At 37.6% G+C, this 72,089-nt stretch overlaps 2 protein-coding genes and 1 pseudogene across 2 annotated transcripts; 1 reads left to right on the forward strand and 2 right to left on the reverse strand.

The window, feature by feature from the left end:
• The first annotated feature begins 12,038 nt into the window (after positions 1-12,038).
• On the forward strand, positions 12,039-29,626 carry USP44 (ubiquitin specific peptidase 44). The gene is made up of 6 exons (XM_040234277.1): positions 12,039-13,457; positions 16,068-16,263; positions 19,005-19,113; positions 22,020-22,225; positions 23,024-26,208; positions 29,616-29,626. Exons 1-5 carry the CDS (start codon positions 12,039-12,041, stop codon positions 23,221-23,223), a joined length of 2,130 nt encoding a protein of 709 aa, XP_040090211.1. The 3' UTR covers positions 23,224-26,208; positions 29,616-29,626.
• Positions 26,481-55,836, reverse strand: METAP2 (methionyl aminopeptidase 2). Its single transcript, XM_040234295.1, has 11 exons — positions 55,521-55,836; positions 53,583-53,687; positions 44,869-44,934; positions 41,306-41,408; positions 34,713-34,874; positions 33,799-33,980; positions 32,951-33,045; positions 32,603-32,699; positions 28,448-28,551; positions 27,832-27,947; positions 26,481-27,160 (listed from the first exon to the last, which is right to left on the reverse strand). The coding sequence occupies exons 1-11, from the start codon at positions 55,669-55,671 to the stop codon at positions 26,908-26,910; spliced, it is 1,434 nt and encodes a 477-aa protein (XP_040090229.1). The 5' UTR covers positions 55,672-55,836; the 3' UTR covers positions 26,481-26,907.
• A 10,291-nt stretch (positions 55,837-66,127) lies between these two features.
• Positions 66,128-66,597, reverse strand: LOC120858344 (annotated as a pseudogene).
• Between the last annotated feature and the right edge of the window lie 5,492 nt (positions 66,598-72,089).

A 72,089-nucleotide genomic window follows, 5' to 3' on the forward strand; every position in this document is an offset into this window, starting at 1 on the left:
GGTTCCCGCACACCTCAGGCTGCCAACCCGCGGGTCCGCAGTCGCCGCGCCGAGGCCGGGAGGGGGTTGGGGGCGGGGTCGGCCGCGGCGTCACCACTGACGTAGCCGTCCCACCGGGCCGCGGCCGCCGCCGCCGCTGCACCGGGGAGCGGGGAGCGGGGACGCGGGAGACGAGCGCTAAGATGGCCGCTCCGGCTGGGGCTGGTGAGTGTGCGTGAGGGGCGCGCGCGGCTGCGGCGGTTGGCGGACTGAGGCTCCTGCGGGAGCGGAGGTCCGACGGGAGCCCCCCAGGCCGGGAGGCACCTGGCGGCGTTTTCCCGCCGCGCCGGTCGCAGTGGAGTTTCTGAGGGAGGGAGGGAGCCAGGGTTGCGGACAGACTCGGGGGAGCGAGCCGAGGGGCGCGTGGAGGAGGAGGTGGCGGCAGCAGCGGAGGCAGGTCCGGCGAATTTAGAATTGGCGCCTCTGGAAAGTTAAGGTGGGTCGAGCGATGCCCAGGCCGGTGCCGACCACCTCAGGAGTGCTCGGAGACGCTGCTAGGAGCCGCGTCCCCTGTGGCCAGGGATGCCGCGTAGCCACTCTGTGCTTTGCCGGGGGCGGAGGGCGAGTTGGGAGAAAGGGCGAAACTGGGAGACTTGGGGATGCAGACGGGGAGTTGTGCCCTGATCCGCGTTGCGGAGGGTGGAGAAGATGTAATCGCAAATGACCGCGTCTCTGATGCGAGCTGCGGCGCTCTGCGGAGCTGGCGCTGTCGACATAAAGCCACCTCCTGCTCCTGGCTCTGCCGCCAAGTGATGCTCGAAGCGCCTCTGGGATGCTTTGGAAGGGCGGTTGATTCTAATCTTCCCTCTATAAGAAATGTCTTGCCTTCCCCCCATTGATCGGGTCCCGGCACTGCCAGCACCTGCTGCCACTTAGAGACACTTAGATTTTTGAATACCAGCTTCCTAAACCATTCCCGCTAGCTGCTAATAGGCTAAACTTCCTTGGGGCGCGTAAAGAAACATGTCAGCATACATAAGCAGAGAAAGCTACTCAAGTTTAAGAGACGGGACTCGCCCTCTCCCTCCACCTCCGCAATAAAGAAAGTGAAACATTGTAATTGTTTAAACTGCAAATTTGAGCTGTTGTAAATGCTGGTAACTGGATAATTTTTTTGCTGTTTTAATTTTGGAAGTTAAAAAAATAAGCAAGTCTTGAAAGAGCCGCTTCATCCTCTAGCCCCGTTCCCCATTTTTAAGCCTTAATTGTCAAGTCCTGAGAGTTAGGGGCTTGTAAAATTAGCATAGAAATACGACTTTCAGGCAGTGCGCTTGAATTCCTTATTATCTCTTAAGTAGCTGCCTGTGGGGTAAAAGTAGGGGGGTGGTAACGTTGGGCCTAGAATTCCACTTTGAGTTGTCTTTAAAACCAGCTTTAGGTGTAAACAAGGAAAAAGAATTGGCTGTTCCCTGTGTTCAAATTTGGAAAGCCAAGCATAAGTTAAGCACCTGTTTATAGACTATTTCATAATCACCGTGAGATTCAATACTCAGTTGTCTTGAAAGAGATGAACACTTTGTTTTCTTGGAACCCTAATCTTTTTATCCTGAATTTAGTGTCTTAGGACGTTTGAAAAAGACTTAATACATTTTGGTTCATTTAGCCTCTCTCCCCCACACTGCAGTCTTTCTAGCTTTTTGTGTACTAGTTATTATTTTTGCAATGGATAGCAGATTTTTCAGTCCAGTATTTATCATTGTAGACTATTCATGTTGAAATGTAAAGACAGTCTGATATTGAACAAGTAGTTCAATACATATATTGCAGAAAGTTAAAATGTTTTGGGGCTGATTTGGTTGTACATGCCTTATTTTCATTCAAAATATTGATTGTCCCAAGTTTTTTAGCTTAAAAACTTTTTAATGATTAGTGAATCTGCATTTAGCATTGAGAGAGGAAAGGAACAGGCTGAGCTGACTCCATCTTGAAAAAGAAGGAAACTCCATCTTGCACTTTCAGTGATCTTTGGACCATGTGCCTGGTAGCCATGGGGATAACATACCTACCCGAACTGGCCTCCTGGACTGATAAACACCAGATTCCATACCAAGATTTCCCCTGGCCAAAAAGAATGTAATAATCCCCTATGTAGTCAATCACCTTTGTAATCTTTATGGCACCCACTGGTGTAGGCTACAATGTATAACCAGCTGACCCTTCGGATTATGAATCATGGCTGTAACCTGATTGTATCTCCCTTTAACACTTTCCAGGCTAGGTTTAAGGAATTTGGGGATGTGGCCTTGAGCAGTACACTTAAGGTATTTAAGATTTTCACAAAAGTTGGTCGGGGTCCTTGGCTAAGAGGAGAGTCTGCCTAGGGCCTGCCCACCTGTATAATAAACTGCACTCCACTGTCTGCCTTGTCCTTCTGAGTGAGTTTGTTTCCCGAAAGGCGTGGCTACAACAGTATAATAACACAATAATAAAACATTTGGAATATTTAAAATGGGAAATCCATTGATGATTTGGGTTAAATGTTTGAAGTATATTGTTCTTACCAAATTGTCTTTACCCCTCTTTTTCACAGATTTTTTTTTTTAGTTATAAAAAGGAATAAGGTATTATATATACCCTCTACCAAACTTTACACCCTTGAATCTTACTGAGTATTATTGATAGCATTTGTGGTTCACAAGAGGATTTCCTGCTTGTTGGATTACTTGAGGGCAGTCTCTGATTATATTTTATTTGTATCCGTAGCACCTGACTTCACTGCTTTAACATGAAGAAAAAAAAGCCTCTGTAAATGTTGCTGAATTGGGCTCTTGGTTGGTAGAAGTACAGCGAAAGGCAACATGTTGGGATTACCAAGAAAGCGGGGCGGGGGGTGGGGGGGGGGATGTGCTTTGAAGTTTTTCTCCTTTCTACAATGTTAGCCAGAAGACACATTGTCCTGTCCTAATGGAGTTTTCTGGTTGAGGGAGAAGAGAGGCTGGAGCACTGGCTTAGGAGTCTAATCAGGATAGGAAATGTATGTTCAGTCATTTTCTGGATTCAGTAATGGGGACAGTTTTGCAATTAGGCCCAACGCAGGCTCCTCTATCCATGGGATTCTCCAGGCAAGAGTACTGGAGTGGGTTGCCATTTCCTCTCCAGGGGATCTTCCCAACCCAGGGATTGAACCTGGGTCTCCTGCACTGCAGGCAGATTCTTTACCGACTCAGCTATGACCAGGTTAAAATATAAAAGGATTCTACCAATACTGACTTCTGGCAAAGATTACTGTAAGAAGTATAACTGATTTTTCATAGCACTTTCAGACATCATAAAATCTTTATTATAAAGAATTCATTTTACATGGCATTTTATGTGCCATAGAAAACTAATTTATAGTCCATATATGTGTTAGACTAGATCATAGATGTGCTAGAATAATAGTCTGGCATTTTACACAAAGTATTTGAACTCAATTTATGACCCATAGTAGAATGCTCAGTCTTTTTGATGAATGTTTCCCCTATTGTTACGAAGTTAGCTGCAGTAGGTTGGTATAGTGATAAATACTTTGGAACAAAATTGCCTGTGAAGGAAATACTTGTAAGTTGTGGTAGGTGAGGAAATCAAATAATCTGGCAGCAGAACTTGCTTTTCAGGAGTTTTTTCGTGTGTCATCCACTAGCTCCAGTCTCTGTGCCTCAGGAGAGGCGTGCTAGAGACTAGAAGGCCCAGGGAAAGAGTCTCCTTTATTGTTTAATAAGGAGTTTCAAGCGAGATCAGGGTAATTACAGACTCTAGATCTCTAGGGGAATAAAGAATAACCAGAGCCTTCCTAAGGAAAAAGGAAAGGAAATACGTCATGATTGACAAGGAGACACACAAAATAGGCATAATAGGCTTACCTAAGACAGAGCAGGGAGAGTTTGAGAGCCCATTGTATTTATTCGTTCAATAATTTGTTCATTCAGAAATATTGAATCCCTTTCTATGTACCAGGCACTGTGTTTGACCCTGTGCATTTTATAAACATCTCTTGAGAGGAGAGGGTACTATGGCAGTGAAATAAATGGAAAGTTGAAAACTGCCTATAAGGAGTGCACAGGCTTTACTCTAACACGGTGGATGTGCCTTGCTGTGATTAGTCGCTCAGTTGTGTCTGACTCTTCGCAACCTGTAGCCCGCCAGGCTCCTCTGTGCATGGGGATTCTCCAAGCAAGAATACTGGAATGGGTTGCCATGCCCTCCTCCAGGGGATCTTCCCAACCCAGGGATCAAACCCAGGTTTCCCACATTGCAGGCGGGAATTTAAACCACCAGGGAAGCAATACTGTGGATCATTATTTTCATTCTTATCCAAATGCATGTAAAGATTGTGGTGGTTAGTAACTCCTAAGACTGACTTCCCATTTCCTCGTATCTTTTATTATGGAAAATAAATCTTCCTACTTTTAAGAGCTTTTAGAGGATCTGTTTAGGGTATTTGGTACTTTTAAAAGAAAAATCAGTCTTGTTACAAAAATTATTGGCTAAATACTCAGCATAGGCTATTCTTTAATATCCATCTCTCTTGGGAAGTCTCAGGAGAATATTTTTTAATGAGATAAAGATGATTACTGTGACAATTTTATTTAAATATTCTACTTTACTCCCAGTGATACATTTTTTTTCTTTAGTAAGAATAGAATTAATATACAATGCACATACCCATTTCCTACAAAACAATAGTTCATATCCCAGTTATGAAAGTTTAAAAAATTAAGCTTATTCACATGTGGTATTTGTATATAAAAATATTTTAACAAAAGATTTGTGTGAAATAGTTAATCATAGATCAGAGTAGAAAGGTACATATTGTGCCACAATTTGAAAATTCTTGCAGGTCATTTTAAAGGAGTTTAAATTTATCATATGGGTATATCTTTGCTTTTCTCTTTTGCCTTTTGTTTCTCTTCCTTTCTCAGCTATTTGTAAGGCCTCTTGAGACAACCATTTTGCCTTTCTTGCATTTCTTTTTCTTGGGGATGTTCTTAATCACTGCCTCCTGTAAAATGTCACAAACCTCTGTCCGTAGTTCTGGGTGGTAGGTATAAGCAACTTTGTGCTGGTGAACCATAACAAGTTGAATATTTTACCTATAATCTGATGTGTGCATGAGTTAAAACCTTGACTGAAAATACCATTAATAAAATTTTGTTTTATTTCTCTTCTAGTCATTTTAGCTTTCTGTTTTATAATTGCTTTAATGGTATGCTGCTGCTGCTGCTGCTAAGTCGCTTCAGTCGTGTCCGACTCTGTGCGACCCCATAGACGGCAGCCCACCAGGCTCCCCCGTCCCTGGGATTCTCCAGGCTAACTCTAAAATAATTAGCTTTCAACAAGTCAAATTATTTTGTAAACTTTAGAGATTTGCTGAAGGAGATTTTAAAAATAAAGGTGCTTGTTCATTGATATGGTATGAAAAGTTTGAATAGCTTGGTTTTCTTTGAAAAAATTAAAATTTTTGTTGTCTTTAAGCAGTGAAGAATGACAGAGAAGCTTTCAGAATATTTATAAATCCATCTGTGGTTAAAATAAAGATAGCATATTTGGTTTAAAAAAAGCCTTTTCACAGCTGTTATTTGGAATTTTCAAGTGTGAAACTTTTTTAAAAATGTATGAGAAAATGATATAGATGGTTTTAATCTTTACATACAGATTTCATTTAGAATATCTTGACTATTTGTATGTTGCTATTATATATAGATACAGGTAACATTTTACCAGAATCTATATGGGGAATGCAAAAATGTCTTGTTAATTTTTTGTGAGATGAATATACTGCCAAAAATTACTTATGCTATCTGCTGGAGCCGGTTAATACACAGTCTCTCAGCAGTGGATTAGCAAATGAAAAGAAGTGCTCTGAACCCAGGAGAAGAAGATAAGTGTCAAGAAATACTCCCACCCCCCTTTCTTCTCTTCCAAGCTTTTAGATCTTTGTGTGATGAGGCTCCTCTGGGGACACCCTAGTAACTGTCTCTGAGCTGTGGCTCCCGGCAGCAGAGCAAACTGGAGATCCCTGGAGGCTGCAGCCTGGCTCTCCAGTTCCTGCTTTCTTCCCTGCCCTTGCCTTGGTTGTCCACCCCCTACCGGTTTCTTTCATAAATAGACTGGGTGAATGGGCCCCCTACTCTAAAATATTAATCTCGTGGTCTGTCATTCCACTATTCTGATTTCACTTCTTTGGATTTTTAAAAAGATTTTTTTCTGAAAGATCCTCTTTTAAAATGCAAATACCCCTGGGAGAGGTCAGACCTTAGTCCTCAGCTAACATCTCAATTGTCAGTTAGCACCTAAATTCACCTTAGTACACATTTGCCTGAGAAGAACCCTGGCTAAAAGTGGTAAAACTAGTGGGAAGCTAGCATTTATAATAATAGCAGTAGTAGTAATATTATTATTATTGGGAGGTAAGATGTACTAAGAGCCAAATTATTAGCAGCCAAGAATTGTTGTAAGTGCTTTACAAATATAAATTTCCCTATTTCCCTCATCAACCTGTTGCTGTTATTACCACTGTTATTTTACAGATAAGAAAACAGGTCTGTGGAACGTAAATGCTTGTGTTAAACTCAGGCATTTGGATTTCTTAGGGCTTTCTGTTTTGCTGTGAGACCTTCCCTGCTATATAGCCTCTCAGAGAGGTGGCATCTGATCAACATTTCACCGTTTTGACAATTTTGCATCAAATGCAATCATGCTGTTTGATTATTGGCAACTTCCTGTTGAAGGTCAGGGGCCTTGCCATCATCTAAATAGATTTTTTAGTAACAACTGTAATGAAATTGACAAATTTCCTGTAACTAAGAGAATGTATTTGCAAGATATAGAGAAGGAAGTAAAGAGACTAGTTAGTAACGAGACTATCTTTCCTACTTAAAACTTACACAAGTAACACATTCATTATTTTGAGGAATTTAAAATATGGATTAATAAAATAATTTACAGTAATTTATCTCAGGGTCCTGAGATAACCCAAAAGTGAATGAATGAATATATGTGTGTATATATACATATATTTTCTTCTCTAGGCTTTTTTTTCCTGAGCCTTATTTTCTGAATGTTCTGCAAGATGTCAACTCATACCACCTCTTTAAAATTTCAGAATGAGCGACTTCCCTGGTGGTCCAGTGGTTAAGACTCCATACTTCCATTTCAGGGGACGTGGATTCAGTCCCTGGTCAGGGAGTTAAGATCCTATATGCCGCATGTGTGGCAAAATAAAAAATAAATATACAGAGTAATAGTTTAAGAATGAAATAATTTTCTTTGAGTGTAAACAGCATTTCCCACTTCATCTCTGCAAGAAGTTGAACTGATAATTATTGTCTGTGACTTGCCAGAAATGTATTTAACAAAATTTTCTCTGTGTTCTTTTTGTGATCCCTTTCAAATAAAAAATAACCCTAGGTTCTTCTCTTGACCTCCATATTGAGTCAGTTCTTAACCAATGTTTGATCTGCACTGATCTACTTCTGCTTCCATCTCGGCTTCAACAGTGCTACATCTTTAGTTTCCTTGTAATATCTGGAATAGAAGTCTCCTTTAATTGTACTCATCCTTCCTCTAGCTCTGCCATTCAGATCCCTCTGTACCTGCATATCTGATGGTGTCATTGTTCTTTATAGAATTCTAGAGTGGCTTCTTATCGCCCCTTGTAGACCGTGGAAGCAGGCTTTGGGAATGATTCAGGCAGAGAATTCTCCAGGTCCCAAGTAGCAGTTAAAAGGGAAGTTTGGAAGGTATTCTTGTTCCAGGTGGCCACATCCTCTTTACTCTGCTGACTGCACATAATGAGGAACAGTCAGGAGAGCCCCCTAAAGGGTCACGGGCCCCAATTGTTTGGGTCTAAAGATAAAGTGTGCTGCTGCTCTGTGGAGAGTAAACTTTCAGTGGCAGCAAGTTTCAAAAATGGGAGACCACTAGGAGCCTAACTGCAGTAAGTGGTCCACTTGACTTTGGCTTTGTCCAGGACGGTAGCGGTGGTGGTGGTGTTCAGTCTCTAAGTTGTATCTAATTCTTTGAGACCCCATGGACTACAGCATGCCAGACTCTTCTGTCCTCCACTGTCTCCTGGAGTTTGCTCAGATTCCTGTCCATTGAGTCAGTGGTGCTATCTAACCATCTCGTCCTCTGCTGCCCCATTCTCCTTTGCCTCCCATCTTTCCCAGCATCAGGGTTTTCTCCAGGTAGAAAAGGTGAGTTGGCTGTTTGCACCAGATGGCCAAAGTATTGGAGTTTGAGCATCAGTTCTTCCAATGAATATTCAGGATTTATTTCCTTTCTGATTGACTGGTTGATCTCCTTGCAGTCCAGAGGACTCTGAAAAGTCTTCTCTAGCAGAGCAGTTCAAAAGTATCACTTCTTCAGCACTCAGCCTTCTTTATGGTCCAACACTCATATGCATACATGACTACTGGAAAAACCGTAGCTTTGACTGTATGGACTTTTGTTGGCAAAGTGATGTCTCTGCTTTTTAATATGCTGTCTAGGTTTGTCATAGCTTTCCTTCCAAGGAGCAAGCATCTTTTAATTTCATGGTTGCGGCCACTGTCCATAGTGATTTCAGAGCCCAAAAAAACTAAAATCTGCCACTGTTCCCACTTTGATTTCCCCTTTGATTTGCCTTGAAGTATTGGGACTGGATGCCATGATCCTAGTTTTTGAATGTTGAGTTTTAAGCCGGCTTTTTCACTCTCCTCTCCATCAAGAAGCTCTTTAGTTCCTTCTCACTTTCTGCTGTTAGAGTCTACATATCATTTGCATATTGGAAGTTGCTGATATTTCTCCCAGCCATCTTGACTCCGGCTTTTGATTCATCCAGACTGGCATTGTACATGTTGCACTCTGCATGTATGTTTAACCAGGGTGACAGTATGCAGCCTTGTCATACTCCTTTCTCAGTTTTGAACCGATCACTTGTTCCATGTCTGGTTCTAACTGTTACTTCTTGACCCACATACAAGTTTCTCTGAAGACTGGTAAGGTGGTCTGGTATTCCCATCTCTTTAAGAATTTTCCACAGTTTGTTATGATCCACAGTCAGAAGCTTTAGCATAGTCAATGAAACAGAAGTAGATGTTTTTCTGGAACTCTCTTGCTTTCTCCATGATCCCATGAATGTTGGCAATTTGATCTCTGGTTCCTCTGTCTCTTCAGAACCCAGCTTATACATCTGGAATTTCTCAGTTCACGTACTGCTAAAGCTTAACTTGAAGGATTTTGAGCATTACCTTGCCAGCATGTGAAATAAAAGCAATCATATGGTAATTTGAACATTGTTTGGCCTTGCCCTTCTTTGGGATTGAAATGAAAACTGACCTTTTTCAGTCCTGTGGCCACTGCTGAGTTTTCCAAATTTCCTGACATATTGAGTGCAGCACTTTAATAGCATCATCTTTTAGGATTTTAAATAACTCAGATAGAATTCCACCACTTCCACTAGCTTTGTTCATAGTAATACTCTCTAAGGCCCACTTGACCTCACATTCCAGGATGTCTGGCTCTAGGTGAGTGACCACACCATTGTGGTTTTCCAGGTCATTAAGACCTGTTTTATATAGTTCTTCTGTGTATTCTTGCCACTTCTTCTTAATCTCTTCTGCTTCTGTTAGGTCCTTGAAGATTTCTGTCATTTATCATGCCCATCCTTGCATGAAATGTTCCCTTGGTATCTCCACTTTTTGTAAAGAAATCTCTAGTCTTTCCCATTCTGTTGTTTTCCTCTATTTCTTCACATTTTTCATTTAAGAAGGCTTTCTTATCTCTCCTTGCTATTCTCTGGAACTCTGCATTCATTTGGGTATATCTTTCCCTTTATCCCTTGCCTTTCACTTTTCTTCCTTCCTCAGCCATTTGTATAGCCTCTCAAGCAACTACTTTGCCTTCTTGCATATTTTTCTTGGGAATGGTTTTGATCACCACCTCCTGTACAATGTTATAAACCTCCATCCATAATTCTTCAGATCTGTCTACCAGATCTAATCCCTTGAATCTATTTGTCACCTCCACTGTATAATTGTAAGTGGTTTGATTTAGGTCATACCTGAATGGCCTAGTGGTTTTCCCTTTCTTCAATTTAAGCCTGGATTGATTTTGCAGTAAGGCGCTGATGATCTAAGCTGTGGTCAGCTCCAGATCATTTTTGCTGACTGTATAAGGATTCAGGGTGAAATTAGAGTTAATAAGTACTCAGATTCTAGATATATTTTGACAGTAGAACCAAATATTTTTACTTAAGGATTGGTGTGTGGGGAGAGAGAGGGATTGGAGACAAGTATGATCTCAGGATTATTAACCTCAGGACCTAGAAGGATTTAGGATGATGGAGCGTATTAATCACTGATGTCTGTCTTTTGCCATTAGCAACTATTGTTTGCTTACTCAAATAAAATACTATATTCGAACAGATTTTGGACCTCAGGAAATCTTGAGGGAAGAGGAGTGCACATGTGAGGACTGGGGTTGGTAATTTTAAATCTATACTTGACATACCCTGTATCTAAAAGTGAAGAAATTGTGGTAGGCAGGAGTATCTGATTGCTAAGACATTTTACAAGCAAAGAGGTAGAAAGAAACCAAAAGTCAGCTTTACCTTTGCAGTTTTCTTAGGACCTGGAGGTGGCATCTGCAAGTACCGTTGAAATTCATGTTGCTGTCCTAAAAAATTCAAAGCATTGATCATGCTGCACATAATGTTCTGAGTCTTCTATATCTAGATCCCCAACTGCAGCCCAAAGTTTGTGTTCAATGTATGTTTAAATCAGTGAAGAAAACATTTCATGATGTCCTACTTTTTAACTAGATTTTGTTTTATTGTTTTTAGGTACAGGTAGCAGATGTGTTCCTTTAATTGATAAAGGAAAAGTTTGATCAAGATCAGATTTATTTTATTATATTGGGTTTTTGGGATTGTGGGTTTGTTTTTTGGAGTAAGCCTCTAATTTCATGTAATGTTTAGGCCTGCAAGAATGTAAAATCATTATATTGCCACTGATTTCTTATTTTTCCTTTTTTTCCTGTTATTTGCTTATACATCCTTGCACATTCCTCAGAGTCTAGTCAAACACAAAAGACAGAAGGGGAGAATACTCTTCTCTTTCCTTAAGTCTTTTTTCTCTTTACTTAAGTCAAGTCTATCAAATCAAAGTATGTTGCACAGCCATGAATTAAATAAAGGTCATTATGGGTATACTACTGGAAAGCTAAATTTTAAATAGTATTTAAAATTAGAATATTTAATATTATTTAAATAAATAGAGTGTAATATTGATTTATTCACTATAGATGTGTGTCAAATAAATATTTATTGTTTACTGAACATTTGTTATGTGCTAGATATTTGGTTGTCTCAGGCCTTTAACAATTCAGTGAAGGTGGTATGATTTTCCCTGTTTCACAGATGAAGTTTAGAGAAGTTAAAATGTTTGCTCAAGTCAGATATAAAGCAGTATGTGGCAGAGGTAACATTCAAACGTAAGTTTTTCTACTTCAGACCCCATGCTTATAACTATGATTATATTTTAGTAACTCCACTTAGGGCTCTTGAAATGTAGATATTAGTAAGATGTATTTAGGTCTTGCCAGTCCCAATTTTTAAGAAAAAGGAATGACAGTTGGTAAATGGAATGTGAAAAGTAGTCACTACCCATTCTTTACCAGTAGATGGTAGCATAAAATTGAAAACAATGTTTTTGAAAGGGAGCCGTCAGAGCAAGTAATGTGTGTGTTCTTTCAGAGCAAGGCGGATGAGAGATTAGTGAAGTCTAGTGTAAATTAAAAGTGAGAATTGCCTTTGGTATTATGACAGGCAGCCCAGATATTAGGACCAGTGAGAGCAAATTAACAAAATTATTCCTGGGAAAAGAAAATAATTCCTGGAAAAATACCTTGTAAAAAGAAAAATATTGGCTTTTTGTTTTTTTTTATTAAAAATTGACATTGTTCTTAGTTTTCAGATGCTTCAAGTGTTGTCCACAGAGAGTTGTTTGGATTATGTGTTCCTCAGCTAGACTCAATAAATGCTAACAATGGATAAGTGCCAACACATTGGGCAGTTGCAGCTTGCTCAAGACCATTCCATCCTCAGCCCGCAGAAGTGGCATTGTGTGGACTGCAGTACAACTGAGTCGATTTGGGCTTGCCTTAGCTGTTCTCATGTTGCCTGTGGAAGATATATTGAAGAACATGCACTCGGGCACTTTCAAGAAAGCAGTCATCCTGTTGCATTGGAGGTGAATGAGATGTATGTTTTTTGCTACCTTTGTGATGATTATGTTCTTAATGACAATGCAACTGGAGACCTAAAGTTACTACGAAGTACATTAAGTGCAATCAAAAATCAAAATTATCACTGTACCACTGGTAGTGGAAGGGTTTTACGGTCTGGGGGTACAAGTGATGATTCCTATTTCTTACATGATAGCACCCAATCTCTGCTTCAAAATGAAGATCAAATGTATACTGCTCTTTGGCACAGGAGAAGGATACTCATGGGTAAAATCTTTCGAACTTGGTTTGAGCAGTCACCCATTGGAAGGAAAAGGCAAGAACAATTTCAGGAGAAATTAGCAAAAAGAGAGGTGAAGAAAAGACGACAAGAACTATTAGAACATCAAGCTAACACAGAATTAGAAAGTATGCCTCCCAGAAAGAGTTTACGCTTACAAGGTCTAGCTCAGTCCACCACAGTAGAAATAGTTCCTGTACTGCCGCAAAACTCAGCATTGCCAGCAAAAGATAAAGTAGTATCTACCTCAGAAGATGTAAGATTGAAAAAAGCTAGTGACTCCTCTGTTAAACGAAGGCCAACAGTAACTCCTGGTGTAACAGGATTGAGAAATTTGGGAAATACTTGCTATATGAATTCTGTTCTCCAAGTATTGAGCCATTTACTTATTTTTCGACAATGTTTTTTAAAACTTGATCTGAACCGATGGCTGGCTGTGACAGCTAGTGATAAAACCAGATCATCTTATAAGCATCCTCCAGTTACAGATACAGTATATCAAATGAATGAATGTCAAGAAAAAGAGCCATACTCTGTGCGCTTCAGACATCCAAGTTTATCATCAGGACTAAGTGGCGGAGCACCAAAGAGTAGAAAGATGGAACTTATTCAGCCAAGGGAGCCAAGTTCACAGTACATTTCTCTTTGTCATGAATTGCATACTTTGTTCCAAGTCATGTGGTCTGGAAAGTGGGCCTTGGTCTCGCCGTTTGCTATGCTACACTCAGTATGGAGATTGATTCCTGCTTTTCGTGGTTATGGCCAACAAGATGCTCAGGAGTTTCTTTGTGAGCTTTTGGATAAAATACAACATGAACTAGAGACAACTGGTACCAGCTTACCAGCTCTTATCCCTACTTCTCAAAGGAAACTCATCAAGCAGGTTCTGAATGTTGTGAATAACATTTTTCACGGACAGCTTCTTAGTCAGGTATGGATTTAAAAAAAAAAATCTTATTGTCATCTTGGGGAATTCATAAAGTGAAGCCTAAAAAGTGCATATGCTCTGTATAGCTAATATGTTAGCGCTAGTACTGTTCTCAGGTCACATTAGATCACTTTTACAAGTGTGTATGAAGACGTCCGTTCACTCCAACAGTTGTTTCACCTTCATGAATCATTGGAAGAAGTTTTATGTCCATGGTATTAAAGCTTTATGATGGGGGTGGAGTGGGAATTAGGAAACAGAGCTTCTTAGGTTAATAATATTGCATTCATTCTCTGAGGGATTGAGATGAGGAGTTTAATTACACAAGGAACAGATTTGAAGATACCTTTGTACCAGGAATGGTTCGGGTGCACACTTGAGTAGTTTCAGGAACCAAGAAAGTAGCCCTGGAGGATTTCCTATAAAACCAAAGGGAGCAAGGACTGAAAACTTGAACAGGTAGATAGGGAAGTTTTAAGGTAAATAGATGTGATCTTATTTAGAAAGATCCTAACTGGTTTTCCTCTATTTTAATTACAGCTGGAAAAATTTCCCTTTGTGACAGTCACAGAACCAGAATCTTCCATCTAATTAATGATTCTCTAGAATGAGTAGACTCTTGGGTAGACTAATACTAGACGTCAGCTTTCTACTTTTCTAGAGCATAGAACTTTAAAAAAAATGTATGTGTTGTTATTTTTTAACTGAGGCAGTTGAGTCACTAGACACATATTCAGTTGAATAGTTTAAATATTTCTATGAAGTTTATTTCACTTCATGTTTCAGAATTGTCTAGATTCTACATTGTGTGACTTAGCAAATAAGAGTTGTGGTTTGGGGGGTTGCATGCAATATTAGCTTTCTATCATCTTTCTCTGTCATTTTTAACTTTTTATACAAGAGTTTAAAATACACAATTATAAATAAAAGTGATATATACTGTATGGAAAACCTGTATAGCACAGTAAATCTGTGTAGAAGAAAAGAAGAAAATCATACATTAGTCCCAGAACTCCACACAACCCACACATAAAACTATGAATATTTTGGTATATTTCCTTCTAGTTTTTTCTGAATATTTATATATATTTTTGCCCTAATTATATGGTCATGTTGAATTTACCTGCTTCTTTTTCCACTTTATTTAATACTTAAGGATTTTTCATAGTCATTAAAATATTTGGTCATTTTTTTCACATTTCAGTGTCCAGCATATGTATATACCATATTTTTTTAACCATTCCCCTATTGTTGACTTGTAAACTGTTTCCAATTTTTCCATTATTATAATATCATGGTCAGTTACTACAGTTTTTTGAATGATTTCCTTAAGACAGAGGAATTAGTTTGTCAAAGGGTAGTACTTTTGCTATGTGGTTGCAGATTCCTTTCCAGAAAGTTACCATTTCTTGTTCTGCATATTGTGAGAGTGTATGTACTTGTTTTTTTTGCCTTTATGGATGAATTTTGAATTTAATGAAAGTTGTTGTGCCAGCACTTTGCTCTCTTCCTTTCTAATGTGTAATAAATACTTGGAGAATCAGTCACTTCAGGAGATTCAGAGGTTGGTTGCTGGAATGGCTTTTTAACCTGCTGTATTCAAGAAACTGTTCTCAAAGGGTCAAACCTTGGTCCTAGTGAGTCCCCAGACTGTTAACACAAGGGGTATTCTTCTTTTCTTTGTGTCAGTGTATTTAATTTAAAATGTAAATTACAATTGGCTTCTTTATTTCGTTATTTTGTTGTGTGTTCCAGGAATCTAGCTTTTGTGAAAGAGTTTAGTAATATTTCATATCATGTGGATTATTAGATCTTTAAAGTCTGTCTTCGGTTATGGGCAGTGTTGGCATTAAATCCTGCTGAATGCTTTACCGAAGTTAGTCTTTCCTTTTTCAGTTACTATATTTCCTATGTAAGTTGTTAGAAAGGCCTCCTGTTCTTTGAGGTTCCTATATTTTGCTCAGGATTTTAATGTAGTACTGTTAAGTGGAAGTATTTGTATGTATTTTATATATACTATCTTTTGAAATTATTAGTTGGTAGGGCTTTAAAATCTGTATACACTAATGTACTAATATAAAAGTATGCTATATTTTAAAATTTGCATATAACAATATACTAATAGCATTTTTCTTGCATTATGGTTAAGAAGTTATGGGGATTTGGGAAGAGAAAACCCATCAGTGAAAGATGAGAAAGGAAAAAGGGCAAAGAAACTCAAGTCTAATAACCTAAGCACATTAAATGTATATAAATATATATAGACACACATACACACACACATATATATACACACAGTGTTTATCTAATTAAGTGAGCCCATAGTTTGTTTTTTTTTTTTTTTCTTTACTAAATTCAGACTTGACTGAACTTAGTTTAAAAAAAAAAGCCCTTACAACTTTTTGAATGCCTCATAGTTAAAGCCCATCAATGCATAGTGGGTTTATGGAAGAAAAATATTATTCCCTGAAAATAATATAAAGCAGATCATTCAGAATTCTGATAGTACATTTTCAGAAGAAAAGCTTATTTATAGGTAGTGACTTCTAGTGAACGGAGTAAATATTTTGACAGAAGGATTGTAATCTGAGAAACTAATATTTTTATTTGCAGGTTACATGTCTTGCATGTGACAACAAATCAAATACCATAGAACCTTTCTGGGACTTGTCACTGGAATTCCCAGAAAGATACCAATGCATTGGAAAAGATAGTGCTTCCCAGCCGTGTCTGGTTACTGAAATGTTGGCTAAGTTCACAGAAACCGAAGCTTTAGAAGGAAAAATCTACGTGTGTGACCAGTGTAATTGTAAGTAGAGACTGTATATTCTCTTTGTTTTTCTAAGGTTAGCAAAGAGAAACACAAATGAGAGGAAACTGGAAGAAATTCCTGAAGTAGCAGGTATAGAAATAAATTGTTTATCAAAAGAAACTTGGGCTACATATTTCTGCTTTTTAATTGATATTTGTGAACTACATGTTTGTTTTGCCTTATTGATAACATTAAAATATTTTTGATCCTATAGTAAGTTGTAGGAAGGATTCATAAAATAAAATTTAATATGTGAGTAGAATAAAGTCGGAGAAGGCGATGGCACCCCACTACAGTACTCTTGCCTGGAAAATCCCATGGATGGAGGAGCCTGGTAGGCTTTCCATGGGGTCGCGAAGAGTTGGACATGACTGAAGCAACTTAGCAGCAGCAGCAGAATAAAGTAGTGAAGGGGAATAGTAAAAGGTATTTAGTACTGAATGAAATGATTGCTGTATGAGTCTTTCTGGTGCACATCAAAACATTGATATATGGATAACATATGTATAGGTGTGTGTATACATACTTAGGAAATATACATTGTTGGACTGCTGCGATGGACGTAGGCTTCATAAAAACAAAGATTTATTAAAAAACCATGCATTGACTGTCTCTTCTATAATTAGTCATTGTTCTAGTCATTGTGGAAAGAGGAAAGACACTTTAAAGGTGCTCACATACCTAATGGAGAAAACAGATAGACAAGGTCTACTGCGATTAGCTTTCTAATGTAAGTGAGCATAGGAACCCAGCACTGGGGGATGAAACAGCCATTTCAGTTAAACAGAAGCGTCCTCCTCCAGAGAAATGGTAGATAAAACCACGTCGGATCTGCTACATCTTCATCTGGTTTCTTTATCTCTATCAATGTGTAGTACATGGCATTTTAAATGTTTATACTATATATTTGCAGATATTCTCCTTAATCTCCATGTCTGAAAAAAAAATGACTCTAGGGCATTAGATAATAAACTCCTAAGGTAATAGGAAAGAAACAGTGGCTGTTCCAGCATTGAAAGAATGGCATATAAGTTGATGGTGTTCCAAAACAACCTATACCAACATTGTTTTCTGAGTGCTGCCTATTATGAAATCTGTTGTAAAGAGGAGCCTAATATTTATAAGATTAGAAGAAAATAAACCTTTATTGATAGTGTATAGTGTTTATTTTCTTGAACATAAATGTGAATGGTCCTAGATGTTTTGTTTAAATCTGGGAGTAGAAAGATATGAAAATAAATGCAGAAAATTATAACATGTTTATATCTGCTGGGTCCACCAAATAAAGGCCTAAAAGAGCTGCTTGAATTTAATCTATAATGGCAGATGTTTAAAACTATAATTCAAGGAGTTAACATGCTTTGTCTAGCTACACTTGTACCATATATTCTGGGAGACAATCCAAAGTTAAGTCCCTAAGATCCTGCAGCAGTCTGATTCTTGGATCTCCAGAGCATAGACCTGGAAGAAAGACTTCTGGTGGAAAGAAGAGTTGGGTTAGAGGACAGCCTCATGGTGGACTGATTTCACTTCCTGTAAGAAGCAGCTTCTCCTGTGGCTGGAGTTGCGGTTGATGTACAAGCTGAAGGATAACTCCTGGACATCAGGAGGAAACTTTGGTAGCCAATGGCCTGGAGGGAAGCTGCAGCACCAGGTCCATAGGTGGACCTCTAGAGATAGTAGAGGGTAAAAAGAACCCTCAGTTCCCTTTGTTTGAGATCTGGTACTAAAATAGCAAGACACCAAGGGAGATCTCAGAGACAGAGCTAATGAAGGCTTGCTTTCTCAGGCAGTGCTGGGTTGGATCTCCAGGAAGCAGGGAGGGGTGCTCTGGGCAGGAAGGTTCCATGCCCATGGGATCCTGATTAGCCTCAAGAAGTAAACTGACCATGATTGATTAGACTTTGGTAAGAGTATATTAAAGTATGTGTTTAGGGAGCAATTCTTCCTTTTAGTTGGCATAACCAAATCCATTTAAAAATATTATAGCACTATATCTTTCTGTTGCCTTATTTCAGGACTACATTAAATCATGTACAGCGTATGTGGGGGATTGGTCCTAGACACACCCGGTTATACTAAAATCTGCCAGTCTGCCAAACCATCCCTGAAGATTTCACATCTACAGATTCAACCAGCCATGGATGTAATTTTCAATCCATGGTTCGTTGAATCTGTGTGTGCGAAACATACAGTCAACTGTGATTGAAAACAATAAAAATCTGCATGTTAGTGGACCCATGTAGTCCAAGCCTTTGTTGTTCAAGGGTCAACTGTACTTACTTGTTTACCTGTCTGCCTTGACTAGCTCATAAGTTTTGTGTGTGTGGTTTACATGATTGTGGGATTCCCCAGTGTTTCAGATGGTAAAGAGTCTGCCTGCAGTGTGGGAGACCTGAGTTCAATCCCTGGGTGGGGAAGATCCCCTGGAGAAGGAAATGGCAACCCACTCCAGTATTCTTGCCTGGAGAATCCCATGGACAGAGGCGCTGTCCATGGGGGCTACAGTCCATGGGGTCACAAAGAGTTGGATATGACCAAGCGCCTTCACTTTCACTTTCTTTTACATGATTGTGAGTGTCTTGAGAGCAAGGCCTTGCCCTTTATCTTTAGCCCTGTGTAATGCCTATAACTCAGTAGATGTCTAATTGATAATACAAGCTTGGATTATTTTGAGTTTACTCAAGCATTTCATTGTATCCTTAAATTTGCATCTCATTCTGTCTTTGATATCATAGCAAAACGTAGGAGGTTTTCCTCAAAACCAGTTCTACTCACAGAAGCACAAAAACAGCTTATGATTTGCCACCTACCTCAGGTTCTCAGACTCCATCTCAAACGATTCAGGTTAGTAGTAGAAAAAAGTTTAATACTTAACTGGGAGACTTATCTACTTTTGCTTTTTTTTTTTAAGGAGAAAAAATTCTGTCATTATCTCTAGCCCTAATCATAGACAACATGTTCAGTAACTATCCTTCTGATACTGTTATCTTCCCTTGTAGAATACGTTGCTGATAGCAGACTCCTTGCATTTTGGTTTGCACAGTATAATATTCTCCTCGTCTCTGCTTATAGTGTCTAATATTCAGCATGTTTTAGGTTCAAAATTTTTAAATTAAAATCTATTGCTTGAGAATATTTGACCCAATTGCTTCATGCTTGGAAAATGCCTGATGTCGTTCCATATTCTTTGGGGAATATAAGGTAGAATTTTTTCCTCAAGATTATAGTCAAGCATTCCCAGAAATAATGATGAAGTAGAAATACTAAGTACCACAAACTACAGAGCCCTGGAAGAAGGCATTAGCTGATATCTAAACATTCCCAAAGCCTCCCTAATGGCACAGGGGACGTCATGTAATTTAAATCTCAGTTCACATGTCATCCCAGGACTTTCCTGACCATCCTATTTAAAAGTAGCACCACCGTCTCTTAAGTGTCACATTACCTACCCTATTTTTTTTCTTGGCAAAAACCAATATCTGCAATAGTTGATTTATTAATACCTGTTTCTGTCCCCCTAAACAGAAATTCAGTAATGACAGTGGTCATTTCATTCCTGTATTCCAAAATCCAGAACTGAGCTCAGTACATAGATGCCCCCAAATACTAATGAATGAATGAATTGGGTGTATGCAGGAGGAGGAACACTTTAGCCTGAGAGCAACATGAACAAAGGTATGAAGGAACAGGAAAGGGTACACAACAAAAGGTTTAGTGAAGAGTCCGGGTGAGACCTGCCAGGGTGTGTGAAAGCAAGTGGAATGAAAACAAGAAAATTGTTATGTGTTAATATTGTCCAGGGAACTTCCCAGGTTGTGCTAGTGGTAAAGAACCTGCCTGCCAGTGCAGGAGACATAAGAGACACAGGTTCAAACCCTGGGTTGGGAAGATCCCCTTGGAGGAGGGCATGGCAACCCACTTCAGTATTCTAGCCTGGAGAATCCCATGGACAGAGGAGCCTGGTGGGCTACCTACAGTTCATAGGGTCGCAAGGAGTTGCACATAACTGAAGTGACTTAGCACGCACAGTATTGTCCAGGGCCAGGTAGCAAGGCCAGGGAGCATGGAGAGGTCAGACCATATATGAGATTCTATAGATAGAATTAAAAGGGTTTAAATTTCTGGTACTCAATTGGCTACTATAAATCATTGAAGAACTTTCTGTTCTTCATAATCGCCTCTTTAATCTGCCATTTGATGCTCACCTTAATTTAAATCTATTTGCCTCCCATCTTCTGCAGAAAATACTTGTGAGCTTCCATGCCATATTTCTGATTCAGGGACCATTTTTATGCTGCCTTTTCTACCACATTTATCTTTTTCATTTCTCTTCATCTATTAAAGATGTACTATTATATTTGCCAGTATATAAAATATATAGGGCATATAAAAGGGAGAGTGGTATTGGGGAGGGGCACACAAGAGCTTTAGAAGAAACAAAGGAAACAGAACATTTCTAGTACTTTACAAGCTCCCCATGTGTGCCTCCTAGTCCTGTCCCTCTGAGAGATAAATCATGACTTTTTGGTACAGTGTTATCTTGTTCTTTTATCATTTTACTGTATCTTTATCAGCAGACAAAAAGGGATATCCTGCTCATCAATGGAAATAAATTATTTTCTAATTAGACAACTGACAAGTATTTAGCATAATTCAGTAAATTAAGATTTGAATTTGATGGTATAATAAAAGAGAGAGAAAGTGAGAATGACAGGAACTTAGGTTAAGCAAGTTCCATTATTTTACAGGCTTGGTACTAAGATTAAAGGTGCACTGGATACAGGACTCTTTATACACTTAATAGGGAAAGATTGGGACATGACTTCTAGTGTGGCAGGTGACATAATTTGCAAGTCTCACCTTTAGTTCCATACAATTTTACATCATACTAATTAAGCATTTCACATTTTTTTTTCTTCATAAAACCTATTTGCCTTTCTCCCTCCTTTACCTTCCACTGTCTTAACTGCATGTTTTAATACATTGATACTATATTTTCAGCTGTTTTTTGTTATTGTACAAGTTGGACTATAATCTCTTGAAAGAACTACCATTTATTACATTATTTTTCCCCTGTAGCACCAATTCATACTATTTGATGATAAAGCATTGCTTTACATGCATAGATCCAGTACTGGGAAGCATGACCAACAGATGAGAAATTAACAGTAATAGGGACGATATCTGACTTTTGTCACTAATGGGTATTATATTGATTTACACACAGGAAGGGTCAGTTTTGTTTTTTTTTTTTTTTAAGTATGAAGAGCTTTTGAAGTGTTCTGAGGAATTAGAGATGCCTGTTTTTTGTTTTTTTTTTTTTTTTCCCCACACCTGGCCAAGAAAGATCCAGATTATGTCTCCCAGGAACAAATTCTAGGTCCTGGGATATCCTCCTCAAAGTATTGACAAGACAGTAAAGAACTAAAAACCTTTTGGTGCCTTGAATTTCTCACTTCAAAGGGGGAAAACGCCATAAGGCTGTATTTTTTCTGAAAGTTAATTTTCTTCCTATACTATCCTCTAACTACAGAAGCCAAATAATTTATTTTAGAACCTCACTGTACTTGTTTGTTAAATAAGCCTAAATTCCTCTATTGTAGTCAACTTCAGTATTGAAAGGATTTACTATTTACACTTTTTATATAGGATTGTACTCTATGCTGTCTGAGATTTTCTATGAGTTTGGACTGGGTACGTGGTTATGGTCCCTTGACTTTGCTGATAATTTTACCCTGATTTGTTTGCAGGTGGTCAGGACGTAATAACCGAGAGAAGATTGGTGTTCATGTTGGCTTTGACGAAATCTTAAACATGGAGCCCTATTGCTGCAGGGAATCCCTGAAGTCCCTCAGACCAGAATGTTTTCTGTATGACTTATCTGCTGTGGTAATGCACCACGGGAAAGGATTCGGCTCAGGACACTACACTGCCTACTGTTACAATTCTGAAGGAGGTATAGATGAAAAAAGTATTTTACCTTGGGGTAGGCTTTTGGAAGCCTGGGTGGAGTCTTCACAGATTTCTAAACTAGACACTAAGTAATCTTAAGAAAAGCCACTTGATTTGTTTTCTTTCAACAAGAAAAAAAAAATGGGGGGTTTGTGCAGAAAATAGTGTATTCTATGATGCAGGACTGGGGTAGTTTTGTAAGGGCTGAAGGGATAAGATAATAAGAATGGTCTCATTAGTTACACGTCAGAAAGTGCGAAAGGCACACTTCCAAGAGTAGGTCCTCTGTTTTCTGGTTGAACTCAGTTAATTTTATTAAAGAACAGAACACCTAAAGAACTGGGGAATCACAGATATTTGGAACAACTTTGATTTCAAGTTCTAACTTGAAACTTTCGCTTACTGCTTCCATGAACCTTAGAAAAAGAGGTATGGACAAAAAGTCCATATAACCCAGGAAGGCAATTAACATTACCACGAGTTGTACACACTTTGCTTTATAATTACCAGCGAAAGCATTAACTGGTAAGATTATACCAGGAATTAAAGGTAGTGTCAAGTTAACAAATCAGATCCTATAACTTCAAATTACTTCTAGGACAAAGGTAAATGATTCAACTAACATACTGCCCAAGCTGTATTTCTAATTTAAAGAACTAAATTGGCTAGACAATTATTTTTCCTTCAAAAAAAACCCCCCTCAACTCTCACTGAAACTCTTTAAATCCATGTTTTCATTTATACTAGAAATTTCTAAAGTTCCTTTGTAAACATAAAGATATATTTTTGTGCTTCACTCTAGGGTTCTGGGTACACTGCAATGATTCCAAGCTAAGCTTGTGCACTATGGATGAAGTATGCAAGGCCCAAGCTTATATCTTGTTTTATACCCAGCGAGTTACTGAGAATGGACATTCTAAACTCCTGCCTCCAGAACTCCTGTCTGGTAGCCAGCATCCCAGTGAAGAAGCTGATACCTCTTCTAATGAAATCCTTAGCTGATCCAAAGACAGGGGGTTTTCGTCTTGTGATTTGTATATATACTTTTTAAAAGGGCTGACTTAACAATTTTGGGCTTCCCTGTTTTTACTTACTAATCAATGCACAGTGTTTACACATTTTGTATCTGACTGCAACAGATCTTTTTACAGAGATGAAGTTAGCTTAAGTATATGTGTTATCAGTGTCAGCAGGTAATTTTTGTTAAATACTTGGGAGTTTTAAATTTTTAGTGTTTACCTCAGACTGGTGTTACCTCTTTCTTGTTTTGATGTCTTAATTGGCTCAGATCATGAATTTGTGCAATCTTCTACTGAAGTTCAGGTGGCATCATTTTATACATTTATTTTTTATAGTTATTTTCTATACAAATTCTCATCAAACACATTAAACTTGCTTCACTAAGTCTTACCAGAAAAGGGGCATTTTTTTCAGATTTGTATCAAATGCCCACAAAGGAAGTTCAACTACTACAAAGTGAAATATTACTTACTCATTATCATTCAATACCCCTGAGGCTTTGTGTTTGACAGGACTCAGAATAGACTTTGCTTTGGTAAACAGAACTTCCTTTTTTTCAAGTTTGTTGTAAAAATTATTCTTTACTTGGCATAGTCAAACTATTATACAAATGAAGAGAACAGCTTTATAAATAGCATGTTTAAATGGCTTCAGTACTATGGACATGAAAATAATGATGGCTGAGACTTATATTAATAATAATGATTTGTCTGGCAGCAAACGTTTGTCCAGATTCTAATAAAGCAGTCATTTAAAAAAAAAATGAATGTAGCAAACAGTATATTATGGTGTAATACCAGTACAGTTCAACTTGGATACGAGTTCGTTTTACTATTTAACATTAGATCTAGTTTTGTACTATTGTATCTTGAGATTTTTGGTTTAAAGGGATAGAAATCAGTCTTGAAGAGAAAAAAACTGCATAGGACATAGAAATGTTCAAAATCGGCATCTGAGCAAAATGTTCAGCATCTCACTTAGAATAAGTAACTAAAGCTGGATTAAATTGCCCTTGCTAGTATTATGTGACTACTAAAACCCTTTTAGATATTCAAACATTGGGCCCTTTTTGAAATTAAAATTACACTTGCATTTTATTTAAAATGTAGTATGAAATACTCATTGCTCTTCCCTAACAACCTTATTAGGTATCTTTAAAGTCCTGCTGCTGCTAACTTTATTCGGAAAGAAGACCATCCACTAACATCTATAGACATGTTCAGATCTTAGCTTGCTGTGAACCACTGGAAAATCATTTATCTTTTTTCTCAGGTAGGTTTCTTGCAGGTTGAAATCCTCAGGGGCAGCTGATCATGAAGTGCAATGAGAATTTATCACTTCACAGACAAATCATTCATGCCGAACTACAGCTTGAGTTTAAATGGCTAAGGTTTAAAAGTATTCATCTATTAAATACCTATGCAAGTTGTTACCTCAACTGTTAATGTGATTATACCTCATTAAAGATTTATTGTGGTCAAGATACTTGAGTCTAGCCTTTTTTAACATCAAGGATTAAACTATACCTTTTAGTGTACCCAATTTTAGTGCGACAGTTTAAAAACAACTCTGGAAGCTATGTTGTTTATAGTGGTATAGTTGCTAGCCCTTTACTTTTTAAACCCTTAAAACTGAAACCGATGGGGGAGGCTTATGTGTGAAGTCAAGGAAAGGGGACTATGGGAACTCTGTGCTTCATGCTGTTGTGCTATGAACCTAAAACTGCTCTAAAAAAAAATTAAGGCTATTTAACAAAACTAAAACCAAGTCAAGGTTTTTTACAGTATATCTCAATGTGGATTTCTACATTCTGTTAAATTTATCTAACAAAAAAACAACGTATTTTGGTTGTAAAATAATTTACTAAAGGCACTATTGTTAAACATCAAACTAATAATTTGTTACCAATAAGGTACATCATTGTAAACATGACAAAATGATTTTCAAGAGATACATCGCTACCAGGTAAACAATACAATCTTTTTTTTTTTTTTAAGTAACAGCTTTCCTATTTACAAGATCATATCCCTTCCAGCCATTTCAGGGGCATGCAGTAAAGCCATTGCTCCCAACTGGGGAAGGGAGCTTGGAGCTTACAATTAGTTAGAGGGTCACTACTGCTAGAGATCTTACAAAGCTCCAAATGCTTGACTCAGTTCTAAAGTTCTTGGGTTTAGAAATAAAAATACTTTATACCTCCCACCAAAGCCCCAAAAGAGCTAGCTGGAGGGTCCAAGCCCTGCACCACGTCCAGGCGTGAACTGGTGAGCTCTGCCACTTGCACATCATCACAGGAAATGGAGAAATTATCCAAAGGTAGCTACTGAACATTAGCACCATAATAAACATGGCTCATATAGCTAAAACCTAGGCTGTGTATCCCACAAGGTAACATTCATTTGTAGCTCAAATATGAAAGAGCAGCTTTTCAATGTATAGTAAATGATTTAGTACAGAAGTCAGGTTTCTCCTATGAGAAAAACATCAAACACAACACAAACTCAACAGCATCCCCGAGGCAATCTGTGCTAAAGCATATACAAGTTAAGGCTTTACCCTGGTACACAATTTTGAAATTAGTGGGGAACATTCCCAACATCATTTACACAGAATTCAAGCAATCTGTTTAAGAACTGTGGGGTTCAGTTCAAATATTTGGCATCTTACATTCAACTTAAGTAACTTAGCTGCTATGAGGGTCACTGTAACTTCACTTCCTGAAAGTGAAATACCACCCAGGATGTTATGAATTCAAGCCAGTCCAGGGGCAGGGTGCTAGAGAATTTGGTTCATAATGAAAAAGCGTAGTAACTGAAATAACTAGAATGAGATCTAAGCATGGAAAGTACGGTTTTCCTTTGTGTGGTTTTAAGTGCCCCTTTGGCTTACTGAGTAAGCTAAATACATTTTTCAGTAACTACTACCACTGGACAAAGGATCTAAATGTTGAGATGTTAGTAAATCAGGGTAATTATATCTTTCTAATATCAAGGGGTTAAATGAAAGACAAGCATTAATACGGTCCTAAAAAAAGTAAAGGCAAAATATTCCTAGAGCTGTATATTAACTTAGAAAATTCTCCTCCCACTTTATGTATGTATAGTTCTTGTTTTAGCCACTCGGTCAGAAGGAAAGTTTCAGTGTGGGGGTCTACAATCCAGACAAAAGGTTCTACATTTTCCTATGTTATGCTATGCTAAACTATTTCCTATACAGAATTACAACCACAGACATTGAAATATAGCTCTCAGATCTGAAAATGTCTTTATTTTTTAGAAAATGGATTCCAGGAAGGTTAAAAAGCAATACCAGAGGGTATATAGGCGCAGAACTGGGTGTAGTCATTCAAAGCATTCAATTAAGAATATGGCAATATAAATATCTGAAAAGCATCTCTTAGGTGTTTGAAACAAAATGTATAAGTCATTCCTAACTATTTGGAGCTTTACAGACAGAAAATGGTTAACATTTCAAAGTCCTGGAAGCTTTTTCCTTGGTTAATGACATTAAATGGTTTGCCTTTGATCAAATTCCTTCCTTTTTAAACATGGATAAAAGTATTACATAAGTCCACTGCTAAGACAACATGTTGCAAATTAAATCTGGTATAATGTATTCCAACAAAGCTTAGAAAATAAAAGGTGTTGCGGTGGCTTTGGACTAAGTTTAATAGTCGTCTCCTCGGCTGACAACTTCTTTACATGTTGGACGCAAAAGTATGGTATGTTCAAACTGTGCTGTGTATGATCCTTTAATGTCACATAATGGTGGATACGGGTCTACAATGCCCAAGTCACACAGATTCTTCAGAGCCATCAAGTATTTACTTTCTCCCAAACGATCCAGCCATCTGCGGCAGAAGGCAAGAGTGCCAAAGTTTTCATTGATGACATTTAACAAGTGTTTTGTTCTTGGAAGCCTAAGAGAAAAGTGAAAGATTAATAGTTGGCTAAAAAGTTATCAACTCATTTCCCCCATTAAGGAAAACTCAAAACTATGACTTTACTTAGTAATTAAAGTTCAAAAAACTCTCTTTGCTGCCTCTTTCAACTTCCAAAAACCAGACTGTATAATACTCAATTACAGATGGCAGATGGAGAGGAGACCAGATGAAGGTTATGTATTTATGTCTATGCATGCAGTGTTAAATTTCAAGTACAAACTTATCAGTAATAGTAAGGTGGGAATTCCCCTTTTGGGGGAAATTTCAGCATCAAACTGAAAAAGATCTGATCATAAAGAAGATGTTTCAATCATATCCAAAAAGTTTTTTAAAAGTAAATAAAAATACAAAGTTTACCAATGGGAAAATAGTAACAAAAACCTAGGAATGCCAGCAAAATAATAATCTGTAATTATTACAATTATTGGAAACAAGATATGAAGAGAATACTTAGATCATTTCATCTCAGTTAACATTTCTAATAGGGCTTCTCTTTTTGCTGAATTACAGAAATTTACAGACCTTATTGTTAGGCTATAGAACTGTGCATTTATGAATGTACCACTGTGGATGTCCATCACACATTTTAAAATGCTGTTAACTGGGAAGAGAAACTCATCAATCTTAGAAAAAGAATAGCCTCTCACCTTATTGGCACATGTCCAACATCAAAATTTTTCATGTAATGTGAACATTCCATATCATCATGAACCACACCTTTTCCTGTGCTACCGAAGGTTTCAATGGCATATACTTCTCCTTCCTAGAAATATATGAGTAAAGGGAAATGAAGAAAAATTGAGAATGAATTAAAATTCCCATCTTAACTTCAGGCTGAGGTATTCCCCATTTAGTGTAAGAAATCACACACCTGGCAGTCCTTATCTGCCTTTTCCCGATTTACCTCCTTAGCACTTTTGATCTCTGTATCGTCTATTAGAACGCAGACTTTACATGAGCAGGAAATTTTGCTCACTACTATTATACATCTCAGTGCCTACTAAAGAGACTGGCACCAACACGGTGCTCAATAAGTAAGTATCAACTAAACCTCTGACATGCCTCACTTGCACAGCCAATTGGGCCCCAGTGTGACTAGACACAATCTGCACACTCACACAGCATAGTTCCTGTTGGGGTTAGTATGGGTGGCAAGTTAATTTTGCTCAACACACTATATACTCAACTACTACTAGCTTCATAGTTTGGAAGAAAAAAAAGTCAAAATGCTTCACAGAAGAATAGTGCTAATGGCATACATACCTCCATTCTTGTTGCCTCTCCTCCTTTCACAATGGGCACTGTTTTCCCAGCATGTATTCTATATGGCCCAATTGAATGTCCATTTAGATTACGGATTGGTTTCACTGGCATAATAGAAAAAAAACTTATTCAGGGTTTCAAGGCACAAACAGATCTCTTGGCCTTTGGTATAGAGTTCAAGCATTTACTTAAAAATCAGGTTTGGTGCTAAATAACCCCACATTAGTGGTCTGGTGGTTTAGTCACTAAGTTGTGTCCAACTCTTGTGACCCCATGGACTGTAGCCTACCAGGCTCCTCTGTCCATGGGATTTCCCAAGCAAGAATACTGGCAGTGGGTTACCATATCCTTCTCCAGGGGATCTTCCCAACCCAGGGATCAAACCTGGGTCTCCTGCGCTGCAGGTAGATTCTTTACCAGCTGAGCTACCAGAAAAGCCCAACTCCACATTAAGATAGTTAAATACAAACTGGAAAACTAGAGGGATATAAAGTTATTTATTGTAATGTTACAGATTAAAAACCAGGAGTAGGGAAAATAATGGAAAAAGAATATGTGATGAGGACATAATGGGAGTCTATCTATGGACCATCTACAGTCCATCTAGGCATAAAATATCATGTATATAAGCATTACAAACAAGAAAAATATGTATTATGGTTATGAACCAAAAGGTAATTTGAAAATAAGGATTGTGTCAAAATGACAGCATTAAGAAACCCTAAATTTTATTATTACATCAACATTTAAAGTGGTAAAAAACAAAATCGAAACAACCCCAAAGTCCTAGAATCAATGACGGAATAAACAAACTGTGAGTATATTTACATAGTGGAACACTTACTCAACAATAAAAATTAAAAGCTAGGGATATACTGACCTGAGATGCAACCAAATGAGCAAAAGGCACAATTATATAGATATGATGAAATCCTATACATATACACGCACACAAACAATTCAAAATTAAGCATAATATACTAAATGTTTAGGGATGCATAATTAGGTAAAGATAAAAGGAAATGCAAATCTTTAGATAATGGCTTATTTGAAGAAGCCTTCTGTAACCGAGAAGGGGTATATAAAGCTGGGGGGCTTCTGTAATGCTGGCAATATTCTATTTCTCAAGGGGTGAGGTTACATAACTTCTACAATTGTTTAGTTCAAGTTTTTAAGTTGTGTGTATTTTCAATTTTTGTTATATTCCACAATAGAAGCTTAAAAAAAAATCTAGTTCTACAGTATTAGAATTCTCTATAGAATCCAATGTGAGTTACCTTTCTTCTAGGGCAGAATTAGGTAGCAAGGGTTTGTTATTTTTCCCCCAAATCTTTAGCAATGACAAGCATATTACAAATTTAGGGGTGGTGCAGAAAAATAAGACTCTCAGTTAGCTTTTTAAAAAAGTCTTCCTTCTTATATAAATGACAAGCTAAATTTGCTTTAAAATTCAGCAAGCATTACTACTCCTCCAAGACCCAACAAACTGACCCCCTAGACCAACCAAAAATACACTTAAAAACATTTCTTAGCTAGCCCAACCTAACACATATAACCAAGTTACATAGAAGAAGCAGGGCTCACGGTATCCAGGCTGTGGACAGTGGCAGGCTGATTCTGGAACCAACAGCTATCACGGTTATTTTCTAATTCTATAGCTTCTACTCCCTTGATGGCCTAGCCTGGTTCTGTTACGTGGTTTAGGGAAATTGCTTCTTAAAATTCAGCCTGTAGTCCATTTCTTCATCTTCTAAATGTCATGATCTGTCTATACTCTTTCTGCTTAAATTAGTAAAAATGAATTCTGCTACCATCAACTAAGAACCAGAGAAGGCAATGGTACCCCACTCCAGTACTCTTGCCTGGAAAATCCCATGGACGGAGGAGCCTGGTAGGCTACAGTCCGTGGGGTTGCTAAGAGTCGGAAAAGACTGAGCGACTTCACTTTCATGCACTGGAGAAGGAAATGGCAACCCAATCCAGTGTTCTTGCCTGGAGAATCCCAGGGACAGGGAGTCTGGTGAGGTGCCATCTATGGGGTCGCACAGAGTCGGACATGACTGAAGCGACTTAGCAGCAGCAGCAGCAACTAAGAACCCTGATCAATACAATAACTGACAAAAAAGAAAAAAGCAGATGCTGAAAGAATAGAACCTAAAATGCTGCATCGGCTTAATGGAAGAGGTAAGAATGTAGATATTAAGGATTTCAACATTTCACGCAAGAAACTGTTACGTGGTAACTAAACCTTAAGTCAAACTGTCACCTACTGTGCCTTGAAAAGCAGACCACATTCCAACCAAGGTTGTAGAATAAGGAGAATATGGAAGGGGAAGATAATCTGAGAGAAACTTAAGTATTATTTGTTGCGGGACCAATCCCAAAACTGGGGGTGGGAAACAACAAATATTTTTTGAATACTAATAAATTCCAGGCATGTCATAAAATTTACATTTCTCAAAAACAAAACAAAAAACATGGTATCATGAATTCCATTACAGTCAAAGTTATAGATGTTATCTAAAGATGGTACTGATGAGCCTAACTGCAGAGCAGCAATGGAGACACAGACATAGAGAACACTTATGGACACAGCTGCAAAGGGGAGGAAGGAGAGGGCGAGATGGATGAAGAGAGTAACATGGAAACATATATTACCGTATGTAAAACAGCCAGCCAATGGGAACTTGCTGTATGAGTCAGGGAACTCAAACCAGGGCTAGATAACAACCTAGAAGGATACGGTGAGGAGGGTAGGAGGGATGTTCAAGTAGGAGAGGAAATGGGTCAACCTATGGCTGATTCATGTTGATGTTTGGTAGAAACCAACACAATACTGTAAAGCAATTAATCCCTCAACTAAAATAAACACATTAAAAAAAATTTAAAACCAAAAAATAAAAAGAAGTTATCTAAGCTCAAAGACAGACTTGCCTAACTCCAAAGCAAGTTTTCTTCATTAGCTGTTAACATCTCCCATCCATGTGTGAGAAGCCTTAAGAATTTTTTATGTGGGACCTCCCTGGTGGTACAGTGGATAAGAATCCTCCTGCCAATGCAAGGGACACGGGTTCTATCCCTGGGCCAGGAAGATTCCACATGCCACGGAGCAGTTAAGCCTGGAGAGTCGCAATACTGAAGCCTGCGCGCCTAGAGCCTGTGCTGCATAACAAGAGAAGCCACCACAATGAGAAGCCCGTATATGGCAATAAAGCCTGCAGGCAGCAATGAAAACTCACTGCAACCAAAAAAAAAAAAAAAAAACCCAAGTAAAAATTAATAAAAAGTAAAAAAAAATTTTTTTAAAGAATTTGTTATTTGTACAGATGTTCACAGGTTTAAGGATCTGCAAGAGAGCAACAAGGATAGGCACCATCAAGTCTTACAGGAAAGAAACACTGTGCGGTTGGGAGAGACACCAAGTCCAAAAGTATCAGCAGGGGGATGCAAGGACCACTGAATGATGTGAGTTTCCTGAGGGGCAAAGAGCATGAGTGTCTCCATGCTTCCTCAGATTACAAGGAAGAGTCGCGATTTGGTTAAAGAAAATGTAGGAAATATTCCATAGGGAAGTTTTTAAGACAAGAGACATAGAGAGCAATGAGCATAGATTAGGAAGGAGAATGGTGGCTGGAAAGTGGTCAGACAGACCCTGGGAAGTATTGATAGGCTGGACTGACAACACGAGAACATACAGGTGACTCTGGGATTGTGTAGATTGGCAATGGCTGTGAAAGACTAGGCAGTAAAGGGAATAAACATTAAAGGAAGGGATTAACACAAGGAATTAACAGGTCTCTAAACTGTGAATTCAACATAAAAATAGAGGGGAGGAGTCATCAATGGAAAGGGCCTCTTACTTCTGCCTGAGCCTTGTAACTAGTCACAGAAAATCTAGCCGACATCTGGTCACCCTGGGATAAATCCTCCCATGTCTTAACAGCAACCAGAGTAGACTAACAGTTCCCAGCAACTAGCTACCACAGAATTCCTACCATGAACAGGTCATTTCCCTTGTTTCCCCTCTTTATATTCTCAATTTCGAGAGAGAAAGATACAGCAGCTAACCCAAAGAAAGCACTCAACACCATCTTGCAAAATTATTTCTGCCAAGTTAAGACATTTCAAAATAAGATGCATTTTTAGATAACATACCTTGATATGTCTTCCCATCTATTTCAACTTCATAGGATTCCATAACTTCTTGGATAGCCTCACCAACATCACAGAGACGAACATCAATTCCGGCACACTAAGAATAGAGAATCACGTATACTCTGTTATTCAAGGTACAGAATTTTACAGGAACTTAAAATTTTAATATCTTAAAATAAGGGACAATCAGAAATAACTTCACCTATAAAAGCCTTCCATACACTGTACTACAATAACTCACTTAAAACCCTAAGGGTGGTAGATCAGTCTTATATAACCCAAAGTCCTTAAACAGGCTATAAAGTGCTCAAAATATATTAAATGAGATGGTGCTTACAGTTCACATACCTTTATTCCAGTGTTAGTGGCATCTTTTACAGCTTTTAATAATGTATCATATTTGGGATTAAAAGTGACAGTAAAAGCACAATCGATAATCCTACCTGAAAGATAAAATTTGTGTTTAATTATCAGTTAGTCAAATTACCTACTTTATAGCATCTAAATTAACCTTGCTAATTAACAGAAAAACAAAATGATGGGCTCTAATGAAGGCAGAACTTCAAGTCCCTAGACAGCATTCATAATCAATGTTTCAAAATGACAAAATCCATTCCAGGGTTATTTCTAGAAAGCACCAATTCAGTACTCACCAAGCAGTTATACAAAAATAAAAACAAATCAAACTGAGAAAGCCTGGAGAACTAAGTAGCACAAGTGGGCAGAGAAAATGTACAGGTCCACAGGACACTAACCATCAACTAGCTTCTCCAGTTAGTGAGACCTCAAGTGTTTAAATCTGAGCTTTGCTTTCTCACCTGTTAAGTGAAAGTAAAAGGTACTTACCTAACAGGGTGTAGGAAAGAACTGAGAAAAGCTAACAATTATATACAAAGGTTGGTAAACTCAAAGGTTCTGAGTAAATGTTTACTGTCATTATATGAATAAAAAAGCCTGAAACAATGACCTGAATGAAAATGTAAGATTCTATTTTTCAATCCCTGCTATAAGAGGTAACAAACCTCAATTACCCAAGTTTTCACTGAATTCCATTAAGTAGGATGCTTTAACATAAATCTCAAAATCTGCCTCAATGTATTAATAGCTCTACTGAAAAGTGAGACATCAAAAAGGGAAAATGTTCAAAGATTTCAACATCTATAGCCCTACCCAAGGAATTATTTCTAAGAACTCACCACTTATATGTGTTCCAAAGTCTATCTTACAGATGTCATCATACTGTAATACTGTTGTGTCACCAGCATTGGGAGTATAATGGGCAGCACAGTTATTCAGAGAACACCCAGTAGGAAATGCCAGGCCTGCATTTAATCCATTCTCTTTTATTAACTTTCGTGAACAGTCTTCCAACTTCTCACTAAAAAAAGAGAAAGGAACTTCTTTACTTTTACATTCTTACCCTTGATGTACCTTACAGCTCATCAATTTCAGAAAGTTGACTGAAACTCTTAAATTACTTTCTGGGAGTGATCCGAGCACCTTCTGGATGTGACCAAGTAACAGTTCTCCAACTAAATAACTACTATGAAAACAGTTCATCTCTAAAAATATAAAGAGAATTTAATCCACTAGAAATCCACTAGAAAAACATGATCCACTTTCAACTTATCAGGAAATAAGATTCTTGACTTAGACTAAAGGCTGATTACATTTTTCTCAAAGTTGCAAGTTTTAAAAATTCTTAGAATCAGAGAATTAAGTTGCCCTACAGCTAATTATTTCTCAAGGGGAAAACTGGAGAAATAATCACTTTCTTCACTGCATTATAAATGTTTTGTGTCCCAGAATTTTAATTTAATATTACTTGTTGGCTAGCAAAATAACAGGTTTCCAAACAGAAAATAAGAGCCAGGGATGCATGCATCTGTATGTATGAGAACACGAGCACAGAACAGGGTGGATGAGACGCAAACACCCTCTTATGGTTTCCTCATTACATCAACACTATGAGGATTACAGAAGGTATTTCTAGAGCCTTCACTTAAAGATCTTTGGCAAGGCAGTAATCAAAGACAAACATTATAAACCTGAAGAGTCAGAGCTAAAAAAACTTTTTTATCACATTCTTACAGAAACATATTCCTTTTACCAGATTTCTATCATTGTCATCCCAGGCTTGATCCAGCTCATAACATATTTTCTAACTTGTCGATGTGCTTCTGCAGCTTCTCGAAAATCATTCCAAATCTCTTCACTAGCTTGATCTAATGCTTTCTTTTCTTCACTTGTAGTTCTCCAAGCAGCTGTTCGCCTTTATAGTGTGCACAGTATAGCATTAGTTATTTAAGAAACAGCAAAATAAGCACAACAGCTGAGAGAGAAAATACACTAAGATATTCCAGGCAAAAAATTACATACTCAGATTTTTATTAAAAGTCAGCAAAGTTTCTGAAATACAAGTACCCACACAGTTACAACCAAGCCAAATCAAGTTAAACCTTTTGTAAGACTCTTAGAAAAAGAGTCATTCTTTCACTCCAGGTAATATAAAATTTAAAGGTAAACCAAATATTAGCATTTAACTTCACCAACAGGGCAAGTACTAAACCCAAAGACTTGACTTGGCAATCTGCGTATACCTTCCTCAAAAAATAAATTATGTGCTTTTGTAGGATTTTTCTAATTTTATACACACACACACACACACACACACGCATATATATATATATAAAACATCTTCCTTGAAGGAGATGGCTCATATTCTAAAACTGCTAGGGTAACTGATTTTTATATTCAGTATTTGGGAATGAAGAGATCTACTGACTCCCTTTTTAAGCAGTACATTTCAAATACAGTAACTTTTCAAATGGAAGTCTTTTGTTTTTATAGTTTTCACAGATTCTTAAGCAATACTGAATACAGAATTCACAAGTCAGTGATCACTGAAGTAAAAATTATACTTAGTGTAAAAGTGATGCCTTCAAGAAATAATTTTTATTTGCCTCAAAGTTAGTGGTCAGCAAACTACAGCCTGCAGGAAAATCCAGCCTGGCACCTATTTTGTAAATAAAACCGTTCTGTGACATAGCTATGCCCATTTATTTACATATCATCCATAGCTACTTTCACGCTCAACAGCAATGAATTAATACTCAAGACCTAAAATATTTACAATCTAGAGTCTCTATAAGAGTTTACCCAACTGCTTTAAGCTGCAGCCTGCTAAAATAGTGACTCAAAATGCTTTGAGTTTTTCTGTGTGTCAACATCAAGTTCACTATGATTACTTCCTACTGCAGCAGCAGCTACCTGTGCCAACATCTACTACCTCTGATTTGCTACACAGGCCCGAAGGAGCTGTCCTATGTGAAAGTTGGAGTGTTTAAGAATCACAGAGGCTTCTTTAGCTGTTTACGGTTTGGAAATATATTTTGGATCTATCTACTGATATTTTCAGAAAACAGTACCACCAGTTTAAGGTCAGTTTTAAACCCATTACATACTCATCAGTCTAGCCTTTTCTCTCCCACAAGTCCAAATCTCTTCCCAGAAAACCAGGAACCCAAATGTTCTAAGAATAAATCATTCTTAGGCACAAGAGTACTGGCTTTATTTTCAGATAATTCTGGCACATATAGCTACAGCCATACCTGGCAGCAAAGGCTGAAGCATCTTTTGCTTCAAAAGCCAAAGATTTTGTGGAAAGCAAAAGTATCAACTAATGTTTACTCTAGAGTGGTAAGACAAAAGGCTATGTCCACAGGGAACTGATGGATATCATGTATTCAGGCAATGAAAAGAGAATTGGTCATTATGAATTCCCAATTTCTTCTCAATCCAACTGTTAAGATTCTTCAAAGTGATTTCTTATAAGTTAACACATAAGTTTAATCAAATTTCAAATGCTATTTGACATTTTACAATCAGAACATGATACAGTAAGATCCCCAATATTGAAGTCAACAGATCTCATGACTATCTTACACTTCTGAAGGGTGCATAGCTGACTCCTGAAGGAGTGGATTCTTCACAAGATTATGTAATGTTCTGCATTGCCAGTAAAGAACTGTTGATCAAAAACTGAATTTAAATAAATTATTTTGCTAAGTCTTGAATTCAAGATGAAAGTCATTAGAGATATTGAAAAACCTACTGTCAGGGTCTATAATTTTAATTCAAGGTCCAAGTGAAAGAGAAAATATGAAGGAGTCTCCCTTTTCCTAAGTTTGATTTTTTTAATATTCAGTTTACTTAACAAAAACTTATAAATAAAAATTAAAAATCATTTTAAGTCATAAATATTTTAGAAAGGAATTAATTAAACTGACAAGTGACATGCGCTTTTTTACAAAATTATGTCAAAACAAAACTATCAAAACAGTTTGCTTGCAAGAGAATCTTTACAGGAAATGTCTATAGAATATGTAAATCCTTCACACCTCTTTGATTTCTGAATCTTAAATATTTCCTCATTTTTATTACTGGATGTGTTAAAAGCAGAAAAAATAGAAGACCAAAAGACACAAAGGTATCTGAAAGGCTCCTCTATCCATGGGATCCTCCAGGCAAGAATACTGGAGTGGGTTGCCATTCCCTTCTCCAGGGATCTTCCTGACCCAGGGACTGAACTCAGGTCTCCAGCATTGCAGACAGATTCTTAACCATCTGAGCCACTATTTGCATTTTAAGGTACTACATGCCACATTTACCAAAACCATTTAAAAACGTGTATCTTAAAAAAACACATGTCATTAGCCCAGAAAAAATTAAGCACACATGCTGACATCAACTCCTTTCTGTGAAAAGTGGTATTTAAAGAGAAAAAGAGGGAATTCCCTGGTAGTCCAGCATTTAGAACTCTCCACTCTCCACTGCCAAGGGCCTGGGTTCATTCCCTGGTCAGGGAACTAAGATTCCACAAGCCATACAGGTTGGCAGGAAAAAATAAAAGTGTGTTTACACTGTCTATGAGAAGACAGTACAGTTGGTTCCCAACTATAGCTGGTAAAGGAAAATTCTTCTTCTAGAATAATGTTAACAAATAAGTGTATTGTAAAGTAATTAACCTCCAATTAAAATAAATAAATTAAAAAAAAACAAGTGTAGAAAAAATGTCAGAATTAGATATTCAGCATTCTGAAGTCCTCATAAAATAACTGACAAAGCAAGGATCATCAACAGATATTAAAATAATTAAGATTGTTTAAAACAAAAAAAGAATATTCTAACAGTACCCTACTGATTACTTGGAAACTGCAAGAAGAATTTTAAATAAGAAACAGCTGGCTATAACCACATTAACCAAGTGATCAAATAAGGTAAAACTCATAGCAGACAGTAAACTGATTTTAATTCGCAGGCAGATTTATGGAAATTTTTATTTTCTCTTTTGCTTATCTATATTTCCTAATTGTATGATAATGAATATGTACTGCTTGGAAAATTAACAAATGTCCCAAAAAACTGCCTGCTCAATTTAGAAATATAAATCAAGAATTTCAAATAATTCTTTGTTCCATTTCTAGTGATCTGGAATGAGAAAAATCAGATTCAATTAACATACCAAAATGTTCATCACAGAAATTTTTCTAGTGGTAAAAAACTGAAAATAGTATTAATATTTGAAAATAGGGAAATAATAAAATTAGGCTAGATACAGAACAGAACAGCATTATAGCCATTAAAAATTGGTTTCAAAAAATTTTAATAACACAGAAAATGCACATAAAATGTTAAAAAAAATTTAAGAGCAACAACCATCCTAGTAAAAACTGATTCCCAAAATCATAAATTTCTACATGTAAGGAAGATGTTCCTAAGGAATGAGATGTTTACATTCTCAAAGTAACTTCCCCAAAATTACCAATTACAAGAAGGAAAATAATAATGATACACCAAAAGAATCTGAATAATATCTTACCTAAGTGAAAGAAACTGACATCAGGAGCCTGTATATGTAACAACCATGAAAAGGACACAATATCTACTTATCTAGTAACCCACCCAAAAATGTACAACTCTCAAATACTTCAGAAAAATAGTACACGTATTATTTCTCCAAGAGATATTATAATATATAATATCTTCCTGTATTGTTTCAAAAACAGAAGCTACTTTACTTATACAATGTTTAATTTGCATCAGAAAATGACACGAAAAAGGAAAGGGTAGTTTCTAAGATACACAAAATTTCAATTTTCTCCTTGTATTAAATAAACATTACTTCCAGTTTCCTATTAACAGTGTATTAACAAGTATAGGAAATCAATGGCTTTCTTGCCCTTCAGCAATTAGAAAACAGAAATGGAAATAAAAATATCTCGTTCACATCAGTAATAGAATAAAATGTTTACAAACAAATATAACAAAAAAAGATGATGTATGTTAAAAAAAAATCAGAATGGGTTGGAAAATATATAATGACATTGGATACTATGATACAACTGTCAATTTTCTGAAACAAATACATAATTATGATGGGATTCCAGTAAGAAGGGCATTTTTCTGTGCATATGTGTGTTAAAACTAAAAATATGACCAAAAGTACCTAAAAAAACTATAAGAATTGTTTGGTTGGGCTGTATGGCAGAGCAGCACACTGACTCATCAGATTATCAAAATAAATAGTACAGAAAAAGACAAAGAGATGAGTGGAACAGAATAAATAATACAGAAATTGGTTTCATTATGCAAGAGAAGAGAGTTCCATTGCATCAGAGTAGTATATGGCAAAAGTGGTCATTCAATTAAATAGAACAAAACTACTAAACAAACAACTGTAACACAACTGACTACCCATTTAAAACAAAATAAAATTAGCACTCCTGACCTTAGACCAAGAATTCCAGACCAATTCAAGATGTAATAAAACAAAAAAATAGTTTTGAGAAAATAAGAGACTTCTAAGAACACCGAAGTACAAAATATGAATACATACTGTTATTTAAAATCTTTAAATTTCCGTAAGAGCAAAAGAATAAAACCAATAATCAAAAGAGGCTCAAAATCACTAGCAATGTGGGAATCATAAAATATTAATATATTAATTTGGCAATTCCACTCCTGAAGAACTATCACGTAATAAAACTGCTGGCATATATGGAGATATATATGTGTCTATCCAAACACATATATGTATATATACATATATATGCACAAGTATATGTACATGCCTTATTGCAAATGGTTTATAATGGCAAAAAAAAAAAAAAACTGGAGGCAAAGTGAATGCTCATCAATAAAAATGGTGGAATAAAGCACTGTATGATCACACCACAGAATATTATGCAGCCATTCAAAAGAATAACAGAGCTTAATAATCGATCAATATTTTGATTGACTTGGAGGGACTTCCAAGATGCAGCCCTGATGAGAAAAGCACGGAGGAGAAAAAAGTGTACCTACAATTCTACTTTTGTACACCAAATAATGACCAAAACACTCTCCTTACACAAGTAGAGACAGATGTACACATACATGAACATAAAAAAATATGGAAGGCTACCTGCTAGGTGGTTACATGGGTCTGGAAGAAACGGAAGGAAGAGGAAACAAGCAAGCAAAATAAATAAATAAATAAAAAAGATCACATTAAAAAATAAGTGTGATCACACTGTATGTACCATGAAAATTTAGGTAATTAATACAAAACTCCATGTTTATGATATTCTAAAATGCTTAAGATAGGGATAGTGACTGATGTATTCAAATTCAAAGAAAAAATGCCCATGCTATAAAACATAACATCATGTTCCTTTCTAAGTTTAAAGAAAAACAATGATGTCTTTATATAGGTCAAGGAAACAATGGGACAGTAGAAGCTTTCTTAACCAACTATTGCAACCACTGGATTAAGCAATGCTCCTGATTATCCCTGTAAATTATATGGACCAATGCCCACTGTATTCTGAATATTAGTGATTGGGATCCTGTTCTAACAGTAGCTAACACTTACTTAATGCTTACTATGTGTCTATCATTCTACTAAATACTAAATATTATTCCTCTCAACAACGCTATGAAGTGCCCATGTTAGGATTAGGATATGAAAGCACAAACATGATAAATTACTTGCCCAAGTCACAAAGCTAGTAAGTGTTAGAACTGGGATTCAAATGTGGATAGTTTGGTCCCAGCATCCAGACTCTTAACTAGTCTGCTAACCAGAAAAAACGTACTCTTTCAGAACACTTCCAAAAATCAAGTGATCTGTGCCCAAACCAGTATAAATCATCTGTACTTGTTACTGCAATGACGTAATTTAATTATACATTACTAAAAAGAATTGTTTCTATGAAAACTAAATTGACTACTCAGAGAAGTTTTCAAAAAACACTTCTGTCACATGGAAATGATTTTAGAAAAAAGATGTAAAGATACAGCCATCAGCCCTCAGATTACTTAGTTCTTGCTGTTCACTGAAACTCAAAATGAAATGGACTCAGTGCATTATGGATATAGCTCACAGGAAAAAAAAAGTGGAGTCCAATGCAATCTATGCTTAAGGATCAACAATGATGAAAAACAAATGCTTGTTTTAAGTTAACTCTTATCAGTAATGAATAACCAACTACTGGTCCCAATCACTTTGGATAAGAGGGCTTCTACTGTATTTTCTCTGAAACAAATTCGTAAGTTTTTTTATTTAGGTAGTAGAGCAAAGTTCCGAGAAAAATCAAATCCGCTTTATTGCTAAGCTACAATTTTTGAACGTCAAACTGGAAGTTATTTTGTGATCCTTACCCATCTTGTGTGGGTGGGTATTCGCATTCTTGTCCTTTGGGAAATACACCATTAGGATACAGGTCACATATTGGAACTGAGGGAGGGTCTGTTTGAACTTTTGCTGTGAGATACAAATAAAGCATTAACTTCTGTAGTTAAAAACAAAATTAAGCAGTTATCATTACAGTTTTTCTCAGTTCCTAATTGTTATTACATGTCCTGACTAAGGAACCTCCTTGTTATCACTTTTAGGTCAAAAACAAGATATTTCACCACAGTGGCCACCTTCTCTTATTTGGGAATAAAAATATTCAACTCCTCATAATCCCATTAGGTATTTAAATAGAATATGCTTTGGCACAAAGAACACTTCTAATGTTTTTGTCTTCATTTACTATACTGGAAATGGAATAGCATATAGAAGCAGCTTTCACAAATAAAAATCAAAGCAGTGACAAGAAAATAAGAAAGAAATCCTACAGCAATAAAATAAAAAGCCATTATGTATTAATAAAACAGGTAAAAAAATTATTAGAAGGGTATATTATGTATAAAAGTTAAATATACATTCTCAGTGCTAAAAGACTTTAGGAACCACATACAAATTTCCAAACACTTGGAAAGTTTCAGTACTTAGCATATTTTTTAAGGACACATTATTTCCCAAACTATATTTTAAGACACCACTGTTCCAAAATGCTTTTTAAAAATGTTTAGAGATGTGTCTTCTAAAAGTCTGCATAAGACCTAGTTATATACTTCTTACTCTATAAAGAACAATGCTGTATCCAAGGAATGTCAGAAAGTTACATAATTTATACAATACATTGCTTTCAATGTATACCTGCAGCATTTACCAACTACCAAGTTGAAGTGTGTGGTTATCTTTTGATTATAACCTGTCTTATGTTACAGGTTTCTTATCTGAAATTTTAACACATATTTTATGACAACTGAGCCAAATCATTTAACTACAGAACCACTTTTTGGTTCCTTCTTTTAATGGAATACTCAATATTTCACGAACACTATTTTCCTCTTTTTGCGTAATGTTTAGAATTGTTCTATGGGCAAGTAAACTTGGGAAACACTATTTTAGGTTCCTCCTAAGAGGGAACATTTAGAATTTTGAAATAAAAATGGCCTTAGATGTCACCTACTAAAGCTTCACATTCAAATCCAGGAATCCTCTAACATCCCTGACAGATGGCACTACATGCCTGACAATGAAGGCAGCCATCTCCGCAGCTAAAATCCATTCATTCTGGGAGAACTATAGCTGCTATAAAGTAATGTCCCCATTACTTTCATCTGTTAGCTCTACTTTAGTCTTTGCAGTTAAAAAAATTTTACTCTTCTTTTCTACTGCTTCCTTCCTCTCTGTGACGAGAAGCCACTTTAAGGGATATGGTTCTTAACACTTTCACTCATACTCACCAGCCTTCTAAGTGTTTAATTTGGTACTAGATTTGACTTCTACTAATAGTTCAAATAAGGTATAATCAGTATAAGACTACCCTGTTGATTCTAAAAATCCTGCTGCTACTGAAAGTTCTGGATTCCTAGCATTTTCCTTCACATTGTACAAGCATCCAAAATCCTTAGGATCCTACCTATCACCTTATACTAATTTTATATATGTCTATTTAAATTTCAGATTGTTAATTCAGTTTTCTTTTGAAACCTTGTTTTTTGTCAAAGGATTATCTCATAATCCTGAAATTTATTTCATCTACAAATCTAATAAAGATGCCTTTTATATTGTCCACAAATTACTAAGACAAGATAAAGGACTCAAAAAGATCATCAGAGAAAACTCGTAATCAAAATAAGTTGAAGCCTAGCCTTTACCACTTATTAGCTGTGACTTGGACAAATGGCTAAATGTGCTAAGCCTCAGTTTCCTCATCTACAAAACGAAGAACTAGATGAAATCTTGGATAACCTCTGAAAATTATAATCTACTATGTCCAAGTTATTATCTAAAACTATGACAATTTTAAGTATCTGTATTGCACTTAATTATTAACTATCACTTACGATTCTCTCACTTTATAGATGAGGAAAATGAAGGCAGTAAACTGCTCCTGATTACATTATTTGGATTATTTCAGAAGTGATTTATGACACAAATAAGACACATTCAAAGCAAATTAGAAAGCAAAAAATCAAAACACAGAAAGAACCTAAAATAGAACCTGAAATAAGGCCAATACAAAACTAGATTTGGCTCTAAATCCTCTAGTAGTCAATAAAAAACAAAAAGGGGTGGAGGGGTTTAGATTATTTGCATAGTTCATATTTCTGCAACAAAACACATTAACTACTCACGAAAAGCACAATTATTCTTGATACTAAGATCAGACAAAGAGAGGTCTTTCAAGAGTGCTCATAAAAGAAATATAATGAACAGCAAGTTCAACAACCTCCTTAGAGGAGGTACAATAAACACTGATGGTATCATACTAAAATGCCCTCAGTGGAAGAGTCTACCAAGGGCAAATACAAAGCAGCCTCTTAACACTCCTCCCTGCTTATCTATCTTCATTAGGAAGCAATTTTAGAGTATCTGGAGAAATAGATCTCTCTCAAGCCATTTTCAGGTAACATTATGTCTTAAAAGCACTCTATGAACAATTTTTGAATGGAAGGAATATGACATTATAATTCCTAGAGATTCCTAGAAAGCAAATAACCTATGCTCATTAAATACAGATTATGTTAGAGGCAGAAATGATGTCCTGAGTAGAAGGATCTAACCAGAACAGATGCCTGACTAGAAAGAAAGCAATGCCATCTACCCCTGAGATTTATCAGGGAAATATCTAGCAGAGCTAACAGCTTTTCAAAAAAAATAATTTGAGTATTTTCAACAGAGATAAAAATGAAAGTCAAACCCTCAATATTCTCATTTATAAAATTTTATCCTAAAGATTTAGCCAGACAGTCAATGGTCCCTGATGCCAAAGGGCATCCAAGATTAGAACTCATTCTGATTCCCAACCCAATGTTTGTTCCCCAATACCACACAGTCACCCTTATTCTCCCTAAGAGTTTCAGGTCCCTTAAGATGTTTGGCTGTATTATTTACAGAAACAAAATACAAGTAGGATCATATTTTAAGTGAATGTGAAATAGCACAATACAAATATTACTAATAAAAATTCACCATATTCACAAATTTTAAACAATGGGATTCCTCATTAACTATGTCAAGAATCTCTTTAATATCAAAACTGGTAGGTGAACTGCAAACTGTTTATTCTATTACCACATGGTGGCATTATTTAAGTCATCACTGACAAAATTATCTGAATTATTCAAATTTTAAATTATAAAGTTCTTTAAGAATTCATCTATAACTTGCAGTAAAATGCAACAACTTATTATTAATATCCTTTGACTAAATAACAACTGAAGAAAATAATACCAGTAAGTTTCACTAAATTCTAACTCTATTAGGCCATCATTTATTTCCCTAACATATACCAGGATCTTAAGCAACTTCAAACCTACTCTTCAAGCCTGCTGATTAATAACCACTTGTAATTTGGCAAGTAGGATCAACTAAAGACACTAACGTCCTCTCTTCTTCTTCTTCTTTTTCTTCTTCTTTCCAGTTGCTCCATCTCCATCACCATCTCCATCTAAGAGAAGACATGTCAAATTCATTTAAACCTCATAAGCAGAGGGACAAAACAAGCACACAAGTACATAGAGTGCATCTTAAATAGCATACAACAAAGTTGACCCAATACTCTTAGAATTTTGTATGTTGTTAGCTTCAAGTATCAGAATTTGACTTGTGCAATCAAAGGCACTAATAAACTTTACTTTGATTTACTCTAAATAAAAGAATTGTTGAATAAGACATTTTAAGAATAAACAATGTATTAAATAACATTTTTTTAAAGCTAAGAAAAACTAGTGTTACTTAAATACCAGTATAATAATGACTATATAACTTCATCTTAAAGGATACTAGTTACAGTTGATATATGCTTTGCAGTTAAACACTTGTATTTCATGACCTCATGTGATTCTCAAAACAATCTTCAACAAGAAATGTTTAACAGACATGCCTAAGATAATCCTAATAGGTAAACAGTAGAACTGGACCAAGAATATCACTTGATTCCTAATCCAGTGAGAGGTAGCTGGGGTCTCATATTTTAAAATACCTTTTCCCACCTAGCTGTTATCAAAGAAAGAGTTCTCTTTATGCGTCAAATTGTATAAAAAAAAAAAAAATCTTACTTTTCCTAGGTTCTCAGATTCTCAAAAGAACCTGATGACCAAAACTGAGAACTATTTCCAAAAACATTTGGCAAAAGACTATCCAAATCAGCCACAATCTGCTTGTCAGTTTTTATGACAACTTTCTATGCAACCCAATGCCCATAAACTTAGAGAAAAAAATAAATAATATAATTATGACCAAGATTAAATAGGGGGTTAAAGTATTTTAAATAAAGGTGTCAAAAAGAGACCTAAGTGTCTGAATTTCTAAAAATGCTGCTCAATACATTTTAACAATCATTTCTGAATTATGCTATTCTATTCACAAATAACATAACTATGAAAAAGGGGTGAATGGGACACTGTTCCTGATAATTAGAAGTTGATAGTTTAATAGTATGACTAGCATATAGTATGTTTTTTAAATGTTTCACCTAGTGGTAGCAACTCATGGTTCTTTGGCATTAATAATTTTAGTAAAATCCACATTCATCAAAAAATGTCAAATGAGTGCTTACATTTTCTGTTTGAAGTGCTCCCTTTTTACTGCTGGACTGATACAAGCCATAAAAGAAATCTCACCACACTCACTATATATTCTAATTATCACTCAATCACTGATTTATACTGACCTCTACTTGTCTGTGAGCTCCTTAAGGAATAGACACCATTAGGCACAGTGCCAAGCGCGTGATAAATATTCAATCTATTCAATAAACGAGTGTTCTTTTAGTTTATCCTGTTTATTTTCACCCAATTGAGATATAGGAAACAGCAGCTTAGCAAAGAGGGAGGTAACATAATCTAAGGCTTTAATGGGCTGAGTGATAGGAAACTACAATTATTTGACGATTTTTGACCAACAAAATTACGTTTCTTATATTCAATCTCACAGTAGCAACAGAAACACAGTAGAGAAAACAAATACTACTGATTTACTCATTAGTGGTTTCTCAAGTCAAGCTTTAACAAAAACAATACTAAAAATTTTGGAAAACACAACTTTCAACATCCTCATGTGTCATATAATCTAATTCGCATATCGTGCTTTACAGTTTTAACAGCAGCCTTCTTCCTTCATCCAGTAAATGTTTGCTGAGTTCTTCAGTGACAGGCAACAGGGACAGAACAGTAAACAAGACAGTCTCTGTTCTGGACAAATATTCAACGTAGCACACTGCAATTTACCTTGGACTGAGCCTGAAACAAATGCTCCACGATGTATAACCAGTTTCAAACACATTCAAAATCCTGCCAGTGCTGTGACCTTGGGCAAGTTAATTAGCCTCCACCACCATGGTATCTTCATCTTTAAAATGGGTAAGATGACGCTCTTCCTCAGATACTTGATCATCCTTCTAAGGTTAATTATTTTATCCAATGTCCAAGGTTGCTATTCAGCACAGAAAAATGGCCACTTGTGCTAAAATGATGGTAGAGCCAGGATCTAAATTTTAATACCATATGCTCATACTTTCGCCTATCATACCATGCTACAATTTATATTTTTACATGTCTGTCTTTCAGAGCATCTCAGGATACTCTAAATAGACAGATACCGTTCTTTTCTATGTTAGCACTATGCCCAAATCAATTAATACTTGATATGACAACTGGACATCTATATGCTAAAAAAAAAAAAAAACCTCAATCCTTACCTTGCACTATATATAAAAATTAATTCTAAATGGACATAGACCAAAGCATATAAAACATTTATTATATATATAAAGCAGTTCTTCCTTTAAACATTTATGACACATACAAAACTTACTGAGAAGAATACAAGAGAAAAATCTTCACGACTTTAAAGACATCAACTATTTAACTTTTGGACAGGACACAAAAAATATGACCCAGAAAGGGAAAAAGTTGATAAACTGGACTTCATCAAAATTAAAATCTTTTCGGCTACAAACAATACAAGCATGGGGGAAAAGAGCTGTAAAATATGTAACTGATGAAGAACTTGGATAAAGAACTACTTACACCTCAGTAAGACAACAAATAACCCAACTGAAAAACAGACAAATGGTATTGAACATACGCTTCAAAGATAAATGAAAGACAAATAAAAATATGAAAAGATGACATGCCACTATACACCTACTGGGCTAAAATTAAAATAAACAGTACCAGTGCTTATGAGGATACAAAGGGACCGGAACTTTCAAACACTTCTGACAGGAATGCAAAACAGCTTGATAAGTTTCTTAGGAGGTTAAACATGCACTTACCACATTACCAGCAACTGTACTCTTAGGTATTTACTCAGAAGAAATGAAAACATAAGCCTACACGTATGTAAATGATCACAGTAACTTTATCCATAAGAAACAAAATCTGGAAACAATCCAAACAGTCATTAACTAGTAAATGGACAAACAAATTTGGAATATTCCTGAGCAATAAAAAAGTAATGAACTACTGATACATATGCAACTGGACAACTCTCAAAAATATTATGCTAAGTGAAACATGCCAAACACCAAAATAGCTACATACTATAAAAATTCCATTCATACAGTATTGTAGAAAAAACTATAGGAACAGAAAATATATCAAAAGTTACCAACAGAAAATATATCAAAAGTTACCAGGAGTCAGCAAATAGAGCAAGAGAACTGAGTACAAAAGGGCAAAGGGAACATTTTTTGTGGGGATGAAAATGTTAACTGGATATGGCTATATGTTGGGTATGGTGCTCAGTTGTGTCAGACTCTTTGAGACCCCACAGACTGTAGGCTGCCAGGCTCCTCTCTCCATGGAGTTTCCCAGGCAAGAATACTGAAGTGGATCTTCCTGACCCAGGGATCAAACCCTAGTCTCCTGCATCGCAGGCAGATTCTTTATGGTCTGAGCCACCAGGGTCAGCACATCGCCAAACACCCACAGGATTAACTTTCCACATCAATACCCCCGTTTACAAATAAACAAATCTAAAATTAAACTCAGCGTAACCTTCTTGGCCTACAGCACCCCCTTCTAATCTCTCCCAACTTTCCGTCTTTACCTCACCATTTCAATCAGTGGTACCAACATCTTGTCACCCAAATTCAAAACGTAGACCCCTAGAGTCTGCTAGTTTCTCCTCTCTCCTCTCCAGATTTTGTTGCTGTTTAGTCATTAAGTTGTGTCGACTCTTTCATGACCCCATGGAAAGCCCTCTATCCAGACTGAAAGCCTCTAAATCCTTTGAATTTTGCTTCCAGGATCACTGTTCCATTGGACCCTTCCTTTCCATTCTCATTACCACATGCTTGAGGCTATTGTCAACTGGCCTCCAAAATGATCTCCATGCCTCTATTTCCTCATTTCTAACAACCCTGCATGTACATGAAGTCTATATTATCTTTTCATAACATTTTTCTTTTAAGAATGCTCAAACTCACAGAAAGAGACATCAGATTTGAGGTTACCAGAGACGGGGTGGGCAGATGAAGGTGGTCAAAAAGGCACACCTTCCAGTTAGAAGATAAAGTACCATGAGGGCTTCCCTGGTGGCTCAGACAGTAAAGAGCTTGCCTGCAATGCGGGAGACCCAGGTTTGATCCCTGGAGAAGGGAATGGCAACCCACTCCACTATTCCTGCCTGGAGAATTCCATGGAGAGCCTGGCAGCCTACAGCCTGTGGGGTTGCAAAGAGGCAGACACAACTGAGCGAATCTCTGTCTTCGAGAGATGTAAGGTACATGATTAACATAATTAATATTGCTTTATGTCATATATGAAAATTCTTAAAATAGTAAATCTTAAAAGAGTTCTCACAAGAAAAAAATTTTTTTTCTTTTATTTTGTATCTATATGAGATGACGGATATTCACTAAGCTTACGTGGTAATCATTTTATGATGTACATAAGTCAAATCATTGTGCTGTATACCTTAATCATACACAGAACTATATGCCAATTATAAACTGAGAGGAAAAAAGAATGAAGAAATGAAAAATGGGGAAAAGGAACTGCCCAAAGACTCCCTCAATGAATCACCTCATAATGAGGCCAGTATGCACTGTTTACTACACTTTGAATACTTTCTCAGCATTGTCCTGCCCCAAAATGGTCCCATTTGCTTGGCTTTTATTTAAGTTCCATTCCTTCAAATGAGCTTTCCTTCAGCATTCAGCTCGCAATTCCACCTCCAAATTTCAGTAACTTTTACGGCAGGTACCAGTATACCTTACCACCTCTATGTTATCCTCCACAATGATCAATTTTCCTTAAGAACAAAGATACTGAACTATTAGCTTTCCATCCACTCAAAGACTTCTCACAACAATTAAACAGTGTTGGTGGATCCTCATTATCAAAATGAATTAGGAATATGGTGAACCAAACTGGAGAAAACTACTAATATTCCTAAAATCTTCTTTAATACACTGAAGATTTCCATTCTGAAAAGCAGTTTCCTCCTTCAATGTCTAGAGATTCATATAACTCTGTAGAAGTGCAATGAAACAAGGCATTATCTTCAAATCAGCTGATACTCTACACATAGTGAGTCAACAGCAACCTGGAATTTACAATTACTGTTCTTGTTAAGAGTTCAAAATATGCTCATAATCTGAAGTATAAACCAAGGCAGAATGGACAAGAGGTCTGCTTAAAGAAAACGAAAATCTAACTATTTTCCTTTTCATTGAGTCTGAAACCAAGCAGGACCCTGTGGGACAGATCCTGCCTCTTGGTGGTAAAAGAGCTTTAAACTCTTGGGTTTTCCCTGAGTTCCAAAGAACAAATTTAATTAGAGACATGAGAAAAATCCAGAAACAAAGGAAAACAGTCCAACAACACAAAATCATAATAGTTTAGCCATACAGAGTAAAGGACCTGTAGTTTCTCCTCAAGGGCTATAGATAATACTGAGCCACATTCTTGAGTCGGTTTGCAGATAAGTTAGCTGTATGCTGACCACCAGACTATAGGCTGACTCCAGATAAGCTGAAGCCAGAAAACTGATAACTGAGACTCCCAAAAAGTCACCCTGATAGTGCACAACCAATCGACCAGAAGATGTCCACAAGCTGATCAGACACATGGCAACCCTCACCCCTAATGCTGCCTTTTAAAATCCTTCCCTAAAAGCCTTGTTTTAGAAGTTCCAAAGAATAGCAAGGAGAAAAAGAAAACCTTCTTAAGAGAACAATGAAAAGGAAAACAGTAGAATGGCAAAGACTAGCGATCTCTTCAGGAAAATTAGATACCAAAGGAACATTTCATGCAGAGACAGACACAATAAAGGACAGAAATGGTATTGACCTAACAGAAGCAGAAGATATTAAGAAGAGGTGGCAAGAATACACAGAAGAACTGTTCAAAAAAGATCTTCACGACTCAGATAACCACCATGGTGTCACCACTCACCTAGAGCCATACATCCTGGAATGTAAAGCCAAGTGGGCGTTAGGAAGCATCACTACGAACAAAGCTAGTGGAGGTGATGGAATTCCAGCCGAGCTATTTCAAATCCTAAATGATGCTGTGAAAGTGCTGCATTCAATATGCCAGCAAATTTGGAAAACTCAGCAGTGGCCACAGGACTGGAAAAGAAGTTTTCATTTCAATCCCAAAGAAAGGCAACGCCAAAAAATGTTCAAACTACAATACAATTACACTCATTTCACATGCTAGTGAAGTAATATTCAAAATCCTTCAAGCTAGGCTTCAGCAGTATGTGAACCGAGAACTTCTAGATGTACAAGCTGGATTAGAAAATGCAGAGGAACCAGAGATCAAATTGCCAACATCCGCTGGATCATAGAAAAAGCAAGGGAATTCCAGAAAAACACCTACTTCTGCTTCACTGACTACACTAAAGCCTTTGACTGTGTAGATCACAACAAACTGTGGAAAATTCTTTAAGAGATGGGAATACCTGACCATCTTACCTGCCTGAGAAACCTGTATGCAGGTCAAGAAGCAACAGTTAGAACCGGACATAGAAAACAGTTAGAAACTGGTTTCAAATTGGGAAAGGAGAATGTCAAGGCTGTATACTGTCACCCTGCTTATTTAACTTATATGCAGACTACATCATGTGAAATGCCAGGCTGGATGAAGCACAGACTGGAATCAAGACTGCCGGGAGAAATATCAATAACCTCAGCTACACAGATGACACCACCCTAATGGCAGAAAATGAAGAGGAACTAAAAAGCTTCTTGATGAAGGTGAAAGAAGAGTGAAAAAGCTGGCTTAAAACTCAGCATTCAAAAAACCAACATCATAGCATCCAGTCCCATCACTTCATGACAAATAGATGGGGAAAAAAATGGCAACAGTGACAGACTTTATTTACTTGGGCTCCAAAATCACTGCAGATGGTGACTGCAGCCATGAAATTAAAAGATGCTTGCTCTTTAGAAAAGCAAAAACACCATTTTGATGACAAAGGTCCGTACAGTAAAAGTTATGGTTTTTCCAGTAGTCATGCACAGCCATAAAGAAGGCTGTATGCCAAAGAATTGATGCTTTTGAATTGTGCTGAAGAAGACTCTTGAGGGTCCCATGAACAGAAAGGAAATCAAACCAGTCAATCCTAAAGGAAATCATTCCTGATTATTATACTGTAAGGACTGATGCTGACACTGAAGCATCAATACTTTGGCCACCTGATGGGAAGAGCTGACTCACTGGAAAAGACTCTGATGCTAGGAAAGACTGAGGCAGGAGGGGAAGGGGGTGACAGAGGATGAGATGGTTGGATGGCATCATTGACTCAATGAACATGAGTTTGAGCAAATGGCAGGACATAGTGAAGGAAAGGGAAGCCTGGAGTGCCGCAAGCCATGTGGTTGCAAGGAGTCAGACAAGACTGAGTGACTGAACAACAAAAAGCCTTCAGGGCTTTTGAGCATGAGATGCCCATTCTCCCTGCTTGGCATCTTGCAATTAAGCACTGTACTTTCCTTTGCTACAACCCAGTGTCCATGTTTGGTATCAATTCTTGGCTTTTTTTTTTTTTTTACTAAATTTGACCATAATCTCCTTGAAGGCTTACAGAACTTATCTTCCTAAAGGAAGCATAAGCGCTTTGCATTATCCTAATGCGAAAAGAGTACAGCAGGTATTTGTTGCTAAAGATTGGAAGGCATAAGCTCTAGCTGGCAGTGCTTGAGGAACAATAGCTCACAGCAGTATATAATTAAGAACAGGAAGCCCCATCTCCTCTTCTGCCTAAAGAGGCTATAGAATAATAGTTCTCCCAACTAATCACTCCCTCCACTGTCTTACTAATAGCATCAATTCCTACAATTCCAAGAAATGTTGTCTTTATAGAAACCTTTGGCAAAAGCTCCAAAATACAAGATTAGGGGCCAGTGGATTCATGATAGGTTTTAGAAGCACTCCAATGTGCTCCTTTGAAAATAAGTAAAAGTACCTTTGATAGAGTACAAGGAACAGACTTGGAATCAGGAAGATCCCCTGGAGGAGGGCATGGCAACTCACTCCAGTATTCTTGCCTGGAGAATCCTATGGACAGAGGAGACTGGCAAATTACGGTCCATATGGTCACAAAGAGTCAGACATGATTCAAGTGACTTAACATGCACAGGTGCTAGATTTGAAACTGACTTTATTTACACATACTAGCTGTGTCAGATTGGGCAAATCACATAACTATCATTTCCTGTTTGCTAGGTTTTTGTAAGGGTAAAATAAAAATGGACGGAAGTAACCTAAGATAGTGCCTAGTACATATCAGTTGTTCAATAAAAGTTCAAGATCAACATTCATTCAATTTTATCTTATTAATACTCATCTACTACTCGGCTTTCTACCAAGTACATTTTAAAAAGCTGAGATCTGTGTTACTTATGCATTCAACATATCCAACTTTTTAAAGAGTTGCTAATAAATACCTTTTTGTTTTTACCTGTGACATTGAGGCTTAAACATCAATTAATAAAATATCCAATATTTACTTAATATCAATTAAGTAAAATATCCAATATAATCCAAGAATATTGGATTATATCAACAAATAAGCAGCTTTGGTCAAAGAATGTCATATTTTCTTGCCCTCCTAACCATAAAATTAAAATTAACCATTTACCTTCATCGTCATCATCTCTTTCTTTCTCTTCCAATGCTTGTCTTTCCAATTGTCTTGCCACCTCGTCAACTGAGGTTCCTGCTTCTTTATCAGGTTCCTGTTGCCCTGTTGATCAAATATAACAACTAAATCAAATCTGACAAAGGTATCTTCCCACTAGAATATGTTCTAAGGATCCTAAAAAACACATAACTCTTCCTGACAAGGTTCAGGAAACGAAAACAGAAACACTGTAAGGAGAATAGAACTTATTTAATGACAGAAAAGTCTTACATATCTAAGTGGTACTGCCCATTTAACAAGATACTCATTTAGGCATTCTCTGCTAGGAGCTAAATGTTGAGTTGGTCCCTACCCTTAAGTAGCTTAACTTTCTAAAGTATTTAACAATTAATCTACAGCAAATACTTTATTAACCAAACAGGAATTTAAGATGGGCAATAAAGGCTTAAGGCCTTAGTAAGAAGATGTCTGTGGGAAATCCTGGAAGCTTAAGGGGTTCAGATAAAAAGAACCTGTCAAGCTGAGCAGGGTAAAATCAAAATATATAGGAAAAGTTATTCCATTACTAAAAAAACAAAATTCCCCAACAGCTAAACACAAGACCAGGCCCTGCTCTAGAAGGGATTACAATCTAGCTATAGGAGTAATAGGTAAAAAGAGGTAGTATTACCAGGTAGTACATAATGAGGTGACATGCTAGCTACGGTAGAGAATTCATACTGAGATACACAACTGTTAAAAACATATTAGGGTCGGTCTGCTAAACACCTTAAAAGACAAACTGAAGAGTTTGGATTTCATCTGAAAGCCACAACAGCCACCAGACCATGTCCTGAAATTAAATTTTGCTTTGAAAGTGTCCCAGCACCTACAACTCTCCCTCTTCAACTCCCAATTAATCAAAATTTCAGAAAGATACAGGTTAACCTCTTCAACCTCTCTCAACTCCACCTCATCACTTCTGGCCTCTCCATTTTTCTCTCATTCTTTCTGCAGATGATTTTAACAGTACAAATAGTTTTTCCTAAAACGAAGGCCTCGATGCATCAAAAACAATGACTTCTCATATTCAAATATTTAAGTTTCTAACTTATAATCTAACTGTAAACTTTCAGCTGTTTTCTTTGCCTTACCAGTGGATTTAGAGTAGCTTCATTCGGACTCAAGAATATTTCTACCCAAACTGCCTACAAGTGGCATCATAATTCAGGCCTAAAAGCCCCAAAGCTAGGCAGTGAGGATTCGCACCGCAGCCACACATCCTGCTATTACTACTCAGTGACAAGAGCACATTCTCAGACACACACACCCCAAAAGTGCAGCGCGCCACAAAATCACACACACGCATACACCTACCCACCCAAACAGTGACAAGAGCGCGTGGGCATTCTCTCTCACACACACACCCCAAATTCACACACACACGCAACCCCAAAGTGCAGCGCGCCACAAAAAAATCCCTCCGTAAACTAGGATGATAGGAGCTGGTGCAGTCCAGGCACTAAGACTTGCCCACTTCACCCCCACTCTCGGCGAAAATATGTCCCACGTCTCTCCAGCACAGAGGCGGCAGTGTGGTCAGAACCAGATTTTCAAGGAGGCCAACCCGCAAGGTGGAAGGGTTGGGCCCAGGGCACAGCTTCAAGTCCGTCGCATTGTCTGCGTGGGAGCGAAGTTCCGGCAATTTAGAAGCTCTGCCCCAGCAACCGCACAGAAACCGAGGCACCCTCTTCTCCGCCATCCCACACCCAAAAGACGCCTGGAAGAAGTCACCTCTTCCCGGGACTGGGAATCTGTAGCTCTCCCGGGACACACGTTCAGTCCTGGGAATCACTCCAGGGTGCTCAGTCCCCGGGCCCTGTCACCAACGCCGAGCCCGAGTCCAGCGGTTCGGCCATCCCGGCGGGGGCTAGGAAAACATAAAACTCTCCTTACCTGTGGCAGCCCCTTTACTCTTCTTCTTCTTCCGTCTTTTTTTCTTGGCCGCCTCCTCAGCCGTAGAGGCAGCTCCCTCCTCCCTGTCGTCTGGATCCAGGTCGCCATTCAGGTGGCTCCCGCAGGACGGTGCCTCCTCCACACCCGCCATGTTGCCCGAGAGAGCGCGAGGCACTGAAACAGAAGAGCGAGGGCCCGCTCCTTCTTCACCCACCTACACCAGAGACGCCGGAAGTTGCTCTCGATGGTAGAGGCGCGGGGAATGTTGGGACTACGGAGGACTCGACAGTAAGGGCGGCGCGCGGGGAGGGGCCGGGCTCACCGCAAGCCTGCGGGAGCGCGGCCAAGGAGAACGTGAAACGCTTGGCGAAACCAGACTTTTTCCCTTTTCCCTCGCTTCGGGCAAACTTGCCTGCTTAGGGTCAGGTTGAAAGCCGGTGCCTGACTTATGGACAGGTGTTTCCCCCGGCGGGAGAGAGGCCCCTCGACTGAAACCGAAAACTTTTAGATTCGTGGTTTTATACTGCGCACCAGAAGCGAGAAGGTCGAAAAAAATACCTTACCTTGTATACACCTCTTTTTTATAACTCGAAAGGATTGCGTTTTTATTCACTATTACAGCTCACGGCGAGGCTGTCCAAGCTGTTAAGAAGATGTACCTACAAAGGCCCTGACTGAAGGAGTCAGAGATAAAGAAAGTTAAGGCGCTCGGTCGTGTCCAACTCTTTGCGACCCCATAGACTGTAGCCTACCAGTCTCCTTCGTCCATGGGATTTTCCAGGCAAGAGTACTGGAGTGGGTTGTCGTTTCCTTCTCCAGAGAATCTTTCCGACCCAGGGATCGGACCTAGGTGTCCCACATTGTAAGCAAGACGCTTTACCGGACCCGGGTCTCCCGCATTGTAAGCAAGACGCTTTACCGTCTGAGCCACCAGGGAAGTCAAAGATAAGAAGACGTTTATTCATAGAGAAGCTAAAGGAACATAGCGTCTCAAGGAGGGAGTGACCAACTGCGTTGAGTGCTGCTGAGAAGAAAGAGCGTGAAAAATGTCAGCTGTTATGTGGTTGCGTGGTAGCCACTGGTAACCTTCAGTTCAGTTCAGTCACTCAGTCGTGTCCGACTCTTAGCGACCCCATGATCGCAGCACGCCAGGCCTCCCTGTCCATCCCCAACTCCCGGAGTTCACTCAGACTCACGTCCATCGAGTCCGTGATGCCATCCAGCCATCTCATTCTCGGTCGTCCCCTTCTCCTCCTGCCCCCAATCCCTCCCAGCATCAGAGTCTTTTCCAATGAGTCAACTCTTCGCATGAGGTGGCCAAAGTACTGGAGTTTCAGCTTTAGCGTCATTCCTTCCAAAGAAATCCCAGGGCTGATCTCCTTCAGAATGGACTGGTTGGATCTCCTTGCAGTCCAAGGGACTCTCAAGAGTCTTCTCCAACACCACAGTTCAAAAGCATCAATTCTTTGGCGCTCAGCTTTCTTTATAATCCAATGCTCACATCCATACATGACCACAGGAAAAACCATAGCCTTGACTAGACATCCTTTGTTGGCAAAGTAATGTCTCTGCTTTCTAATATGCTGCCTAGATTGGTCATAACTTCTTCCAAGGAGCAAGTGTCTTTTAATTTCATGTCAACAGTCACCATCTGCAATGATTTTGGAGCCCCTCAAAATAAAGTCTCTCACTGTTTCCCCATCTATTTACCATGAAATGATGGGACCAGATGCCATGATCTTAGTTTTCTTAATGGTGAGCTTTAAACCCACTTTTTCACTCTCCATTTTCACTTTCATCAAGGGGCTCTTTGGTTCATCTTCATTTTCTACCGTAAGGGTGGTGTCATCTGCATATCTGAGGTTATTGATATTTCTCCCACCAGTCTTGATTCCAGCATGTGCTTCATCCAGCCCAGGGTTTCTCATGATGTACTCTGCATATAAGTTAAATAAGGATGGTGACAATACACAGCCTTGCCATACTCCTTTCTTTATCTGGAACCAGTCTATTGTTCCATGTCTAAGTCTAACTGTTGCTTCCTGACCTGCATACAGATTTCTCAAGAGGCAGGTCAGGTGGTCTGGTATTCCCATCTCTTTCAGAATTTTCCACAGTTTGTTGTGATCCACACAGTCAAAGGTTTTGGCATAGTCAATAAAGCAGAAATAGATGTTTTTCTCTTGTTTTTTCAATAATCCAAAGAATGTTGCCAATTTGATCCCTGGTTCCTCTGCCTTTTCTAAAACAAGCTTGAACATCTGGAAGTTCACGGTTCATGTACTGAATTCTTGGAGAATTTTGAGCATTACTTTACTAGTATGTGAGATGAGTGCAGTTGTGTGGTAGTTTGAGCATTCTTTGGCATTGCCTTTCTTTGGGATTGGAATGAAAACTGACCTTTTCCGGTCCTGAAGCCACCGCTGAGTTTTCCAAATTTTCTGGCACATTGTGTGCAGCACTTTCACAGCATCATCTTTTAGGAGTTGAAATAGCTCAACTGGAGTTCCATCACCTCCACTAGCTTTGTTAGTAGTGATGCTTCCTAAGGCCCACTTGATTTCGCATTTCAGGATGTCTGGCTCTAGGTGAGTGATCATACTATCGTGATTATGTGGGTCGTGAAGATCTTCTTTGTACAGTTCTGTGTCTTGTCACCTCTTCTTAATATCTTCTGCTTCTGTTAGGTCCATATTATTTCTGTCTTTTATTGAGCCCATCTTTGCATAAAATGTTCCCTTGATATCTCTAATTTTCTTGAAAAGATCTCTAGTCTTTCGCATTCTGTTGTTTTCCTTTATTTCTTGGCACTGATCACTGAGGAAGGCTTTCTTATATCTCTCCTTGCTATTCTTTGGAACTCTGCATTCAAATGGGTATATCTTTCCTTTTCTCCTTTGCTTTTCGCTTCTCTTCTTTTCACAGCTATTTGTAAGTTCTCCTCAGACAGCCATTTTGCTTTTTTGCATTTCTTTTTCTTGGGGATGGTCTTGATCCCTGTCTCCTGTATAATGTCACAAACATCTGTCCATAGTTCTTCAGGCACTCTATCAGATCTAATTCCTTGAATCTATTTGTCACTTCCACCGTATAATCGTAAGGGATTTGACTTAGGTCATACCTGAATGGTCTATTGTTTTTCCCTGCTTTCTTCAATTTAAGTCTGAATTTGGTAATAAGGCATTCATGATCTGAGCCATAGTCAGCTCCCAGTCTTGTTTTTGCTGACTGTATAGAGCTTCTCCATCTTTGACTGCAAAGAATATAATCAATCTGATTTCGGTATTGACCATCTGGTGATGTCCATGTGTAGAGTCAGACATATAAATAAGGATAAAAGAATACTAATACTTTGCTTACATCATTTATTATTTTATATTCCAAGTTAGTCTGTCATAAATGTGAGGAACTTTAAAAGGACCTAAAAGATCTGCAGTTTGGAGGCAAAGATGTGACTGTCAACCTCTGGAGAAATCAAAGCTCACCCTTGTTGAGGTGCAAAGCTATTGCCAGAAGCTTTTTAACATACTTATGAGTAAGATATGCTATATCAAAAATGCCTTCTAGCTTTGTTGTGACTCTTCCCAGTTCCGCAAGTTCAGGGAACACTTGGGCCATGGCTACTACCTCAGTCCTAGTACAGGAGACTCAGGATCCTGGGGGACAGAACCTATAGGGTCAGTAGGTAAATTCTGACAAAAGGTTTCTTGAGGTATAAGTTGATCTACAGAGTTATCAATGTCAAAATAAAATCTTTTCAGTGAAAAAAAAATAAGATGTTAAAATACACTGATGAAATACTGGTTTTTTTGCTTCAGAGGAATTTACTCTACTTTTAACCTTTTCTTTTCTAAAAAGAGACAAGAAAACAAAACTTCTAAGGTAATAGTAAAATTACTTCATGGAAAATTAGCATCCAGCAAATATTCACTACCATACTGTCAGGCAAGAGTACTGGAGTGGGTTACCATTTCCTTCTTCAGGGTATCTTCCTGATCCAGGGATCAAACCCAGGTCTTCCACTTGTGGCATGCCTTATTTTCACCATTTTTCTTCATTTGTTTTTTTCTACAAGAGGAAATTGAATGGGGTAAAGGAATGAGAAATATGGAAAACCTAAGTAAGATTATAGGGGATTGAACACAGGGAGCCAAGCCTGCTGCTCTGTGATGACCTAGAAGGATAGGATTGGGGGGATTGGGTAGGAAGACTCACAAGGGAGGGGAGATATATATATATATATATATATATATATGACTGATTCATGATGTATAACACAAACCAACACAACATTGTAAGCAGTTATCCTCCAATTCCCTGATAGCTCAGTTGGTAAAAAAATCTGCCTGCAATGCAGGAGACCCCAGTTCAATCCCTGGGTCGGGAAGCTGCCCTGGAGAAGGGATAGGCTACCCATTCCAGTATTCTTGGGCTTCCCTTGTGGCTCAGCTGGTAAAGAATCTGCCTGCAATGTGGGAGACCTGGGTTCGATCCCTGGGTTGGGAAGATTCCCCTGGAGAAGGGAAAGGCTATCCACTCCAGTATTCTGGCCTAGAGAATTCCATGGACCGTATAGTCCATGGGGTCGTGAAGAATAGACAGAACTGAGAAACTTTCACTTTCAAAAACTTAAAAAATGAAAAAGAACTTAAGAGCATTTGTAAGTCTTCCCTGGCAGTCCAGTGGTTGACTTCACCTTCCAGTGCAGGGGATGTGGGTTTAATCCATGGTCTGCAACCTAAGGTCCCACATGCCTTGCAGTCAAGAAACCAACACATAAAACAGAAGTGATATTGTAACAAATTTATTAAAGACTTTAAAAATAGTTCACATCAAAAAAAAATTTCTTTAAAAAAGAGAAGAAACCAAAACTCCTGTAGATCTCAAGACCAGCACAGACTAGGATATTTTTTTTAGCATTATTTGAAGTCATTTTGTCTCAGATGGTTAATTATATAAGCAAGCAAAAATAAGATTTTTTTCCCTTAGTGAGATACTTTTCCTACTGTAAAATCAATTTATTGCAATATAATATTTATTATTTTGTCCAGAAAATGTATTTTTTTGTGAGAAAACGTTATTCCAAAATGGACAACATAGTTAGCCCCCACCTTCTTTTCTCTGAAGTCATTGTTAATGATATGGCTTAGGACAAATAACTTGATCTCTCCAAATTTCAGTTTCCTTATTTGTAAAATGAGGGCAGTAATAGTGCCACGTCATAGGATATGGAAATGAAATCTCAAAACAGAAAGCACTTATGATAAAATATCTGACACAACAGTGATATGTATTAGCCAAGGTTGCTATTAATAAGCCATGGTCTTGAAACTTTTCTATTCGTATGGAATTCATGATGGCCTAAATATTTTCAGGCACACACATATTAGGTGACCTTTGGCAATGGGTTAATAAGAAATATATTAAGAAAAAATGGTAAAGTTTGTTTGCTTGATATTAAGGGAAATACTGAGGATTTTTTTCATATCTTCATGAAAAATGCTTTATAAATTTTTAAATATATAGATAATATGGTATAGATACAGATATAGTTATAAATTTAATCACATTTGGGAGTGGGGCTTCAACATGTGAATTGGAGGGAATATAATTCAGACCATATTGAAGGAGGACGGGTGGTAGGGAATTGCTCCTGACTGAGAGCCACTGGCATAAAGGCATGAAAGAGTGTGGTGAGAAATAAAATATTTCCTGCCATAAACAGGCAGTAAACAAAGGATGTCAAAGTTATCAGTGATTGTAGCCACCCCTGATGGTGAGCTCTGAGGACTTCCTGCCATCTAACAGCCATCAGACTGCAGTCACCCCTAACAATGCAGCCTAAGGACACTCCTGATGAGGAAACACAAGATACTGAGCCCAGATAGCTGAAGTGAAGTGAAGTCGCTCAGTCGTGTCCGACTCTTTGTGACCCCATGAACTATAGCCTACCAGGCTTCTCCATCCATGGGATTTTCCAGGCAAGAATACTGGAGTGGGTTGCTATTTCCTTCTCCAGGGGATCTTCCCGACCCAGGAATCGAACCCGGGTTTCCTGCATTGCAGGCAGACGCTTTACCCTCTGAGCCACCAGGGAAGCTGAGGTGTATATCAAAGGAATGATTTCAGTGATCCCAGACTGTACATCATCCAATACATAGAAAGGTGCTCAATTCCTTAACTTGGGATATCTACTTTTCTTTTATTAATAGTAGCCTTTTATTCCGACTATGTAGTGGTGCTGCAGAAACCCCTCTATGTCCTGGCTTCCCTCTCTTACTCTTTGGAACAGTTTTCTCAGTGTTTATATGAAAGGCTGTCTGCCAAGCTTGAAGTCCTAAATATATCTGCTGAATAAAATATAACTCTGTGCTTTTTGTGCATTATTTTTCAGTTGACAGTGGCATGTTTAGGGGAACTTCTTGCTGAGGAGTAGGTAAATTGAGACCATATTATAAATGGCTTTCTACCCTACCCTAAAGAGTATCACTTTTATTGTAAGGCCTCAAGGTGATATGTGGCAGGGACTAGTTAAACTTAATATTTTTTTAAATGCCTAAAATAAACTACCACAGGCATGTCCATAGCATGCAAACACAATGAACAATACTGTGTAGCCAGGACCTGCCTGGTGGTCAGGTGGTTAAGAATCTGCCTTGCAATGCGGGGACTCGGGTTCGGTCCCTGGTCAGGGAAATAAGATCCCACATTCGGCAGGGCAATTAAGCCCGTGCCACAACTAGAAAGAAGTCCATGTGCCCACCACAAATCCAGTGTAGCACAGCTAAGACCTGTGCATGCATGCATGCTAAGTCGCTTCAGTCGTGTCCAACCCTGTGTGACCCTATGGACAGCAGCCCAGCAGGCTCCTCTGTCCCTGGGATTCTCTAGGCAAGAATACTGGAGTGGGCTGTCATTGCCTTCTCCACAACTAAGACCCAATACATCCCCAAAATAAATATTTTTTTAAAACTGTATAGCCATTAAAAGCCAGTAAAATGATATTCATATAGATGATGTGGATAAATGTATATATTTATGTAATACAGATGTCTTCAACCTAGGAAAACATGGTCATTTGTAAAAGATCACTCTGATGGCAGTTTAGATTCTAGAGCAGTGGTTCCCTTCAAGTAAGTCCCTTCATTTTATTTAAAAATTCAAATACATTTAAAGAGCTGTTTTCTGAGAGTATGGTATTTTCTAGTTTTTGAAGTTGGACAGTCTTCTAAAATTATTATTATGAGCTAACAGAGTGGAGAGTGATTTCTTGTGCCCAGACAAAAAAAAAAAATTTAAGGGGGGCCTGGACTATGTCAGTTCTTAAAACCATTTTTAAACTTTTATCAGTAGTGATATCTCTAAGTCTGATGGCTTATATTCTAAAGAAAGTATTGGAAATGGCAGAGCCTGCTGGTTGGGGAGACTTGCTAAGATGTTATTGTTGATAACAATATTGATGAGAACTTATGTGACAGCTTTTGGGGGACTAGAGAGAAGAGATTGGATTGAAGAAACACTTCTAATTTAAAATTAAGAGAACTTAATGGTCCATTACGATTCCCTGGTGGCTCAGTGGTAAAGAATCTCAGTGCAATACGGGAGCCACAGGAGACATGGGTTCGATCCTCGGGTCCGGAAGATCCCCTGGAAGAGGGCCCGGCAATGCACTCCAGTATTCCTGCCTGGAGAGTCCCATGGACAGAGGAGCCTGGCTGGCTACGGTCCGTAGGGTTGCAAAGAGTCGGACACGACTGAAGCGACTTAGGATGCACACATGCAATGGTCCATTATCTGTGAAGAGGGAGGAGTTGAAGATGACACTCCAAGCCAGCTTTCTGGCTTGGGTTTCTGGGTTGATAGTAGTACCACTCCCTGAGATAGCAAATAAAGGTGGAGGAAGAGGTCTTGGAGGAGGTGCAGGGGAAGATAAGCTTTGAGCATTTTAAGTTTGAGATGCCTACATGGCATCCAGGCAGAAATATCTAGTAATAAGTTAGAAATATGGATCTGGAGATAGAGACATGAGAGTTATTAGGCTTGGGTGTGGTAGAGGCTAAGAATGAAGTAGTTAAGAGAAAAGTATTAAAAAAAAAAAAAACTGAACACAACCCAGAGGGACACTAATATTTGGTGGTTTTGTTTATAACAAACAAGGGTGTTATAAGAAACAAGGTCGGAAATTCTGTAAAGGAAACTACAAAAGAAAGATAGAACAAGGAGAAAATGCATTAGAAATAATCACATGGAAATAAGAAGAGAAGAAAGTTTTACAAAAGTTTGGTCAGGTATATGAAACTGCTGAATAAAGATCAAGGAGTACAAAGTCTTAAATTAGACCAGTGATTTTAGCCATTGGTGACTTTAATGAGATCAGTGTAATTAAAGCATATTAAAAAATAATTCTCACAAGAAATTTTGATGCACTATCCTAGACACTAGCTCATGGAGCAAAGGATCTTTTTATCTGAAACCTAGTCCATCAGCGATCTTGCAACGCTCTCCTCTTTTGTTCTCTTAAAGAGTGCCTTTCTTGAAATTAAATGTGACTCTCTTGCCACGTTCTCTTCTGTAACCTTTTACCTATTTTAGCTCTGTCCAACAACATCTTGTTACCTTTTATATTACAATATATTATTATCTCTTTTTATACCTGGAGAATAGTTAGATCCTTAATGATAGAACTTTACATTCCCCATAATTTCTATGTAGCATCCAAGTATTTAGGCTGAACTTTGGGAAAGATGTATATGGCTCTAAGCAATGTTCCCATAGGCAAGACATCAGGAGCATTATTGCCCACATGGAAGTTTGAAGTGTTCATTGACCAGGGCTACATGGAATCAGTATCCAGGGTTCACAAAAGAAAGATAAGAGCCGCATGAAATACTGGAGGATGAATGACAGTTTCCTACATGGCTCTCTCTATCCATCTCTCCAATTAATGATTCCCACTCCTTATTAAAGAATGAAGGTTATTTTAGTGTTGAAGGCAGAGATAGGTAGAGTTGAACTAGGATTATTCTGTGGGTAAGATTTTAATATGGAAAAGGATTAGACAGAGGTTTTCAAACTTTTGGTCACAGGACCTTTTTTATACTTGAAAACTTATAGAGGACCCACAGATTTAATATACACACACATAATTTAGCATAGATGACATATTTTTAAACTAATTTTGTTTATTTTTGTCTGTGCTCAGTCTTGGTTGCTGCATGGTCTTTTCTCTATTTGCTGTGAGTGGGGACTACTCTGCAGCTGTGGCCAGTGGGCTCAGTAGTTGCAATTCCCAGGCTGTAGAGCACAGGTTCAGCATTCGTGGTGTGCAGGCCTAGTTGCTCCTAGGCATGTGGGTCCTCCCAGACCAGGGATCCAACACGTGTCTCCTGCATTGGCAGGCTGACTCTTTATCCCTGAGTCACCAGGGAAGCCCCTGGTTTTATTTTTTGTTTTTGCTTTTTTCTCTTTTGCTTCAGTTTGGATGGCTTCTGTTGCTTTGCCTTTAAGTTCACTTTTATTCTAGAGTATCTAATTCTTGCCAAGCCCATCTGCTTAATTGATTTAAGATACTATATTTTTCAGTCCTAGAATTTCCATTTGGTTCCTTTTATAGTTTCCATTTCTCTATTAAGATTTTCTGTTTATTCTCTTATTATATTTATATTTTCCTTTAAGTAACACATTTATAATAGCTGCTTTAAAAATTGCATCCCCTATTTCCATCATCTCTCTCATTTCTGAGTTCATAAGTTTTTTCTCCTGGTCAAGAGTAACATTTTCCAATTCTCCTCATGCCTAGTAATTTTTTTCTTATGCTGGATGCCAAAGACTCTTCTTTGGGCAATTTTTGTTGTTTTTCTTATTAGGGTATTCTTTAATTAACTTTTTAATAGTTGTTCAGGTAGTCAATTTACTTGCATTTCAATGTGGTACTTTCAAGGTTTGTTTTTAAGCTCTTTTTTATACAGAACTAGAGTAACCTTTCGGAGAAGGCAATGGCACCCCACTCCAGCACTTTTGCCTGGAAAATCCCATGGATGGAGGAGCCTGGTAGGCTGCAGTCCGTGGGGTCGCTAAGAGTCGGGCAGGACTGAGCGACTTCACTTTCACTTTTCACTTTCATGCATTGGAGAAGGAAATGGCAACCCACTCCAGTATTCTTGCCTGGAGAATCTCAGGGACAGAGGAGCCTAGTAGACTGCCGTCTATGGGGTCGCACAGAGTCAGACACGACTGAAGTGACTTAGCAGCAGTAGAGTAACCTTTACTGTAAGGCACCAGTGTCCTATATTAAATTCACTAGCCATGTTTAGCTGTTAAGCCCTTGAGATGTGACTAGTCCAAACAGAAGTGTGCTGTAAATGAAACATGGACACTGAATTTCAAGGCTTAGTATGAAAAAAACATAAACTATCTCATATTCTATGTTGGGTACATGTTAAAATGACAATATTTGGGATATGCTGGGTTAAGTAAAATATTTTATTAACAATTTTATCTGTGCATATTTACTTTTTTCAAGAGTTTAGTAGGAAATTTTATTTATTTATCTACCTATCTGGGAAAATAACTTAATTTTGTTTGGGGCAGTGAGTAGGGATCCAGTCTCAGAACTTCTGGGACTGTTTCTTGGTGCCAGCAGCCTTGGTGACCTTGAGCACATTGAAGCTCACTGTCCCTTGCAAGTGCAAGGGACCCGCACTTGCCCACTGTGACAATATCCCCGATCCAGATGTCCCTGAAGCAGAGGGAAAGGTACAGAGACACGTTCTAGTGGCATTTCTGGAAGCAGTTGTACTTTTGGATGCAGTGAAGGTAGTCTCCAGATGACAATGGTCCCCTGTATCACCATCCCAGACAGGATCTGCCCTTGGATGGAGACATTACCAGTGAAAGGGCATTTCTTATCAATGTAGGTGCCTTCGATGGCCTCCTTCAGTATCTCAGAGCCCAAACCAACATTCTGGTAACATCATGGGAGCTTCTCCTTGCCGCTTTCTCCAAGCAGGACCCTTTTCTTATTTTGAAAGTTGGTAGGTTGCTTTTGGTAGGCACACTTCGTTTAAAAGTCCACCATGTTCCTGGTTACTTGAAAAAAAGGTAGAAATTTTATGTTTGTGATATCTTGTATTTCTCTTGAGTAATGCTGCTGTAGTGCTAAGTTTTCCCTACTACTAAGACTTAGCCTTTCTAGGGTGTCTACTAAATTATTGGGACGGTTTATGAGATCTCCACACTGTGGTTGGTTGAAACACTAACATCTCCCATCCCTGTGCAATCTCTGGTCGTTGTTCAGATCATGGTTCCCTATAAGTTCTCTAACAGCTGTTCTTCGCCTAGTCTCCTGGAGTCCTTTCCTGTGCACAATTCTTTGTGCAGCTTTCTTCTCCATGATATCTGTTCTGTGTCACCTCAGCTCAGTGACACCACCATCCTTGTTTGGCCTTTCCCTGTGCTGTAGTCTGAAAAGTGCATACACACAGAAAGCTGTGGTGATCATGAAGCTTGTTCATTTGTTTCCCTTTTATTAGGGATCAGAATTCTATGTTTCCTATTGACCAGTGTCTGAAAACAGTTATTATACTGTGGAAGGTCTTATGTTCAATATCAGTTATTATATCATGATTGAAACTAGAAATCTTTATCAGGATCTTTCATTTCCATGTTTCAGATTTTCCCTAAATGTCTGATGAGCATCGCTTGCCAAGTCATAATTTTATATGCGGCAGTGTAACAACTGACTGTGACTTTTGTGTCAATGGGCAGGGCTTTGTCAAACTGGAAAGTTTTACTTTAATGAGAATGCATGATAAGTGGGCCATAGACGTTGTATCCCCATAATAGGCACTTTTGGATACCTATCCTGAATTCATTTTTAGTTTTTCTCTTGCTAACATAGGCCTGTTTAGGTCCAGGTGTTTACTCTTTTCTGCCTAACCATATTCTAATTGGGTGAGTCTGTCCTGAGTTCAAAGATGCATCCTGATTGAGCTAAGCTAAAACACAATTCCAGTCCCTCTTCCTATGAATTCTTAAGGCACAGAAATGTGTTGCAATTTTGATCAATGAGACATGAAGAAAAGCCACTGAGAACTTCTGGAAAAGCTTCCTTAAATCTTTAAAAAAAAAAACAAAAAGAAAACATAGTCTTTCTTCTTTTAGATGTTCTCAAGTCTGAGAAAATGATCCCTGGGGATGAAATCTGGAGACGAATGGAAAGATGCTGGCCCTTGACTGTATTATTCAGTCTCTGACTTGAAAAACCCTATGCTAGTCACTCTTCCTCCAAACATGTAAGGTGTTACATCTCTGTATTGTTAAAACAGATTTCTGGTACTTATAAAGTCATTGTAACTGGTACAAATTCAGAATGTAAAGGAGTTAACACTCAGTTGGGCGTTCTAGATCTAGATATTCCAAGCTTATATTTCTGGTGACAGAGGATTACTGAGATGAAAGACTTGAACAGAATCAACAGGTCTTAAAGTTCCAAATGGAACACTGGTATTAAGTTATTTGGGGGTTAGAATCAACAGCTCTCTAGTATTCTTTGGGTCTGAAAACTGGCAGCAGCTGGTGAGACAGAAAGTAGGTACTTTTTAAGGCATTCACATATTTTTCAAGGACCTGATCTCTGGAAGTTGACATGTCTAGGTTGGAATGAGTTAAAGTAAGAACTGGCTGAAGCTCTTGGGTATCCCTTTTTAAAAATCTCAATAATTTACATGCCACAACATTCACCATTTTAAAGTGTACAGTTCTGTGGTTGTTAGTGTAAGTGTACAACTACCACCACTATCTAATTACACAACATTTTCCATTCATCGGTTGAAAGACATTTGGATTGTTTTATTGTGAATAATTTCTTTGGCAATTCTGGGTCTTTTGTGGTTTCATATAAATTTTAGGATTATTTAGTTCTGTGAAAGATTTCATGGGTGTTCTGATAGAGATTGCATTAAATCTATAGATTGCTTTGAATAGTATAGCGATTTTAACAATATTAATTCTTCTAATCCAAGAGCACGGGATAGCTTCCCATTTTTTTGAATAATTTTTAATTTCCTTTATTAGTGCTTTACAGTTTTCAGTGCATAGGTCTTTCACCCCCTTGGTTAAGTTTATTCCTAGGTATTTTATTTTTTTTGACATGATTTTAAGCAGGATTTTTTTTTCTCTTTATGATGTTTCATCATTAATGTAAAGAAATGCAACGTACTTCTGTATATTAATCCTGTATCCTCTCTCCTTGCTGACTTCATTTATTTGTTCTTAACAGTTTTTGGTGGAAACTTTAGGGTTCTCTATACAGAGTATCGTGTCCTCTGCAAACAGTGACAGTTTTACCTCTTCCCTTCCAGTTTGTATACCTTTATTTCTTTTCTTGTCTGATTGTTGTGGCTAAGACTTCCAGCACTAAGCTCTATAGAAGAGGTAGGGTGGACATCTTCTGTTCCTGAATTTAGTAGGAAGGCTTTCAGTTTTTCACTATTGAGTATTATATTGGCTGTGGGTTTGTTGTAAATGGCCTAAGTTGTTCAGTCACCCAGTCATGTCCGACTGTTTGAGACCCCATGTACTGTAGCGCAATAGGCCTCCCTGTCCCTCAGCATCTCCCAGAGTTTGCCCAAGTTCATGTCCATTGCATTGGTGATGACATCCAGCTATCTCATCCTCTGATGCCCTCTTCTCCTTCTTCCCTCAATCTTTCCCAGCATCAGGGTCTTTTCCAATGAGTTGGCTGTTCACTGTTGATTATATTAAGTTCTCTATACTCATGTTGGTGAAAGCTTTTAATCATAAATGAATGTTGAATTTTGTCAAATGTTTTTCTCCACATGTTTTGAGATGACCATGTGGTTTTTGTCTTTCCTTTTGTTAATGTGATGTATCACATTGATTGATTTGCATATGTTAAACCATTCTTGTGACCGTGGAATGAGTCCAACTTGATCATAGTTTATGATCCTTTTTAAGCATTATTGGATTTGGATTGCTAATATTTTGTTGAGGATTTTTGCATCTATATTCATGAAAGATATTGACCTATAGTTTTCCTTTTTTTTTTTTTTTTCTGGTTTGGGTATTAAGGTGATGTAGCCTCACAGAATGAGTTTGAGAGTTTTCCTTCCTCTTGAATTTTTGAAATAGTTTGAGAAGGATAGGTGTAAATTCTTCTTTGCAGTTTTGTAGAACTTTCCAGTGAAGCAACCCTGTCCTGGACTTTTGGTTGCAGGGAGTTTTTAAAATTACAGATTCTATGTCACTTACAGTGATCTGTCCAAATTATGTTTCATCTTGACTCAGTTTTGGTATGCTGAATGTTTTAGAATTTGTCCATTTCTTCTCAATTGTCTAATTGGTTGTCATATAATTGTTCATATATTCTCTTATGATTTTTTTTGTATTTCTGTAGTATCAGTTGTTATTTATCCTCTTTCATTTTTTATTTTGTTTATTTGTGTTCTCTCTCTTTTCTTAGTGAGCCAGGCTAGAGGTTTGTTGATTTATCTTATCAAAAATTCAACTGTTAGTTTTATTGATTTTTTTTTGTCTATTTTTTAAAAATCTTATTTATTTATTTGATTTTTGATTTTTATTGTTTCATTCTTTCTACTGACTTTGGGTTTTGTTTGTTCTTTTGCTAGCTCTTCTTTCTAAGTTAGGTCGTTTATTTGAGATTTTTCTTTTTTTTTTCTGAGGAAGGCCTGTATTGTTATGAACTTCCCTCTTAGAACTACTTTTACTATAGATTTTGTAAGGTTGTGTTTTCATGTTTCTTTTCCTCAAGGCATTTTCTAATTTCTTCTTTGATTTCATTGTTGACCCATTGGTTTTTTAGTAGCATGTTGTTTAGTCTCCATCTGTTTGTTATTTTCCAATTTTTCTTTCTGTGGTAATTTCTAGTTCTATACCACTGTGGTCAGAAAAGATCCTTGAAGTAACTTCAATCCTCTTGAATTTGTTGAGGCTTGTTTTGTGACTTAATGTGTGGTCTATCCTAGAGAATCCACCGTGCATTCTGGAAAAGAACGTATATTCTGGATTTTTTTTGGATATAGTATCCTATAGATATCAATTAAATCCAAGAGGTATATTGTATCTCAGTTGTGTCATCTAGGACCTCTGTTGCCTTTTCGATCTTCTGTCTGGATGAACTGTGCATTGATTACAGTGAAGTGTTAAAGTCTCCAACTGTTATTGTATTATTGTCAATTTCTCCCATTACATCTTTTAGTATTTGCTTTCTATATTTAGGTGCTCCTATACTGGGTACATATATGTCAACAAGTATAATATCCTCTTCTTGTGTTGATCCCTTTATCATTGTGTAATGCCCGTCTTTGTCTCTCTTTGTGGCCTTTTATTTTTTATGATGTGAGTGTTACTACCCCTGCCTTCTTGTTGTCTCCATTTACATGAAATATCTTTTTCCATTCCTCTTACCTTCAGTCTGTGTGTGTCTTTCACCCTGAAGTGAGTCTTTTATAGACAGCACAGTACAGATCATGTTTGTTTTTTAATCTAGTCTGCCACTCTGTATCTTTTGATTGAAGCATTTAGTCCATTGACACTTAAAGTAATTATTGATAGATATGTACTTAATGCCATGTTAATCCTTACTTTCCAGTTGTTTCTATAGTTCTTTTTTTGTTTATTTCTACTTTTTGTTTCTCCTTTTACGGTTTGATGATTTTCTTTTGTAGTATGCTGGAGTTCCTTTCTTTTTATTTTTTTTGAATCTATTATGTTTTTGACATGTGCTTCCTATGTAGTTCAAGTATGTTGACCCATAACTATATCAATTTGCTTTAAACTAATAGATATACAAGTTCACACACATGCTAAAATGTGAACATTCTACATTTTTATACTCCCCTTCCCCACATTTTTCAATTTTGATGACTTGTTTTACATCTTCCTGCTTATCCTTTTACTGTTAATTGTAGTTATAATTGTTTTATAGTTTAATTGTTTTTAATCCACATACTGTTTTATTCAAGTGGCCTTAAGTCCTTACTATATATTTGCTTTTCCTATTGTGATTTTCCCTTTCCTATAGATTGAAGGTTTTAAATATCTTAATTTCTAAAATGCTATGTTCAATGTTTGCAGTTTTGTTTTTTCTAATTTTTCTAAGAAACAGTGATAACAGCAAGATTGATTAAGAAAAATTAAGAAAAAATCCTTAAAGAGAATACATGTGGAATAGGTGATGGCTGCATTTTAGATATTGATACTGAGGACCATGGTTTCCATAACCACCACTTTATAGTTGCAGAAAGCCCCAAATGTAACCACAGTGCAACCATTTTGAACTGTGGCTTTATTTTTGTGATGCCTGGTTTTTGTATCAGGGTAATGTATGCTTTGTAGATTGAGTAGGGAAGGTTTTCTTTTTCTATTTTTTTGATGAATGTAAGATATTCTTAGTGCTTGAGTTTTTGATAGCTCCAACTTTCCTTTTGCTGTGTGTCTATGCTAGAACTGTTTGAAGTTCTTTAATGTTTGATATTCTCAGAATCATCCTTCTACTGCCTTCTTTTTGCTATACTTACCTCCTTGATT

The sequence above is a fragment of the Oryx dammah genome, unplaced genomic scaffold (genome assembly GCF_014754425.2).
Source record: "Oryx dammah isolate SB20612 unplaced genomic scaffold, SCBI_Odam_1.1 HiC_scaffold_29, whole genome shotgun sequence".
In the NCBI taxonomy this organism is placed as follows: domain Eukaryota; kingdom Metazoa; phylum Chordata; class Mammalia; order Artiodactyla; family Bovidae; genus Oryx; species Oryx dammah.

Coding starts and splice junctions, on each gene's coding strand:
- USP44 (XM_040234277.1), top strand. CDS start 12,039: ATGCTAACAATGGATAAGTGCCAACACATTGGGCAGTTGCAGCTTGCT. Junction 13,458..16,067: donor ACGGACAGCTTCTTAGTCAG/GTATGGATTTAA, acceptor TTTTATTTGCAG/GTTACATGTCTTGCATGTGA. Junction 19,114..22,019: donor CTCCATCTCAAACGATTCAG/GTTAGTAGTAGA, acceptor ATTTGTTTGCAG/GTGGTCAGGACGTAATAACC.
- METAP2 (XM_040234295.1), bottom strand. CDS start 55,671: ATGGCGGGTGTGGAGGAGGCACCGTCCTGCGGGAGCCACCTGAATGGC. Junction 32,700..32,950: donor CCACTAACACTGGAATAAAG/GTATGTGAACTG, acceptor CTCTATTCTTAG/TGTGCCGGAATTGATGTTCG. Junction 28,552..32,602: donor AGATGGGAAGACATATCAAG/GTATGTTATCTA, acceptor CTATTATGCCAG/TGAAACCAATCCGTAATCTA.